This window comes from Nymphalis io, chromosome 26 (genome assembly GCF_905147045.1).
Source record: "Nymphalis io chromosome 26, ilAglIoxx1.1, whole genome shotgun sequence".
Taxonomy (NCBI): Eukaryota; Metazoa; Arthropoda; class Insecta; order Lepidoptera; family Nymphalidae; genus Nymphalis; species Nymphalis io.
In genome coordinates this window covers 5,150,316-5,222,404 of record NC_065913.1, presented here as the reverse complement: position 1 = coordinate 5,222,404, position 72,089 = coordinate 5,150,316, and the positions used below count along the sequence as shown (strand labels likewise).

At 32.4% G+C, this 72,089-nt stretch overlaps 2 protein-coding genes across 2 annotated transcripts in view; one reads left to right on the top strand and one right to left on the bottom strand.

Annotated features, from left to right (window-relative positions):
* Window positions 1–12,317: 12,317 nt before the first annotated feature.
* Window positions 12,318–67,946, top strand: LOC126778384 (irregular chiasm C-roughest protein-like). The gene is made up of 21 exons (XM_050501874.1): window positions 12,318–12,650; window positions 19,549–19,699; window positions 20,242–20,322; window positions 31,703–31,854; window positions 32,786–32,877; window positions 34,680–34,788; window positions 43,679–43,763; window positions 44,878–44,966; window positions 51,587–51,689; window positions 53,895–54,028; window positions 55,990–56,113; window positions 58,407–58,552; window positions 58,736–58,889; window positions 59,360–59,592; window positions 60,042–60,224; window positions 62,307–62,493; window positions 63,479–63,580; window positions 64,533–64,616; window positions 65,031–65,122; window positions 65,537–65,627; window positions 67,418–67,946. The coding sequence occupies exons 1-21, from the start codon at window positions 12,318–12,320 to the stop codon at window positions 67,435–67,437; spliced, it is 2,745 nt and encodes a 914-aa protein (XP_050357831.1). The 3' UTR covers window positions 67,438–67,946.
* Window positions 67,947–72,049: 4,103 nt separating this feature from the next.
* LOC126778601 (NADH dehydrogenase [ubiquinone] 1 alpha subcomplex assembly factor 2-like) overlaps window positions 72,050–72,089 on the bottom strand; it is a 494-nt gene continuing 454 nt past the window's right edge. The window contains exon 1 of the mRNA XM_050502289.1: window positions 72,050–72,089. This exon is cut by the window's right edge and continues 454 nt beyond it. Coding sequence (XP_050358246.1) covers window positions 72,069–72,089 — 21 coding nt within the window. The 3' untranslated portion in view covers window positions 72,050–72,068.

Below are 72,089 nucleotides of genomic sequence, written 5' to 3'. Positions count from 1 at the left end.
AATTACAAATTGAAATGAGTTGTTAATATTTGTGTAATTATGTACTATTACGTTTAAAATATAACGGTTCAATTTCAGTCAAATTATAAATACACTGATCAAAAGACCAAATTTTTTTTTGTGTGCTTCGTTTACAACAATTCATCATATATTTATAACACTAATATTAAAAATGCAAAAGACAGTTCATTCATTTGTTTGTTTGTTACTTGAACGTATTAACTCAAAAAATCATCATGAATTTTTGCATACAAATTTACAGAGGTACATAAGAACAGGTACATATTGTAACTAGCAACCACACGCGAGTAAAGCCGTGGGCGTAAACTAGTTTCATATAAACAAACGGTACTTACATTTTTACGGTATATTTATTTATAAATAGCAACATAGTAAATACATTGCGTTAGCCGATTGATTTAATCTATAGACTATTTGTGAACATCCTGTATACTGTCTACAGCGGTCCATATCCGTTACACCTGCCATGAGGTTTGATTCTATCCCGTACAGAATTATAAGTTAATAAAAATCAATTACCTCTCAATATACATATATATATATTTACCTAGCATAGGTTTAGATGCAAGGAACTGATTTTTATTTTAATACGATTTCTTTCATTGTACTTAAAAGACTTATACATTTATACACATAACACAGTAACAGTAACAGCCTGTTAATGTCCCACTGCTGGGCTAAGGCCTCCTCTACCTTTTTGAGAAGAAGCTTGTAGTTTGTTCCACCACGCTGTTCCAATGCGGATTGGTAGAATATACATGTGGCAGAATTTCAATGTTTTCCTTCACAGTCAAGCACGAGATGAATTATAAACACCAATTAAGCACATGAAAATTCAGTGATGCTTGCCCGGCATTGAACCCACGATCATCGGTTAAGATTCACGCGTTCTAACCACTAGGCCATCTCGGCTCTGTATGTATGTATTTCACATACACATAAGAGTTTACACAAAAATTTTGCATACATGATTACTTACAAATGATTTTATTCATAAAACACATATTTCTAATTAACTTTTAAAATTAATTATGGAAGTCCCGCTCTTGATACGGTAGAAATAATATATTTAATATTGAACTTTGAAGCTCAATAAAAATATTCCGTTCGTTTACAACATTAAATAAATTTCGTGTTACCTTAATATATATAATTATTTTGTACGTGCTTTGTCACCTAAACGGCTGGAACGATTTGAATGAATTTCGTTGTGTATATTTTAATGGGTTCTTGGATGGTTTGAAAATATCATCGGATCCGGTAGGTGGCGCTGTCGGTAAGTCACAAAATGAAAAAATGTCTGTATGGCGAGACGACGTCTGCCGGGTCTGATAGTATAGATATAAATTAAGGTTTATTTGTTTATACGAAAGAAATATTCTATTCCTGGTACTTAAAGCATTCATCAAATTAAGATGAATATTTTCAATTAACAAATCCTTCTAGTAATAGTGAGTTTCTCATTCGAAATGGACGCGCGACCTCAACAAATCGTACAATCGTCCACTCTCCTTGATTCTCGCTGAGAACGGATTTTTCTCAAATCCTATCCAAAGATACATTTTTCTTATCTACTTATACGAAGCCGGGACAATTAACTAGTTTATAATATTAGTAGACATTCTAACCTCCAAAATCACGCTATCCGAATCCTTATAATACTATCAAAATCAAAAACTCTAAAAGATTTAATCATTTACTTAAGCCATATATATTAAATAACTTCTTAACCTTGCCATCTTAATAAATCCGTTAAAATTTAAATCAAATAAATTATCATTAATTTTAAATAAAATAACTATTCAAATCCTCAGAAATACGAGGATACTACCAGTAATAATAACAATAATATCTTGGCACATTATTCACACACGCCATCTGATGCCAAACTAAGCAGAGCTTATACTATGTAAACCAGACAACTGATATACTACATATACTACTTTTCTTTAGTAAATACATAATTATATAGATAATTACACCCAGACTCAGGACAAACAGACTTGTTCATGCACAAAAATGTCTTTCCTGGGTGGGAATCGAACCCACAACCTTCGGCGTGAAAGGCAAGTATCTACCAACCACGCCAACAGGCCCGTCAGTAATAAAGCAGGAGTCAGACTGGCGTTGTTATACGTTTAACATTGTTAGATTTGGATTATGGAAAATACTACCGAGCGGAATATAGAATAGTCATTAGCATATCTCAATTACAAAGTCAAATTTCTCTGAAATACAACCTTTATAGTGATTAAAAATATACACAGACGTAAACAATTATGCAAGTACCTAATATATGTGCACTAAATTTAGACGCCCCTCCGCAACCGTAAGAGGGCGTCTCGAGTATTCTATTCTTGAGAATAAATCTCGCTGTTACTCGCCACCTGGCTTCGTGGAATGTGACCCTATGTTGGATATCCTGAGTGATAAGCGGAGCGGTTTTCCTAATGTTGAAACTACGTCCTACGTTTAATTGATACATTTTTTTTAAATAGGTAGGCGGACGAGCAATTAGGCCACCTGAAGGTAAGTGTTCACCACTGTCCATAGACATTGGGATTGAAAGACATGTTACCCATCGCTTACATCGCCAATACTAGCTTGCATAGGAATACCAACAGTAAACTAAATTATTCTTAATATATTTATCTATAATTAATGTTAATGTTTTTGAAGACCACCAATAAGAGACGGATATGACGCGACACATTGCTGCAATAGGTCTGACAAAATAAAAATATTATTAAATTATATTCAATGCATTGCACGTACCTACCATGATCCTTTTTAACGTTGTCCTTGCACTTATCTATAAAATTAATTTTAATAATATTTGTATTAAAGTAATTATGTGAGTGTACAATCACGAAATAAAAATTGATTTATCTAGCCTATGTTATTATCTGAAAATCGCTTTCGCTTATTACATAGTCTCATTCTATACATTGCGGCAGGTGCTAATTCATCGAAACTTTGATTATAGTAGCAATCGTGTTATTGACCGTATTTTTTTCATAAGCGCTCTCATAAATTAACCAATTTTTGATCTCAAAACTTTATAGAATTAAAATTAAATAACGAAATTGGCTGTTAATTTTTCGACATATGTTTTTAATTTAATTAAAAAAAATATACTTATTAGCTGAATTACGTGTCAATGTCAACAATGTAAGAGATGGTTATTATTTCTTTTTTTTTAGCATAGGCAGTCATTGTAAGAAATGTTAACCATCGTTTACATCGCCAATGCGCCACCAAACTTGGGAACTAAGATGTTATGTCTTGTGCCTGTAAGTTCTCTGGCTCACTCGCCCTTCAAACCAGAACACATCAATACGAAATACTGCTGTTTTACGTTAGAATATCTGATGTGTGGTACATACCCAGACGACCTTGCACAAAGCTCTACCACCAATAAAATTCTTACGGCGCCAATGTCTATAAAATTAAAAAAAATAGTAATACAAATATTCTTTTTTTTTGTATTATTATCATGTTTCTGCTAATCTCGAATATAACGTTGTTGTTCTATTAGACTTCTATATTCGAAATTTAAAAACATATTACTTAACCGCGGGCTGTCTGTCTCAGGGCTGGATCTTTAGAACAGTGATAGATAGCAGTTTGAATTTTTACAGATTAGAATTATTATGTAACTATGGACGCTATTAAAACAAATAATATTTTAATGATGGTCACCATTTAACATCAATTGGTCTATCTTCTCATTGGCCTTCCTAAAATAAAACATTTAGAATTGTTTTCAATTGGACATAATTAAACCCATCACAAAATACTTTTAAAATATTTTCTTTTTTAATATATATTATATACTTTTTAAATAATTTCGTTACAAACTTGATATAACATGAAAGTCTGTTTTCTAATAATAATGAAAAGAAACACAAAATTTAACGTAATAGAATATCCATAAAAGAACGCTCACAAAACGAACATAAAAAAAAAAATTACTTTAACTAATTGGAAAATAAAACGAACATTTTCCAATTCGGCTTTATAACATTTTTATATCTATCTTATCTATTCGAATGGAGATCTTTATCTATATTAGATAAACAGCTTTATCTCGAAAAGATCTATCGATAAAATTTATTAACTAATTGATACAAACATCAAACGGAAGTTTTATGATTGAGTTTATTTAAACGCCTGTAATAATTATCTGAGCAATGAATAAATTATTGTTAACACTATTATAGTATACGTAGTTTATAAATTTTGACATTAATGAATAACGGATTAAGTATTGTGTCTTTGATTATAAACTTATTTATTTTAATTAATTAATTTATTGATAAACTTTATTGCATATAAACATAATACGATCATCATAATTTTGGATATTTTAGTAGATTTTCTTTCAAGTAAACTTTTTGAATTTATAATTCGAAATTTAAAATTGGAATGCAGACGAGCAAATTGGTCAAGTTATTGTAAGTGATTCCCACTTGAGCCGTTGTAAGATATTATTTAAGCCGTTCGCCACACCGTTAATATCCCATGCTATCAAAGATGTTATGACCCTTGTGATTGTTATACACTGGCTTATTCACGTTTCAAATAGAACAGCAAGAACAGCAGGCTATCTGTAACTCACTACAAATCACTCGTGAAATATTGAAAATTGACCACGTTTCGCTATCTTTATTCTTATTTTAATTAATGTTACAATAATACAAAAAAAAAAACTTAAATACTAGAATCTGACAGCTTACATTAAAGCTAACTGACGTTCGCACACTTCTTGCTCAAATTGTTTGGCATTAACTCTTATTAAAACCAATAACGTAATCGTTTGAAAAGCTTTACACAAATAAAAGTTACCGATTACACACTTTAAAATTTTAACGAGTATTTTCGCTTATCGCTTTTGTTTTCATTAAAAATGTAAAACATAACAAAAAAGAATTTAATAATAAATGAAAATGCGCTTAAACGTCAAAAATTATTCAGGTATTAGGCTTTATGTATTAAAATACATTGATTTTAGTATGTGTAAAATTTATTTTTTTACTCTGTATGAAAAAGAGGTGCGGAGGCCTTTAGCCCAGCAGTGGGACATTCACAGGCTGTTACGGTATGTATAATATAATGACATTTATAAACATTAATTGACCGAATAAAATAATTTTAAACTGTAATATCCAATTCAGGCACACGAAGAATTATAGTACAGGCACGTTTTGGACCGAATCCAGAACTAAATAGTCGTCCTTTCTCGTCTTAAAACAAATTGAGTCTTAATTCAATAAGATAAGGTCTATTTTTGTACAAATATTGAAAATCTAAGTCCGATTCAAGTTACGAACGAATTAAGTCGTTTGACGTCTCAAATATCTTGCTAGATAATTTCGGCCTTTTGTAGGTTATTTTAAAGTTTTAATTAAATTTTTATTTTGTCTTACATTTGCTCAGAGTATAATTAGCGTCCCAGTTATATCAGTTCGCTTTTATAATAGGAACGGAACATGCTTTATTCTATATCATTTACTAACAATTATAAGATAATATTAGTGTATATATATTGATTGTTGCATAGCTACAATAATAATTTTTTAATTTGTGAGCATAGACAAAACTTTGCCTGTTCTTATATAATGATAATATTTAGATTAATAGAGCTCTCTCTATATAGTACAATAGTTCGATTTTATTAATAAATAAATATAATAATTTTTATTTTTTAAGTAAATAAATTTAAATTGTTTTCAATTATAATTAAGTTACAGTCACAAAGATGTAAGAGAACGCTGTAAGCGATAACGCTTTACGCTTTTTATATATTGTTTAATATTGACATGTTTTGTCTTTGATGACATGAATTATATGCATTGTGCACTAAACATAAAATTAAATATCATTTTCTTATAATCACAAGTTTATAAGAAAATTATATCCGCCGACTAAAGTACATCACCGTGGTGAAATAAGCAGCGATTGTATATTTTTTATTAAGTTAAGTAGTTCTTGGCACAGGCCGATCAAAGTAAATCGTCGTGTAGTGTAAAGTAAATTCCATATTTTTTATTTAACCGTAGTTCTTACCTCAGCATTACATGAGTAGTACATTAAAAAAGGTTTTTAAGTCCTTTAATTATTCGGTTGTATCTGATTCGCTGTCAAGAATTGTATGATATTGCAGAAATACTTACCTTAGTAAATATGCGGTTTCATAAGTAGACGGAATTGTTATCAGTTATATCCATAAATATATGCAAAAAAACCATAGTTACTGTACAAATCGTGACCGCGTGGAATCGGGGCAAGAATGCTACCAGCATTTCCCCTTTGAATCGCGATTCTGTTTCTCTAGGCGAAAAATCAATCAGCCCTCGTGTCACAAGTAGAGGCAATAAGGTGTAATATTTTTGATGAAAGTTTTTGCACTATTACCCCAAGGTCCATGCTTTTTAACTGCAAAAATATAATTTGGAATAAGATACGAATATTTGTAACGCTTCAGCTTTTTCCGGCTTTATATAAGTTATATAAGTTTTATCCATAAAAGTTAATAAAATTGATAGTAAAGTTTAAAAAAAAAAAAAAGTATATGATTATAGTGATTGAACACACATCGCAGTGCATTATAAATTATTTATGGCATTCACGAGGGAATCAAAGTTGTAACAATTTATTACTGCCATGAAAGGAAGACATTCACACGATCGAGTATTAATGCTTCTAAAGAAACACAATAGATTTAGATATTAAATAGAATTAACTGTTTTATTTATCTTAATTAGATCAGTGACGGTTTCCAGTGGAAATCCTCAGCGGTAAATATTGCTTTAGCTTTTAAATTGAAAAAAATATATACGTGATGATACTTATATTCGTATTTAGTTTGAAACACCGTAATCTTCGGTTACGATTCACGTGTTCCAACCACTGAGCCATTACGGTTCTTATCTCTTTATTTATATGAGATTGAATTTATGACGCGTCGTGGTTATTCTTTTATAGAATGATTATATTATCCTTTATTTGTCCATTAGGTTTTAACTATGGAGTTCATAAATCAATATAGGTTAACTTTTTATAAATATAAATGTACGTAGACTTTATAATTTATCTCGTGCACGACAGTAAAGGTAACATCGTAATACCTGCATGAATGTTATGGATGAAATTTCGTCATATATGTACCCACCAATTGCGTGGTGGATTTAGCTAAGTCTAATGTTATTACATTGCGATCTTTTTTTTTCGCGCAGTGAAAACCTTCAAAAAGGCCTACTCGGCTTATGTTGGTGTCTTCAAATGCAGAGTAAATAGGTTTCTTATAGGTAAGCGTGCTACATCCTAGACCGTGTCGATGCTTAACATCAGGCAAGTCAACGGTCAAACGCTGGCCTAAATTATAAAAAAAAAAAATGTGGACCTGGGGTATGTGGGATACTTACCCACTAAAATTACTGCAATGGCCACTGGTGGTAGGGCTTTGTGCAAGCTCGTCTGGGTAGGTACCACCCACTCATCAGATATTCTACCGCAAAACAGCAATACTTGATATTGTTGTGTTCCGGTTTGAAGGGTGAGTGAGCCAGTGTAATTACAGGCACAAGGGACATAAAATCTTAGTTCCCAAGGTTGGTGGCGCATTGGATATGTAAGCGATGGTTGACATTTCTTACAATGCCAATGTCTAAGAGCATTGGTGACCACTTACCATCAGGTGGCCCATATGCTCGTCCGCCTTCCTATTCTATATAAAAAAAAAAAAAAAATGGCCATACTCGCCACGGATCTGAGAGGCTGCGGGATCGTTTTGATATAAAGCATCCGCGGCCTCTCCCGTGCTGTGCTTCGCTCGTGGTTCCTCAGGCTGCGAAGGTAATCTCGCCCCCCCCCGCACTCCTCGCTAGTGCATAGGGTAGCACAAGGCCATCACGGCCATCCTTCTCAGGACTACACTACGAGCTGCGGCATCAGGCTGTTCAAAATTCATTCGCCTTTAATTTTTCAACAAAATTTTTATTACGACTGTATTTTACAATTAGCCTGCCGTTTGAATAAATGGCAACAATAAATTCGTATAAAATTACAGTGCCTTATAATTACTAGCGAACCTGGAAGAGCTCCCAGTGGTGTTATTTATAATGTTCCTTATACTATGTGTATGCAAATAATGTAAAATAATTTAATCAAATTTCTTTAGGCTTCTTTATAAATGACCTTAAATTCTTACTAATATAACATAAACGTGTTTAGGATACAAGTGGTTTGTACCCTATATACAAACCACTAATAAACCTACTTCCCTCCAGAGTCCACTGCGATGGGAAACTTATTTTCAAAAAACAACTTTTGTATTTGCTTTCAAAACCCGTATAATATTTTCAACCAGACGTTATACAAGTTCCGTCAAAATATATCGAAGTATCGGTCCATTGCACACAAGTTAGCTATTACCGTTATAAATTTCGGATTTCCTTACTTATATATGTCGTGAAATACTTGAAAATTCCAGCGAGATTCAGCGAAATAACTGCAACTCGAAATTTCAAGGATCATCTATCTCTGTCAACCTTATAGCTAATGCTTAGGTGTAAAAGAGATGGTAAAAGTAAAGATCGTGTACTTTATGTAATAGGAGTAGTTTTAGATGAGCCCTACTACGAGTTTTTGTATATAATTTCGTCTTATGTCTTGGCTACGGCAAAGCAAAAAGGAGAGGTCCAATGCAGCTTATAAATTTCTTATTATACTTTTACGAATACGTAGTCGTTACTTTAGATGTGTGCAAGCTAAAGACTATAGCCAATCGAGGAAGTAGGAAACACAAACAAATCTTAGATTTACATATTCCATGCGATTTGCTAATAGCTCTGGTATATATATTTTTTTATAAAATTGGAAATGGACGAGCATATGGGCCACCTGATGGTAAGTGGTCACCAAACGCCCTTAGACATTGGCATTGTAAAAAATATCAACCATCGCTTACATAGCCAATGCGCCACCGACCTTGGGAACTAAGATTTCATGTCCCTTGTGCCTGTAATTACACTGGCTCACTCACATTTCAAACTGGAACACAACAATATCAAGTACTCCTTTTTTGCGATAGAATATCTGATTAGTGGGTGGTACCTACCCAGACGAGCTTGGACAAAGCTCTACCACCAGTAGTTCTTAAATGATACATCTTTGTTTATAGCACAACACTATCCATATTAACTACTTATATTCATTCTAATTTAATTTCTGAAGTTCTGACGTCAACTTTGATTTTTTGACATTTAAACCGCCATTTTTTGAGTACTGTCACAATGTATACCATAGATTATATTCCACATCTCGACCAATGATATTGCATCAATTCAATTTCAAAGTTGGTTGTTTATCTTTGTTTCACTTATTGTACTTATAGGATACCTATATGAGATGTCATATTAAAAATAATATGAATTTGAAATGCACAGTATGTCGAGGATCGAAACAAATGTGACAATTACATTAAGTTTGGTATAAAATAATTGTTAGGTTCATACCAACTTATTAACATATATAATTTTTTTTCAAAACATCCGTAATTGTATTTGCCTGGAGCTCAATAAATACGTTAAAACATAGTATAGAATAGAATAGACATACATATTTGGATATAATTGTTATTTTTTTTAATACACCGCAAAATTATAAGGCATTACAAGGCATACAATTCATTTTTTATGGTTCAAAAATCCGTATCTATAGTTATCGATATATCTCTCTATTTTTAAGAGATCTATGTTCATCTTTTCAAAGTAAGTTATGTATGCATTCAAAGGCTAAAATATGTGAGTGCAATCCTCATTCCAGGAGAGATATATTAGCGAGTCGATAGTTTTCCAATCGATTAAATTCGAACGAACCATTAGTAGCGTCCATCCAAACGATACTCTCTCGTACGAAGCAATGCAGCAGAAACTGCCGTCTTGCAACCGATCCAAATTATTTATTAGTGTTCATTCTGTGGTCTGGACAGGTTTATGTATTTTAGAATTTATAATGGCCCATATGTCTTGAGGTATATTGATTTATCGTGCGCTTCCAGTATTTAAGATCCGTTCTGTCTTCTGATGTGTCGACAAATTCTCATTGATTTGTCGGAATGGATTATTTTGTTTTTGTATTCATTGCGTAATTTATTTATGTCTGTTTAATTTTACGATATTAGGTACCATAAGTACTTTGCTGTGCTTCTGACAGAATGTATTCGAAATTTCATGATGGTGGTTGTGTAGCTAGGAAAGCGTAACAAACAAAATGATCATGAAACACAGTTTCTCATTGTAATATTTTGGTTAGAATAAGGTTTATGGAGTTTTTTGTTTTATTTTTAATAACAAATCATAGATTTCCAGTAAAAATTTAGTGATGTAATATAAATTTTATTTAAAATTAAAGTTTTCAGAAGTCTAGTAGCAGGCAGACACTGGGAATGCAATAAAATATACTATACAGTCAGGAATATCACGTGACATAACTGAAATAGTCGTTTTCACGTTTCTATGATATATTTCATTTGAAATGGTTAACTAAAATTATTTATAGCTGCAATACATACTGATATAAGCTTGTGGTTTAATTTTTGCGGTCACAAAAATATTCGCTGTGATTAAATAAATACTTTTGTATACATTTTATCACACAAAAATAACGTAAATCATGTCAATTTAAATTTTATTATATAAAAGAGTTAAATGAGAACGGCGACACATGGTGACAGTCTTATTGTCCCACTAATATAATAAACGTGATAGTTTGTATATTTGATGTTTGTTATTCAAACACGCACACACGGCTTGATTGATGTGTATTTTGAAATAAAGCCTTAACACACCAAAGCGGATTCGGAGCTGAGATGTGGATAGGAATCAAAATCCACCCCGATTTTAGCTTAAAGACGCGGATCCTGCTGAGTTTTCATTGAACAACAATTATTCAAAATCCATCTTGTGCTTGGTGATGAGAAAAACCGAACTGTTTTGGATAATTTCTGACAAGTGTATTCGTAATTTATATTAATTCGCTTCGGGTAGGTACCGTCTACTCATCGCAATATTCAATCGCTAAACAGTAATACTTACTATTATCATATTCCGGTTTCAAGGGTGAGTGAGCCAGGGTAACTATAGACACGAGGGACATAACGTCTTAGTTCTTAAGGTTGGTGGCGCAAAGACTTGATTATGGTTAATATTTCTTAGAGCGTCAATGTATATGGGCGATGACAAACATTTACCATCATGTTGGATGGGCAAATGAGCCCATTTGGCCATTCACTTTCCTATATAACCTATCAAACTAAAAGCGGATTAAGTCTTTCAGCCTAAAAACCTACTCCTTTAAGGGAGAACTTACTGTCTTTTTTGGAATGAACAGTTAATCGTACGGATATTTTATTTGCACAATTTCATCTTTTAAAATGGTAAATTAAAAGTTCTTATATGATGCTACCTGAATAAACAACATTTGATCCAAATAAAAAAATGAAAATCACCAATTTGTTTTAGGAGTAGCTCAATCTCTATGATCTTCCATTCCCCCATTTTCGGGAAATCGTGTGTTACTATTTTCAATGTATAATGGTTTCCTTTACCGTTGCATGTAAGAGAATTATAAATAAGGCTAGCTTATGAATTTTCTGTAGTATTAACTCGGTTTTTTTAATCTCCTCTGGGCTATGATTCGCGTGTTCTATATATTAATAATCTAGGTACAATGTTTAATGTTCAAAACGTGCGTTGCAATTCGTATATAGGCATTTTCTTTAGGGTGGGTGACGACAATCATTATTCTCCACAATTATATTATAATAACAGCTACGTTCTTCTAGAGGCTACATATAAGGCCGCAGAAACCAGTCCAGAGTTTAAACCCCAGGTCGGATTGATAAGGCGTACATCATCAACATAATGATAAGTTAGACTTGTTATATAACAATTTAAGCGGTTGCAATAATAAGCAGCGTGGTGGAATAAGCTCCAAAGTTTCTCCTCAAAAAGGAGCCTTATCCAGCAGTGGGATATTACTGTACTGTATTGTAAGCGTATGTAGTCTTGCATGCTTGCGTACAGGAAGTAATGTGCAGCTAGGAAATAGTAATCAATATTATTAATTAGCTTTTTATAAGCCATTACCATGCATTAGTTGATCTGATAATCTAATAGAACTAATCAAACTATTTTTGTTTCAGATTATTTGTAAAGCTACAAGACACAGAGGATTCCTCGATGCCTTTGCCATATGGCTATTCAGTACCACATAAAAAACACTAATACAATATGGACACTAGAGAAACAGATCAAGATAAAATTAATAACAATGACACTAAGCCAAATAGTAATCTTAAATTTAAAGACAATATTAAGATAACAAATGATACAATAACAGATTTAATTAAAGAAACAAAACCTATAGATATTTTCAAAGAAAGAAACACGACCAGGAATGTAGTTAAATTAAGAATAACTAGTAGAGAAACGAATTCATTGTTTCTACTTTTGAGGATAGTAGACTTGGTGGTAATGATGAAGAAGTGGACTTTATTGTATTTGTTGATGGATTGTGCAAGTGCGTATAGTCAGCAGAAGTTCGCGATTGAGCCACAAGATCAGGTGAGGCTGATTTCAATTTTGTTTATTCTTATTAAATAGTATTTAGTTCCCGTAATGATTCACCTATGGATCTGGATAAGTATATAACACAGTAAAAGTTAATTAAGGGCATACGCTACGTCCAGTAGGTCTTGGAGTGCACAGACCAGTTCATCATTTACTTATGTGCAGGTAGTATTAGAAGAAGATAAATAGAAAAGTCAGGTCAGGTTGACCTATAAGGCTTGACGACTAGAGGTATTTAGATTCATATAATTATATATTGAGGATTATATTATACATAAAATATAAAAATGTTTCAATAGCTTGAAGAAAGGTATTGACTTGGTTGTTGATTGAAATTTGTTGTTTTATATCTTTTATTTAATCCTGGAACAATTTTTTTATTGGTTACTATTATTAAAAATCTATGAATAATTACGTAAATACTTCAATTTAAGATAACAGTCGAGAATCATTTTATTGGTTCTTGGGTTACCATTCAATGTTATTTGATTATATGTAATAGTTTTACGAACTTTGATAGGTACTTAGTTTTGTAAAGGTAAAATATTTTATATAATAATATTCAATAATTCATAAATATCGAGAACTTTAAATCGAATTATATTCGTTCCATTCAATTGATTTGCTCAAGTGATGTTGAATGAACATTGGCTGCTAGTATTAAAATAAATGAGGAATTTAATTTTTCTCTTTTTTGTAAAAAGGAAATATGACTGGCGTCTAGCTTTACCAACTAATAAATCAGGTAACTGATTATATTTGAAAATCCTCTAAAAATTTAGGAAACGATGATGATGAATGAGAACATTACTGTACTTAAAATCCGTGTAGAGAGGTGGTTTGATTCACATACTATTTTTTTATCCATATGTTCAGGCAGGTTTTTGCTATTTGGCCATAATCCTCTCGTAAAATCGTCATTTATCACCATCAATGTTCCTACTATTATTGGACCCTCTGAAATTATTCGTAATCATATCAAAATTCCTGATGATGAGTGAAACTTGTTCCCTGGTAACGGGGCCTCCTATCAAGGAATAAATGTTAAGGCAGGAACCGCAGCAAAGTTCTGAAGTTCTCTAATTTCAAATTATATCTTTGTGCCGTTTGCAACATTTTGGAGTATTGCAAAAACTTTTCTAAAACATATAACACTCCGTTTTATTGCCTCCACTGGTGACATGGGCTGGTTTATTTTTTATCAGATAATCGAAATTGCAATTCAACGGCGAAACATTACTAGCATCTATCATTCCTAGCGGTCATGATCAGTACAATAGTTATTTATTTTTATATAATATATGTTTATTCAATTGGATCGAGTGTAACAAAAATATAGATAGTTTAGTGCTCAGTTCGTTATATTTGTGTCAATATTATAATCATTTGAATCATCTAATTAGAGCAGCAGAATAATTTGCAATCTTTAACTTTATGTAACGGGTCAGATTTTGGAACGACAACATTTTAAAAAATCGCCATGTTAATACATCTTAATCTTTGCAGTTAAAAAAATAAAAAATAATTAAAAATCTTTGCAGTTAGATTCCGCCGAAAAAGATTTAATTATATATCTTAGTGAATATCTATTTTATAGTTACATTAAAAACAAATGGAAATGATAACTCAAAACCAGCTTTATCCGATGAGTTTATAATATCTGTCTATCCATCTGTCACTACTAATCTATTACAAGAAATATTTCAGCTTTTAGAGTTCGTTTACCCAATCACTGAGATATAGCATAAATAAATGATTTGAAATAAAAAAAGGTTAAAAAAGTTATAACAAACTACGTATAAGATAAATGAAGATTACCTCGAATGTTATCAAATAGAGATATAATAGTTTAGATGAAACGAATTGCATCCAAACCAATTTATGGATAGAAGTAACTTGTGACGTGTTCTTTGAAAACGTAAATGTCGTGTATCGCACTCGACAGTACCGCGATATTCTCCGTTTTGGCACATTAAATTCCTCTATTCGTTTGTAAACTTGGTATTTTAAAATATAAATAATTTAATGTACATAATTTTACGTGATTTTTGGATAAGTTATTCTTAAGGGACAATATTATTCATATAGAGGCAAAAAAACACTTAATTTGTCACTGATGTAATTATTCGGGTCAACAAATTACAGTACTAATTATGGTATGAATGAAGAGACGTCTCCCGGGGATTGACAAACCCTATTTATATAAAAATTACACATACAAAGTTTATACAAAATTGCCTTATATTATAGTCAAAGTTGAAATCTATTATTATCGAAATCGATATATTGGAAGTTCTACGCTTTTTAATTGATTGTAAAATCTAGACCCCCTCCATAAATACTCAGACTTGAGCAGAACTGTGTAAGAAACTAAGCGGAATTTTTCTTAAATTCTGGTTATGATAATTCAGTTTTTACAAAATTATTAATATTATTATACTTTTATTAAGTACTACAATTGTTTGAATTTGAAGTTGTGTGTCAACATTAGCTAGTTTTGTAATATAATTTACACTTTCGTAAATTTTGAAATTGGAAATATTTCAACGTTGTATGGGATCTTGTAAAAACGAATCTGATAACAGAGATTACACCATCACACTACGCATTCGTGATTTGTATACTAACACTTTTTAATTTTGATATTTATGAAGTCCTCATGGTATATAATATATATATTTTACCTAAGCAAATAAAAAAACTTTAATTAATATAGCGTATATAGCGAAATTACTGGTGGTAGGGCTTTGTGCAAGCTCGTCTGGGTAGGTACCGTAGGTGAGTGGGTACTCATCAGATATTCTACCGCAAAACAGCAATACTTGATATTGTTGTGTTCCGGTTTGAAGGGTGAGTGAGCCAGTGTAATTACAGGCACAAGGGACATAAAATCTTAGTTCCCAAGGTTGGTGGCGCATTGGCTATAAGCGATGGTTGACATTTCTTAGAATGCCAATGTCTAAGGGCGTTTGGTGACCACTTACCATCAGGTGGCCCATATGCTCGTCCACCTTCCTATTCTATAAAAAAAAAAAAAAAGAAATACGTGGAATGTTTATTTCAAAAACAGCTAATATTTAAACTAGTAGGTCAATAGTTTATTAAATATTAAACATAACAAATTTAATTTAGAGTGAAATATTTAAAGTAAAGGAATTTCTCCAATGAAAACAAGTAAACCGTATAAAGCTATGAATTTAAATAAAACCAACAAAAGTTTCTTCATACAATCATGTTTCTTTAACCAAAAAACTTTTTACAAAAAGCAGAAACTTTTACTTGAGGATTGGCTTTTGTATTAGCCTCGTGAACAAGTGTAACTACAGATACAAGGCACATAATACTTCAAGGTTGGTAGCATTGGCAATGTACGGAACGCTTAATATTTCTTACATTGCCAATGTCTTTAGGCGCAGCGGACCACTTGCTATTTGGCACTCCGGCTACTACATTTTGTATTTCTTTGTATTACAAAGAAAAAATCCTTAAGATAGAAGTATTTTAAAGTCATTTGCTTGAAAGACGTAAATTACACAACGATATCTCTAACTATTTGATAGTTAGCGTTAAAATCACTTATTATCGTTAATATTTTAATCGTTTAATGATTTTTTTTTATAGAATAGGTTGGCGGACGAGCATATAGGCAACCTGGCGGTAAGTGGTCACCAACGCCAATAGACATTGGCATTGTAAGAAATGTTAAGCATCGCTTACATAGCCAATACGCCACCAATCTTTTGAACTAAGATGTTATGTCCCTTGTGCCTGTAGTTACATTGGCTCACTCACCCTTCAAGTATTGCTGCTTAGCGGCAGAATATCTGATGAGTGGGTACCTACCCAGACAAGCTTGCACAAAGCCGTTCCACGAGTAAATGTTCTGTTATGAATTTTAAACCGAATTATTTTAACTTACACTATTTTGAAATTATTAATTACAATAGAGTCATGACTTAATTAATGTTATGACGCAATCAAATTGATGTTAAAACAATGACTAATTAAATCCAATGAAATTGAATAAATAAGACAAAAAAATATTCATAAGTATTATAATTAAAATAAACAGCAAAGGGCTTACATATTATTGCTTTTGTTGAATAGCTACCGTTAACCACTATTTTTATTCAGAAATTATTTTTCAATGTTGTACTTTTCCTAGAATTATAGAATTCGAATAAATCTTAGCTAATATTATAAATGGGATAGTGAGTTTGTATGTTTTGCTTTCACGTCTTAACTACCTGACCGATCATCATGAAAATTTGCCTATGTTGTCTAATGTACTGAAAAGGACATAAGCATACTCTCATACGCAGGCGACGCCGCGGTTGGTAACTAGTATATTATAATCTACAACAATTGTATTCGCATTTTTATTGCTAAACATCGTGAATAATCGGAGCATAAAAAAACATTTCTAATGTTCCCGGGGCAAGGAATTTTTAATATCGTCCGATATTTTCAATACAACCCACTATACAACCCACTTAGTCAACTTGCACTGTTTATGTAAAGTATAATGTTTTGTTCACATTAGAGGAACTATCAATACATCCAAGACATTACTTGTAATACTGATTAATTTAATAAATGCGAAAGTGAATTTAATAAATTCAAAGTCGCTCAGCGTGCTATGGAGCGAGCTATGCTCGGAGTATCTTTGAAGGATAAGATCAGAAATGAGATTATCCGGAAAAGAACCGGAGTCACCGACATAGCTTGCAAAATTAGCAGGCTGAAGTGGCAGTGGGCTGGTCACGTATGTCGTAGGACCGATGGCCGTTGGAGCAGACGAGTCCTAGAGTGGAGACCGCGAATCGGCAAGCGCAGCGTAGGGCGCCCTCCAGCCAGATGATGATTGCATTGCAATTGCCGCGTATCGTAAAAAACAATCGTTATAAAACATAAAATTTTGCAAAACACACTAAAACCTTGGTGTTCAACCTTCAGCTTATATATCCAGCTTATATAACCAGTTCCAGATCCATCTGAGTGGGATCTGGAACTGGTTATATTGTCTTACATGCTGATGTCAATAAAAAAAAAAACTTGTGATAGACAGCTTAGTAAAAAAGATAATAACAATGAAAACCGAGGGTATTTCGCATATTTATGCCTATTACTTCCAATTGACTTTAAAAGTTTTGAAGCGATGAGAAAAGAAAAAAATCCAAGAGACAAAACTACATATATACTATTTCAGTAATGTATGTTGGTCTGTAAATACTATTTCGCTAGTTCAGTACTTATCGATTTTGCTTTGAGTTTCTGCTTAACTTCATATTATAATATTGACAAACGTTCTCTTGCCCAAACAGTGTTTGTAATTGATGAAGACTTACAATTAACCAGTAATATGTATTCAATTTAAGATAATATATTATAATTATAGGCCGACTATTAGTTACGAGTACGGAGTAAATACGCAATATATCCATTTATTAATGATTAAAAAGCCCATTATTAGAAGACGAGTCTTAGCCAATAAGTCTGTCCTAATCCAGGCAAGAATAATTATATATCCAGGTGCTTAATTTATTTTTATAATAAGTTATAATAGGCGAAAATATCATGAGGAAATCTGCAAGTGTCGCATGATGATCTGAGTGTGTATCCACCAACCCCCATGAGAGCAAGGTGGAATACGTTCCAAACATAAGCCTTATAAACTCCAGCCAGTCCAGTCGTTATTTCACGTTTACAGTTGTGCCTAACAAATAACATTTAAATAAAATATTTTAATTTTTAAACCATTATGCTCAGACCCTTATAAAAGAGAGGCTTGTAATCGGGTTGGAAAGTTTGATTTATGAAATGGAATTTCCTAAATTAATATTCCGAGTCCCGCAACTTTGATTTTTGGTCGCTCTTGAGGGATTCTGATTTATTCATTAGAAAGGACCTTTTTGATTTAGCGCGGCTATTTGTGATGGATGAAGTTTGTTACCTTTATAAGTATGTATGTATTTGGTATAGTTAACTAGCTTTATAGTCTAACGTATAAGGCTAAAGATCTCCAATGCTCGTAATATGAGAAATCGCTTATACCGATGTTATATATATATATATTATATCAATTGGTAAATGAAACAAAGGGAGTGTTTCCAATGTTTATATAAATAAAATTATTATTCCATACAATAGCGAATATCTAGACAGCGCGATTCATAAATGTAACGTACTGAATGAACGCCATCTATCGCTATCAGATTGTAACATACGCGATTATAAACGTAGTTAAATCAATATACCAATGGTTTCGAAACGAACCTGTTACCAACGATAGGTCGCTCATATGCTGATGGACCATTGATGCTACTGATAAATGTCCTTATTTTTATGTATAATTAAAAACTTTTAACCTCAATCCTATCAATATTATAAAATATAATGAACTGTGAATATGAATTTGTTATTAGCTGTTACAATGCGTGAAAGAAATATTAAATAATTTGTTTATATGTGCCTAAAAAATATTTATTCCAAATACGTTTTAAACAATAATTAAAGACAATCTACTTGATTATATTGAATTATTCAGGTGACTGTAGCCTTATTACACCTTACAAAGTATATGTAAAATAATTATACGTTTATATTTTCAATTTAAATTTGAGAAATGTTTCATTTTATTAAGTTACTAAATTAAATATTAACGGCTTAAATCTATTATAAGCGATCATTAGTGGAGTAAAATAAAGTTGTTTTTTTTAATATGAGGAGGCGTATCAAACGCACCGCTACGGACTTGTCTGCGATTTCACAAGTATTCTCTTACTATGGTGCGTCGGTGCGGAATGATCGGCATCCGTCCGTTAAATCACGTACCGTTGGAAGTCTTAATGTTTGCAAATTCAATTGTATTTAATTAAAATGAAATTCACAGAGCGCAGTTGTCGGTACACGAGTGACGTTACCATGTCGAGTGGTGAATAAAGCTGGTCAGTTGCAATGGACGAAGGATGACTTCGGCCTCGGGACACATCGGCATTTGACGGGATATGAACGGTATAGAATGGTTGGCAGTGATGAAGAAGGTAATCAGTTTGATTAAAATTTTTAATGCATATATAGTAAACCAATCTATATCTTTTTTTATTTCAAATAAGTTGGTTAACTATCTAATGGACCGTCTGATGGTAAGTGGTCATTCGTGTATATTTATAGACACAAGGGACATAACATCTTAGTTCCCAAGGTTGGTGGCGCATTGGCGATGTTAGTTTAATATTTCTTACAGTACCAATGTACCTCATAAATTGCTGTGGGGATTTTCAACAATACAGTGTGTTAATTATTATATTATGTATGATTATTTTGCAATAATAGCTTATCTTATGTTGATATTTGCCGATTAAGTAAATAAAAGTCCGTGTCTCTTGAGACCGGAGCGTGCACTGCTGGAATGGATAAAGTTACGTATTAATTTCGTGCTAATTGTTATGAAAGAGCGAGGTTTTCAGATTATATCCCTTAATAATGTTTAGTATCCGCTTAGCTTGAAACGTACTTACTAAATACTTTGAGAATGTATTTTTTTTCTTTTATTATAATTATTATGTTTTGTTTTTTGTTTTAGGGGATTATTCGTTAGATATACGAGATGTAGCTTTAGAAGACGATGCGCTTTACCAATGCCAAGTCAGTACTGGACCGAGAGGTAAGTTAAGTTATTTTATTTTTTTCGGACAATAAGTAGTTCATTTAAATTGCGTTTGCGTAGAAACACACACACAAATTGTCTATTTTCACGGTTGGCTCATTCTTTATAATATTTTAGTTCGTAATATCAATGTTTTTTAATAAGATTATGTACTTTTTTTAGACAAATAGTGTAATTCTGTTTTGGTTTTATTTATTGATGCACTGTTGGATTATCTAATAAAAAACAACAAAAATAGAAGATTGTAATATTTATTGTGTAAAAATATTAAACATTTTTTGCCCACAAATAATTATACGGTACAAGGTGGACTTAACGCCTAGGTATTGTCTGCCCGTCAACCTTAACGCTAAGCAGGTATTCGTGATGAAGACAAACTATAAAATTACATTTAAAATAATGCGCTACTGGCGCGATTTGGATTCAGCTGAAATTCCAGCGACTGTTCCGTTCTAATAAAACAAAAACAGAAAACCATAATTGTTGCGGTTTCACCATATTAACTAATTAATAGTGAATCTTTATGAAAAATTAGGGAAAATTTCTTCGCCTACTTAAGAATATCAGTGAAAATTAAGACGAAATATTAGTCATTTTTGTCAATAAAATAGAACATATTTCTTTTAGATACAAAATTCGGTAAATTTTGAAACATTTATAAACGCGTTTAAAAATCGAATACAGTGGTTTTGATATTACTTGGTAATAATTAAATAACAATTCATTTACGACAGTAAAAAATACGATTTTATGATTAAATCGTTTGGTGTAAGCGTTCCTTTCTCAGTCCCAATTATGACGAATCGGTCCTATATTACAATGTCCTCTAATTCCTGTTTGTGGGTCTTCGTGCCCGAAATGGTAATTGTTTTTGTCCCTTAGTTTATTTAGGGTCGTATTAAGAACACGTGTATCTACTAATCAGTTGGGGATGACTGTTTTGTTTTCAATGAAACAACCCCTTTAACTTATTGAAAAGCATTTAAGATGTGTGATATTTTTTATAAAGTTTATATAAAGTTTATTTTTTATAAAGTAGTACTGTACTACTACTATATAAGATGTGTGATATTTTTTATAAAAGTAAAAATTAAACTAACAACCTGTAAATGTGTTGTTGGGCTAAGATTTCCTCTATTTTTGAGGAGAAGGCGGAAAGGCTTGGAGCTTATTCCACAACGCTGATTCAACACGGTTTTTTCCCCGATGTTTTCATTCACAGTTAAATATGATATGAATAAAAAAAAATAAACACATAATATACAGTGATATTTGGGCAGGCTTGAAGATATATCTTTATATAAATATCACATACAATTTGAACGACTATAATAGTTACTTTAAAGAAAATTGACATTCAAATTTCAATGAAAAAAATTTATATAAATTTAATAAATAATTTCTTAAGTACGTCCGTACGTATAATTCCACGAATTTCATAACTTTAACCTTTATTAAAGTCTTAATCATTAAAAATTAAGATATTCATGAATTAATTTCCATTGTACATTTACTTTTACTGTTGTATATAATACGAAATACTATAACTATGATCGTGAAAAAGGTAACTTTTTGAACCGGCTATTAAGTTTTCTAGGAAATAAGAAAATATCAACATTGTAATCGCACGCAAAAGACAATATTTTGAAAGCTACAATAATAAACATCGGTTTATATCCCAAGAAATAAAAACTTTTTCAGTGTTTATTAAACGTATGTCCTTATTACGTCCACACAGAACTTAGCATATTAAAAGCTACTAACAACACGAAAGTAGGTTACTTTTATCGCGAAAAAGTGTGCCCAGAGGATAGTTAAAAAAAATATACCCTCCGCCAATATAAATGTGAAAGTGTGGGCGTCGCAGTAACGTTGTATGTAATTGTAATTAATAAAGCGCATAACTATGCTGGAAATAAATACATATATTTATAATATTTTTATTTATTGATTATAAATATTCTAGCGTAAATATCGAAATGGTTTTTAGGCCACCTAGCGATGTAAAATTCGCAGATGCTATAATGTCGTCCTCACTCCTAACCTTTGTGGGATTAATAATAAAAATATCAGTAATTTCTGAAAAACGGGCATTTCTTTAAAAAAACTTTTTTAACATATATAATCATATATATGTCCATCAGATTATGAGAGTTAGGGGATTAGAGAGTGCACCTGTATGTATACATACTCTTGTGGTCTACATCTCGTGCTTAGTTGACTAGACACCATTGACAATTGACACCGTGACCGACAGGAGGTCATCATACTTTTCAAGGTCTTCCGAAATCCTAAAAATGTTTAGGATGATGAATTGTAACGTACCTCAGATGTAATAGCGTCTCTCTGCAGTCGTTATCATTGTGAATTATTCAAAAGTCACTCGAGAGAGAACTACAGTCTACTGCTAGATAAGTTTCTTGATGAGATGAAAATTTTGAGCTCAATTTAAAAAGATGCTACTAAATACAACTAAATATTTTCAGTTTTGTAAGAATGATAAAATAGGGTGTGGTTTCGTTTAGTATTAGTATAATATTTATCTTTATTTATAAAATTAAGTCATTAATACTTATCAGTCTTCAAGCATCTTTGAATAATTTCTATATCAACATATAAAACTTCAATTAGATTTATAAGTTTCCTAAAAATGTTTGGCGGTGGCATATTAAATAATACTGTTCTCTTCTTTACAAATCAATGATGATTTAAAAAAAGAAACGAATGAATAAGCAGCAAAATACGTGTATATAATTGTTCACAGAATTGTATTCAATGACCATACAATGTACTTTACTTTAAAATAGAACTCAAAGTCGTTTACGACACAGATTTTTTTTTAAAGTGCATTCTGTTTCTTAAAGGACTACTAATAACTCATTAAGATGCAAATTTTTATTAATTACCAAACTACAGCTTCGCACGGTTCCATAAAAGTATCACATAAAACGTTTATATTGAAGGACATAAACAAAAAACTTTTTGCCAGAAACCTTCACGGATGTACACGGAACAACTTACTAAATTTTTATCACAATCGGATTAATGGTTTAGGAACGCATACAGGACAAACATACAAACATTCATTTCAATAGAGAAGATTTATATCAACATGTGTATCCTTGTGGGAGCGAATAACTCATTAAATTAATCTCAATTATATGATACTTCCATACTCTCTGACATCTTCGGATGTGGCGCGTACTTTTCGTACCATGTTTTTCGTCTTACCTCCCAAATTACCCTGATAAGAACTTTCGTCGCCTCAGGGCGTAATATTATTATAAACTTTAATACAACCTCACAAAGTTTCATATTGCTTGACACGAATTCGCGATTGCGGAAGCAATCTCGAAATCATAAAGTTTTGGATGACAAAGAGGGTATTTATGTTTAAAAACGTTAAAGATTTCGGCTTGTTTTGTGTGAACAAGACATTAATAATACCTTGAAATTGTAATGAAAACTTATTTAATGATATTATTAGGAGATTTTACCGTTCTTTTTTTTAACTCTTAAAACAAAGTACATACAATTATTTATGAACCTAGCTGATTCAGTGGTCAAAAGAGGCGAATACTAACCGGTGATTGCGGGATATGAAGCTTAATTTTTGCTTACAATGATGATGTCGATAAATTGTTAGAGAATTGATATGTATTTGTGCCATGCATTAGAGCAGCGTGTTGGAAAAAGCTCTAATCTCTTCAAGAGGACAAGAGCTAACCAGCAGAACATACTTTAAATATTTAAAGTATATAATAAATAATGTTTATATGTTAGCTTATCTAGTAAACGCTATAATAGTTATATTGAAACTTCTAAGTGGAGTTTTAGTAGTCTGGGATTTAAATGTTTTGGTACACTTTAAACTGTCGTCACGTACATTATTTATCTTATACATTTGGGTTTTAATAGCAACCATACCCAAGTGCATAAATCGAATAAAATATATAAATTAAATAGTATTATTATGCCACTAGCCCAGCGAGAAATATATTTTATTAAGAATTTGTAGACTGGTATATGGTCCACTGGATGGTAATTCACCACCATATATATTGGTAATGTAAGCAATATTAACCATCAATTATATCTTCAATGCGCTATCAACACTAACCTTCAAACAGAACACAAGAATACTATGTATTGCTGTCACGGTTTTAAATGTATATCTCGTAATGTCTAATATCGTCTAAATTTTAAGTAATTCATTTTAGAACATTTTATTAAGTTAATAAAATTTTGTACACTTAAATATAATACGAACAAAAGCCATTATTCTGCCGTCAGTTATAATTTCGGTAAAGAATATTAGAGTAGTTAACCCATTTCCTATAAACATTGAAACTTTGCTGGCTGGAAGCTAACTAAATTATAAATAGTTTAGCTCACAAAGAAAAGTTTAAAAATTGCTGTTTCGGTTCAACCGCAAAATAGTTATCTCAACTTTTAACGAAATAATATTAAACGCATAAATTCCGCTAGTTTAAAACCAACAAGAGGCAAAAATGGTGAGTTTGTTTTTTAAATAAAAAAAATATTAAAGAAAAAAATAAATTTATTTTCATTATATAAAGTTTTACTTTTTAATTTAGTAATTTTAAAATACATAATATTAAAATTGTTTTGCTGTAATATTATTAAAGTTGAAAATATAAAATCTAATAATTCGATAAAGCTTTTAACATTTAGTCACTACGTTAGAAATAGGGACGCCTTTTGTACATTTTATTTTGTGGAATAATAGACACATAGTGTCTGTGTCTCTCTGGCTATTATTCCACAAAATTAATTCATTCCAAAAAAATCATTAGTACTTGTTACATTGGCGATCAGAAGAGAATTCATCTCGTGCTTGACGGTGAAGGAAAACATCGTGAGAAAATCTGCATGCGTCTAATTTCATTGGAGCAGCGTGGTGGAATAGGCTCCAAACCATCTCCTCAAAAGGGAGAGGAGCCCAGCCCAGCAGTGGGACATTAACAGGATGTTACTGTACTGTACTGCACATCGCCAATGCGCCACCAACCTTTGAACCAAGATGTCATGTCTTTTGTGACTGTAGTATAACCGGCTCACCCGCCCTTAAACCGGAACACTACAATACAAAATATTATTGTTTGACGTTAGAATATCTGATGAATGGGTGGTACCTATTCAGACAGGCTTGCACAAAGCCTTGCTACCGAGAAATATTCTAGGTTTCCTAGATTTAATTTTATTATAAAATTCACTTCTGTACAATAAAGAATATTTATAATTTACTAAACATTCTTTAAGTTGAAAAATAATCTTATTAGTTGTGACATACATCTATCGCTTGATCGCGAATTACAGAAAGCGCTATTGATTAAAATAATTATAATACCTAAATATACAAACATCAAAATAGCGTAACCGTATGTCGAAGGTTCTCAACAATTTACGACACGGCCGAGCGCATCAAGTTTCAAATTCATTTTCTAGTGTCGAATGAAGAAGAAATGAAGTAAAACAATTTTATACGTATCCATCTAAGGATTTTTTATACAAGAACCTTCGATGTTAAAGATAGGTATCGAACCTGTCTTTAACATCGAAGAAGAAAAAAAATCTATAAGTTTATATCATAGTCATATCGTTTATATAGTTTATAAAAGACATTGTATTCATGTATATAATATGGCACATGACAAAAGTTTTCTGTTCAGAAGTATGTCCTACATTACACGAACAATGTTGCAACAACAAGACCTCAGGGCGTCTTCGTGTTTTCTTTAGTTTTCTAACTAATCAGAGTTGATTTACAGTGCGAGCTTCTCATTTACCACAAAGGTTTTGTTGAAATCAAAAGACACTCGTGATGAATAAAAACTAATGAAATAACAATTAAGCATCTGAGTAGGAGATGTACGTGTACAAATTGTGTTGACAAGTTTTACTGGTGGTAGGGCTTTGTGCAAGCTCGTCTGAGTAGGTACAACCCACTCATCAGATATTCTGCCGCAAAACAACAGTACTTGGTATTGTTGTGTTCCGGTTTGAATGGTGAGTGAGCCAGGGACACAAGGGTCATAACATACATTCCCAATATACGCTCTGAAGGTTGGTGGTGTATTGGCGATTTAAGCGATGGTTAACATTTCTTACAACGCCAATGACTATAGGCGTGGGTGACCACATAACATCAGATGGCCCATATGCTCATCCGCCTACCTGTTCTATAAAAAAAAGCTTAAAACTAATCTCTCCAACACTTTAACGCACGTTCTATAATAAGCAGTAACGATAATTTGCTAGTTGGCTAAACGTAACTGCGTAATTGGATTCAGATGCGAGTATGCAACTCACATATCAACCCTAAGCTACTATTAAAGCTATGTACATTCATATTAAAATAAAATTAGATAAACATTATAAAGTTGAAACAGTGAAATGGATAAAAGCATCCATTTCAATATAAACACAAACGCAAATATCTCCTAAACTGTAGGACCTGATAACTTTATTGTAAGGGTAGTACAAATAAAATTAGAATTTGCTTTTAACAAGAGACCGGGGCAGCAAAACAAACAACGATATCGTCTGTCGTAAAATGGCACAAAGTTTTCGCTGGTTAATTCACCACTCTACTGTTTAAATTCGACGCTAGTTTTGTGGGTTATATATATATGAAAAATTTAAATATAACAAGTATGGAAATGCGATTTTTTATTGCCTTGAATTAAAATAATGGTGTGGTTTGAAATAATGATATTTTTATTTCTGGAAACGTTGCATGAAGTTACAGATGATTTTTAAAAATGTTAGTGAAATTGGACCCGACAGTACTATTAGATATCAGTTAACGGAAATAGTTATCAAGTATTAAGGACTAAGAAACTCAAGTGGTCATATAAATGCCAGTAAATGTCCTACTACTCCAAATGCCTTCTTTCTTCTCGAGGAGAAGTACCACCGTTGGTTCTTGTTCCCAACGCTGTTCCAAGTTCCGTTAGTGAAGTTGGACTTTTTAGATATGAATACATTATGTAGATATATCCTCTTTTTCTTTCCTTTCCTTGACTAGAACAGACTCCGTATATATATATACTCCAGAATAGCTAACTAAAGCGTTGTAAATATTTAAATAATAATAATTTAATATATGGTCCTTACAAATTTATCACATATATGTAATAAAAATATAATAATATTAATGTCCTCCAGACCGATTTCGGCCACGGTGGCCAATCTCAAGAGAGATTAGCCAACTACGCAGAATATATATTATAGTGCACAAGTATATGCGCAAACACAGGTGCACTCTCTATTCTCTAAGTCTCATAGTCCAATGGGACGACAATCCGACACGACCGGCAAGAGTTCAGGCACAGGACCAACGGCTTTACGTGCTTTACGAGACACGGGAGTGTATACACTTCCAACTTCCAGACTCCGGGCTGCTACTGAGAATTTTCTGACAGACCCAATAACTTTTTATTGGCCGACCTGGAATTGAACTCAGGTCTTCCGGGTCTGCGGCCTCACATCAAGCCACTAGACCAACGAGGCAGTCAAATAAAAATATCCAGTAATCCGTTAAATAATGACTGTACAATAATGATTGTTGCTCAGAATTTTTTTTTTTACAAATATTCTGAAAAATATGACACTTAATAAAATTGCTTTCCATGTTTATATTATTGGGAATTGCTATCATAGACTGGAGAAACGTCAATATTTTTTTTTATATTGGCCCTTCCGTTGTTGCGTTATATAAGTTATATGACTAGCTATTGCTAGGTATTTCCAAAAAAATTCCACAACAAGATACAAAATATGATATTGCTAGAAAGTGAAAACTATATGATACTTTTTGTTAACTATACTAGTGACTATGTACGAGTATTTGATTCGCCTCGTTATAAGCAGTAAAGGAAAACATCGTATGGAAACTCGAATGTATAGATTAAAAGTTTGCTGCATGTATAACCCATTTACAATGGAGCAGCGTGGTGGAATAAGCACCAAGCCTTCTCCTTAGAGAAGCCCAACAATGGAACCCTGACAAGTTTTTATTACAGTTTTACGACAAATGTCAATTTCAGGAATACAAAGTTGCCATTTTTATTAAACCTTGTACCACATTGTCAAACTTCTGACACAATGGTTAAACTTGTTTGCACTGACCGTTTCGTAAAAGTGGCGTTTTCTTTACATTCGGCCAACCTTTTGTTTGAAACGTAGTTCCGAAAAATATACACGAATAATTGAAGTGTAAAACTGGAATACAGTATGTTTTCTTGTTTATTCAACGGATATGTCACGCCTTAAATTTGTAAAATTTAATATTATTCACTGATAAATAAATGCCTGTTAAGAAAATATTAATTAGTAAGGCTTATTAAACTGTACATAATTATGTAGATGATAAAAGAGCTTGTACTTGTTAGTATGCGTAGATGTGCATATAAGATACATGAATATAATTATATATGGTTATTAATGTATTTTTTTTAATTGATGACAAAGAGCAACTATCGTATTTCTTGCCGTTTCTTTTTTCTTTAAAACCGATGACAACTTTATATTAAAAATAACCTTGAAAATTACGATTCAAAAGTTCATATAAAAGCTTACTTAAATAATAATAATAATATCCTGGGATTATTCACACATGACCATCTGATCCCAAATTAAGCAGAGCTTGTAATATGGAAACCAGACAACCTGGGTGGGAATAGAACCCACAACCTTCGGCGTAAAAGGCAAGTATCTACCGACCATGCCAACCGGTTCGCCAAATAAAGTATTTTATGTTTTGAAGTATATTTTTTATTTAGCACAAGCTAATTTTTATATTGCATTATTATAGTAGTAGTTACTTGTAGGTAATTAAATACCCCAGCAATGTCAATGGACTTATTGATGATACCTTTCCCTTCAATGAATAAAATCAACGGCCAAGTTTTCCTTACAACTAAGAAGCTCGTCAAGAGTACCATAATACACCAAAAGGCAAGGATTAATCTTGCACCTTTCTGGTTTCCCGTATAGTATTGGCCGATTGAGTTATTGAATCTCAGCAAATACATATATATTAGTACTGGGTATAGTTAGAGATACTACCCATTTCGTTTGTTGGCAATGTTCTGTCTTTATAAACTGTTATAACATGAGCCTATATTTATATAACTGTGACTGCTTCATTGGTCTTGTAGCTAGATATAAGGCCGCAGATTCCGAGGTCCTGGGTTCAAAACCCAAGTCGGGTCAATAAAAATGTTTGTGAGTTTTTCCGTAAAAAATTCACAGTAGCAGTCTGGAGTCTGGAAGTAAGAAGTGTGTACACTCTCGTGTCTCGGAAAGCACGGAAAGCCGTTGGTCTTGCGCCTAAACTTTTTCGGTCGTGTTGGATTGCCGTCCCATCGGATTATGAGAGTAAGGGAATAGAGAGTGCACCTGTGTTTGCGCACACACTTATGCACTATAATATATCCTGCGAAGGTGGCTAGTCTCACTTGAGATTGGCCGCCGTGGCCGAAATCGGGCTACATGATGGTAAGTAGTCACCACCCATAGACACCAACATTGAGTAAATAAGATTAAGTAACTAAGATTCACCCTTCAACCAGAATACAACAATAATAAGTATTGCTGCTGTGCGGAACACATCACTATGTGTCCGTACCCAGACGAACTCGCTAAAAGCACTAATGCCATGTAACTGTCACAAATATTTGTTAAAGTACTTTTAATTCTCAGCTCGTAACCGCTATTTGCTCACCAAAATTAGTCTATGTAGCGCCTTTCAGAAACTTTTAGTTTGGTAACAATGTTCTTTGACAGGATTTTAGTCAGATTATAAAATATGCTATTAAAGTAATAGTTCAGATCGAATTCCCAACTTTGCACCTCAATTTCAACAGTTGTTGGAAACATTCGGTCCTTTTCCTAATGTATTTAAGATAGCAGTTTATATTCGGCTTTAGGGTCAGGTTCGACTACAATGTTTATGAGACTTTTTGTTTTGTTTTATTTACATTCACGATACTAAAAGGTTTTTATTTTTTTAAATGTTTTTGTGTTTATTATTCCAATAGATTACAAATGTTCGTGGCACTGATCAACTGTGTGGCAGGTTCTGCGATAGTATGCGACAGTACAGACTGAAACGACACTTCGGTTTAAAGATATTCATTTCTCGTAAAGAATACAAAAAAAAAACTTAAAATCAGAAATTATAATTATATACAATAATATAATTTGCAAAAGTCAGATACAGTAAAATAAATAGTTAGAAACTTGAAACAGATGAAGGTAGTAATAGAAAAAATAATATATACTATTTATTTAGACTTAAATATAATGAACTAAAATTTAGATAAAGCCGAATAATGTATTAAATAATAGATAAAATCAAGAGAAAACAGAGGCGAGATGGCCCAGTGGTTACTCTTGAATCATATCTACTGAGAATTTTTCGACAGAAAAACCCTGTAACTTTTATCGGCCCGACCTCGGGATCGGCGGCCTCATAGCAAGCCACTAGTGACTAGACCAACGAAACAACAACAAATTGATATCCATATCTTCCGACTAGCTATCGCCTCGCATAACATATACGTATATAGGTTAATAGTTAGCTTTTAGTTCGGATTTAGCATTATAATGAAATTATGCGGTGACTTAGTTTCGTGGTAACGTTGGATTACGAAATATGGCCGGGATTCGAGTTATTGTTTTGCATTTATTGGCTGACCGCAAATCGGTAAACATATTTAGTTATATTTATGTATTTATGATTTCGGCTTTTTCATTAGTTTGCAAATCGAGTTCGGCTTATTCAATTATTTACGTTAATTGTTAATTAGTTTTGTGAATTAATACGTGTGTTGTATGTTCGTATGATTAATACGCGGTATGTTTCCAGCTCGTATTACTGTCCATCAGTCATTAAATGTAGCAGAAAATTCTGTGACTTTTATATCAATTTAAAAATTACATAACGGGAGAGACAAAATTAAAAAATAATCGCTGCTATATACAACATTAAATAAAATCAATTATACCTACCGTTCTTAAAAATATTCGTAAGATTAACTGGATAGAATTGTTTTATTTATTATTTTTATTATATATATATATATATATATATATATATATATATATATATATTTGTTATATTACAAATTATATATTACCTTTATTCACATTACCTAAATAAAAATGGTCTTCTGTACTATTAATTTTTTTATATTTAGAGCGATTTCATAAATCAAATTATTGTAAATATGTATATAACCATTAACTTTGTTTATTCATTCTAAGGGAAAGAATTATTTAATGAATTACTAAATTAATTCGTTAATTAATTCCTATTGTTTAACTTAAAATAACTTGTTATATATAGGTGAGCCAGCTATTCGTTCTCGTTCTGCACGTCTCACAGTGTTAGTACCACCTGAACCACCTAAGATCTTAAAAGGACCGACTATAGAAGCTGTGGAGGAAGGCGAAGTTACCTTGGAGTGTGTGTCTGTTGGTGGAAAGCCTGCTGCTGAAGTAAGTGTTTATATATCTGTGTATATATACCTTTTTTATTTATTTATAAAAATATAAGGTATGAAGAATTGTACAATACACGTTAGAATTGTAACAGATGTGATATTTTTTTTATATTATAGAAAGGCGGACGAGCATATGGGCCACCTGATGGTAAGTGGTCACCAACGCCCACAGACATTGGCATTGTAAGAAAAGTTAACCATCGCCTACATCGCCAATTTGCTACCAACTTTGCGAACTAAGATGTTATGTCACTTGTGCTTGTAATTACACTGGCTCACTCACCCTTCAAACCGGAACACAACAATACCAAGTACTGCTGTTTTGCGGTAGAATATCAGCGAGTGGGTGGTACCTACCCAGACGAGCATGCACAAAGCCCTACCACCAGTATTCTAGCTATTCTGTAAGAACTCACTTCATTACTCAACCGAGAAATATCAACAATTGACTTATGTTGATATACTATTTTGATGCGTGTATTCTTGAAATGTTATAATTATAATGGTCAATGTCACATATAACTTTTTGATATTTCACGACCGTACGAAACAACGCAGAATGTTTCGAGTTTGCTCTTACAGAAGTAACGTGAAAAACGCGAATCTCTTGTTCCTGTAGGGCTACAGGAACAAGAGATTCACGTTTTTCACGTCAATAGACAAAATTCTAAGCTGCTTATTTAATAAAATTAGATATACTAAAACTTTTGAAACACGCTTTTTCTGGTATAAGGTTTAATATACGTATGTAGTATATATTCCATTTAGGTTAAAGAAATGTCTTCCTATTTATTAGTAAAGATAAATATATAGATGATTACTAATGTGTCTAGTATACTATCCTCTATCTCTATAAGTGTCAAGAATGGTTATAATTTTATAAAATTAATTAATTTTTAAAGCTGAATTTGTTCCTTTTGTTATAGATCACGTGGGTTGATAGTGATGGAGGGGTGTTGAGTCAAGGGGTAACTTACACTGTGGAGGTGATGGGCGATGGACGAAGGTTTATTGCTCGGTAAGATATTTTTATACACAGTGCGCATGAGCTTAAGTATACGTTTGGGATGAGCGAATATACGAGTACATGTAGCATATGAATGTCAATAGATGTAGGTAGATCTGTTTGAGATTAATAGATTTCGACAATCGACATTTTTTGAACCGTAACCGTACCGTAACCGTAACAGCCTGTGAATGTCCCACCGCTGGGCTAAAGGCCTCCTCTCCTCTTTTTTGAGGAGAAGGTTTGGAGCTTATTCCACCACGCTTCTCCAATGCGGGTTGGTAGAATTCACATGTGGCAGAATTTCAGTGAAATTAGACACATGCAGGTTTCCTCACGATGTTTTCCTTCACCGTAAAGCACGAGATGAATTATAATCACAAATTAAGCACATGAAAATTCAGTGGTGCTTGCTCGGGTTTGAACCCACGATCATCGGTTAAGATTCACGCGTTCTTACCACAGGGCCATCTCGGCTTTTTTGAACGATTACAATAAAATTTGGCATTCAATTATGTTAAGTATGTATTCATTATAGTTTTTATACTAAACACTTTGAAATTCGCCGCCAGATGGCAGTGCAGCTCATCGTGATCACAATAACTTATATACACAGACAGTACAACGTATGTCAGGTTTTGTTAGTAGATTATAATATTGAAACTACTTTTAGCTTAATATATAACTTTATATATATAAATATAAATGCCAAAATAATTTAACGTGGCTCTATGTTTTCAAAACTGTTAAACCGAAATCGATGAAAATTTGTACAGTTGATAGGTGATTATAATGTAAGTAATTATAAATTATTCAATTAAGTACTTTAAGTATATTAAGAAATGAATTGAACGGACAAAGTCTAATAATTGTTAGAATTGTAACGTTTTAACATGAAACGGTTAAATTTGCATATATGTTTTTATTGCGTAGGAGATGGTAAAATAAGTTTCATTCTACTAAGTTATTTTCTTATATGTATGAGCTTAATTAATTCTACTAAAAATGAAATAGCTATTTAAAAACATTAATTAACTAGTTTGAACACAGACTGAATTAGTAACAAGGAGAGAAATATTTTAAAAATCAGTTTAAAAGAAAAATACGTTAATTATATTTAAATGTTATTAAAATAAAATTATAACAATAACGTTCTAAAATGTTTAAAATTTTGTTATAATTAATAATCCTTATTAGGCCCAGTGGTAAGAACGCGTGAATCTTAACTGATGATCGTGGGTTCAAACCCGGGCAAGCACCACTGAATTTTCATGTGTTTAATTTGTGATTATAATTCATCTCGTGCTTTACGGTGTAAGAAAACATCGTGAGGAAACCTGCATGTGTCTAATTTCTCTGAAAATCTGCCACATGTGTATTCTACCAACCCGCATTGGAGCAGCGTGGTAGAATAAGTTCCAAGCCTTCTCCTCAAAAAAAAGAGGAGAGGAGGCCTTTAGCCCAGCAGTGAGACATGCATAGGCTGTTACGAATACTAATAATTATTTAGTAATAAACATTAAGAACTGTGTAGTATTTGAAATTGTCCTAAACATTTAGTTATATTATATTTAATGGCTGGTATTATTTTAGTAAATAAATATACACAAATAAAAATATTTATTGAACAATATATATTTGTATTGTTTGGTAAGATAAAAATCGGTTGCTGGCAACTCAACCCATTTGTTCCAACCCAGTTCTTTTATAATTTGAACGAATTAGATTATTAATTAAAAAAAACCTCTGTAAACTCTGATGTAGTGCGTACACCATAATAATAATATTAAGTTAATTTTACAATACTAACACAGATCTACTCTCCGCCTTCGACCGAGACGACAGCATCACGACCAGACATACTCATGCCAAGCTCAAAATACAGCCGATCGAGCTTATAAGGCTGCGTTTATAAAGTTAAAGGTAAGACGCTAAACGATTAACCTCTTTTTTATTAAGAATGGTAATAGCACTAAGTACACTTCATGAAAGTTTAAAAAAAATAAAACTTGTAAAGAAAAACGTCGAGATGAAATTTGTAAAGTGTCGGATAAAAATAAACTTAAAATCTTCCAATCGAAAAGATAGATTGTCTTAACAGTAGGATATTTATTTACCACCTTTTAATTTCATATATAAAATTTATTAGAGCGACAATTAAACACGATTATCATTCAAGTTAGTTAATGCGACGACAGTCAGTATAAAGCCGATAAAATATTAATTTCAACTTAAAATCATAAGTTCAACTTATCACAGAAGTTTGATAAGTTTGCACTTTCAGTAATCTATCAATCTATTAGTGTTTCAACGAGTTCTAGATTCTGATAAGTTTAACACGGATTAATTTACGAAAATCTCGACGTAAAAGGGTGTCCCGTTTAAAGCCTCTATCTGTATCGAAGTCAGACAGTTTAATTGAGTTTTTAGGTTTGATATTTGATGCTATCAGTTGTGTACTAATTTAAGGTAATTTATATTGTTTTTTTTATTTAAAAGAGGTGGGCATGAAAATGAAAATGAAATGGGTGAGATGAACACACAACATTACTAAACATTGTTGTATGAGATGGTACCTATTCAGACGAGTGTGCACAAAACCCTACCACCGAGTACAACTCGTAACTAAACTTCCTTTGTTTCGAGTTAAAATATTACTAGACGTTTAAAAAATGTTTAACAATACTTCTTTATAATTTGAATAATCATTTTATCATCATCATAATATTATAAGGCAACATAAAACCATTTTTCTAATAAAATTACTTTTGTAAATAATTGTATTAAAAGAAAAGAAAAATATACAACTTCGAAATATCAGGGAAAATCTTAATACATTTTTTTATGAAATCCTCTAAGCAATTATCTTGCGAATTCTCATTTGAAATTACGCGTCATCATGTTTTAACGACATCCTAAAGTCTCGAGATCTCTAAAAACTGTAATGGTGACGTAAAAATGAAATATACAAATAAAAAAGAGATATTTACAGCGAAAATTGGATGTGTAATCCCGCCTACGGCTTTGGCTTATTGACGTCATTCTTATCACAAATATTTTTGAAGTTGCCAACTTGTCCGCAACTTTTATATAAAATTGTATTTGTTTTATTTGTCGTAAGCCCCACTGAGGATTTTTTTTTTCGTTATGTTACGTAAAACATTTTTCTTCGAAAGCTTGGCTTGAATTTTCATCCACTGGTTTTGCTTCCCGGCTCTGTTTGTTGATTATATTTTCTTTAAATGTAATAAAAAATCAACCCAAATTCGACTGATAAAAAACTACAACATTAACACATCTTCTGCATAGATTATAAATGGAATACAAAGGTACGACAACAAAAACTGTTTGTTGTCCACTGGGCCAGATTGAGGTTATTCCAATATTTATATAAATGTACCCAGTATCCAGCTTAATCTCGAAAACTCAAGCTTAAACCTTACGAAATTATAGAATGTCTGAGTGGCTTGATTATTAAAAACCACAGTGAATAAATAATTTACAACTAGGAAAAAAAATTAAATTTTCAACGGTTCAATATGTATACATAAAAAAGACATTCCGTTTCATAATATACATAACATTATTCTTATGGAATAATATAACATGATGTTTTAATGATTACAGAATTAAAGACATTTGAGAATCATTAGTTCATTCATTGAATTAAATAATGAAATACATCACATATTATTTCATCAAATATTTTTGGTCATTCTCCTAGGAGAACTCATAAAACAATAGATATAATGAACGTGCGACAATATATCTGAGATAAGAACGTCCAAAATAATCTTCTAAAATTAATTTCTCGAAAACTTATCGTGACTTCACCAAGAATAGTTTAATTAAGACCGAACGTAGAATGTACTCAGAACAAAAGATCTCAACTTGCATCGAGTGTCATAAAATTGAATTAGATAAAATAAAACGTACATATTGCACACATAAATTACTCCTTAAGCCAAAGTCGCCAATAAACGGATAAAGGAAAAACGTAACGAAATAAAGAAACAGACGCTAAAGGAAAGCCTTCACCACAATTTTTGTCTTACCAAGAATTTCCGAATAGCCGTGTGCCATCCAAGATAATTTGACCCATGAATCTTGAACGTCTCTCTGAATTATCACAACTTTAGTGCTGAGTAGAAAAATAGGGTGGATCATTGTACTCTGGTCGTGGTTTTATACTAGTAAAGTGAAAATAAGAAGGCTATGTAATTTTCTGACGACGCTCTGGAAGTGTCAGCAAAGACTGTATTACGTTGCAGACAACTTTTAATGCTCCATTATTTTTAGGTCTTTGCTATATATTGAAATTGGATTTTATATTATTATTTACTACTTGATAAAAATTTCTAATCTTTTCCGCTATCAAGTTATAGCCTATATTAGCTAAAAATATAGAAAACATTAAGTGGCCGTAAAATTTATTTCTAAATAATTTACATATTTAGTCAGCGATATTTAAGGTTAACTTCTCAAGAGCAGATAAGTTTTTGCCCAGCTGTATTGACCATTGTACAGACTGTTACTTTAAGACTCACTGTTAATTTTATTGTCATGTTTAAAATTAGCTTATAATAAACTTATTAGCAATAGTATTGTTGTGTGCCGATTTGAAGGAGCGAGTTTAACTATAGGCACAAGGGAGATAATATCTTACTTCCCAAGGTAAGTAGCACCATGGCAATGTAAGGAATGGTTTCTTACAGCGCCAATGTATATGGGTGGTGGTGACCACTATCACTACTCGTCCGCTTACTTGTTACAAAGCAAAGGTAAAACGAGAAAAAGAAAGTACAGTACAGTAACAGCCTGTGAATGTCCCACTGCTGGGCTAAGGCCTCCTCTCCCTTTTTGAGGAGAAGGTTTGGAGCTTATTCCACTACGCTGCTCCAATGCGGATTGGTGGAATACACATGTGGCAGAATTTCAGTGATAATTTCACTATTATTTATTATTATTTTTAATTACATGCAGGTTTCCTCACGATGTTTCCCTTCACCGTCAAGCACGAGATGAATTATAATCACAAATTAAGCACATGAAAATTAAGTGATGCTTGCCCGGGTTTGAACCTTGAACTAAGCCACCTCGACGAGGGAATAAGAAAAAGAAAGAGTACACGCAAATTCATATGTTTTTGTCAAACTATCATTTTGTTCGAATTTCGACCCCTAAGCGAACACTAGTCATGTTTAAAAAGTTTTAGCAAAACATTTTTCTTTTTATACGGCTTGACTAGAATAGGACATTATCCTTTGAAGATGAATGACTTACAAAGAGCCGCTTTTTAGCGTCGTTGCTTTGCATTGTAGATATAATTCTGCTTGTAAACTTGAAAATCAACGTTCCTATCATTCTGTTTACTAAAATGGAAGCGTAGCGTTGTAGAATGCTAAGCATGCGACGGGTTGTCAGTATATAGTCGGGGCTTAAATAATTCTTGAGGTCCATACGTCCTTTGAGAATGTAATGTTTTGTTTTGTAACTTGCAATCCTTAATTGAATATACATAATTATCTGATAGGCCACAGTGTAGGCTGGTAGTTTTACATTTAGTATTATCCTGTAAATTCAAAAGTGCGTCGAAAATTCAAAGGGTTAATATAATATATAAGTAATTAAAATAATTGTATAATAAATATTGAATAGGTCTTATAATAATAAACCTATCACAACAATAAATCAACGTATAAAGATTAATCTTACTAACCTCTAGTTGGTCGATAGATGTTGGAAGAAACGAGTATAATGTGATAGCCAACAAAAATAACCAAATTTAACCCATGTATGAATAGTGTTAATAATATTCGGTACCAGGTTAGCACCAAGTTGCCAGCTATTATGTATTTGTTATTCCACTTTACAAGTTCATGTCGATTTAATTTCCTCTACAATCAGGTCTAATAAATTAGCAACGTCAGCTATTTATAATTACAATTATTTAACGCATTGGTCACACCAATAACATTTGTCAGCAACCTTCTTTTCCATTCACATTTCCAACTGTCCACAAAGATACAGCCCTTAAATAGTTATTCGTTTAACACCCATATTCTTGAATGTCTTAGAGTAGTCGAGCGCTCAATGTAATTCCAGTATCATTACACGCAACAGACATTTTCTTTATATTAGTTCGGTATTTAATCTAACATTGTCTTGTCTATGGCTTCGTCTAGACTTTAGATATCGGAAACTAATCCGTTAAATGCTTAAGCTATCAAGTTGTTACGACATGCGTATATATTTTTATTAATAGAATAGTGTTGCTGCTCAGTAAGGGCAATGTTCCTTATAGCTGTTAAATCAATTGAACAGCTATTGGAAAGATTCGTATTATATCAGTTGAAATATATACGTTTTGTGGTTTTATATTGTCATAATTATGGTAGGACCGATGTTGGTCACGGCGAGCAATCTTAAAAGAGACTAGACATTTGCGCAAGAGATTATATGATAAGAACCAGGAAAGGCAGTCTCACACGATTGGATAAAATATAGCGATAGAACCAAGGGCTTCCCGAGGCAGCCATGTAAACACTGACATATTGAATTTTTTCCAATAATATCCAGAATTTTTTGGGTCGCCGTCTGTGTTCTCTTCACTTTGATGATCCAAAATTATGATAACCGGGTAAGACCGGGAGGAGATAAGGCTCTGGAACGGATACTTTCTATCCAAGGCATGGGAGTCGTTACAATCAACTTCACTGGTCTCTGAAATAGTTCTCTGATCTATTTATGAAATGTGATACATAAATTCCACATAGTTTATAAGCACAATCTGGAATTCGAACTTGGGATCTCGGGATTCGTCAATATAAACTAGTCTTGCAATATACTAACGAGATCATATATACATTATATTCTAATAGTACAGTTAAGTAACAGCCTGTTAATGACCCACTGCTGGGCTAAGGCCTTCTCTCCCTTTTGAGGAGAAGGTTTGGAGCCTATTCCACCACGTTACTCCAATGAGTGTTGATAGAACACACATGTAGCAGAATTTCAATGAAATTAGACACATGCAGGTTTTTTACGCGATATTTTTCTTCACCGTCAAGCACGAGATGAATTACAAACACAAATGAAGCACATGAAATTTTAGTGCCGCTTGCCCTAGTTTGAACCCACGATCATCAGTTAAGATTCACGCGTTCTAACCACTAGGCCATCTCGGCCACCGCCAGGCCATTCAAATAGAATAAAGTAATATAAACAATAATCTTAATAAAACCATAGTTAAAACTAATATTAAAAAGCATATTATGAGTTGTAAAATAGTTATTCTAAATGGAACTTCAGTTTCGCAGTTCGGTCGGAACATAACAATCCAATTACAAGATATCCTACAGACTTTAAGCTCTTGGAAATTGTTTAAAAATTAAATAAGAGAATGTTCTTGCATCCTTTCGTTTCATTGTTGGGTGTGTCTTTTTAATTACGTTTTTTCATGTGTGTTATAAAAACTATGTAAAATAACAAAATATATTTTGAAATTATTTTGTAGAACATTTTCAATTATCGATATTTCTTAAGATCAAAAATAAATAATATAATTGTAGATAAAAATTGCGGTAATATTATAACTTGGTTTTTATACTATAGTGCATAAAACGTAATATAATTTTAATTTTATATTTTATACCAAATCAAATTATTCTACTGGTAGTAGAGCTTTGTGCAAGCTCGTCTGGGTAGGTACCACCCACTCATCAGATATTCTACCGCAAAACAGCAGTACTTGGTATTGTTATGTTTCGGTTTGAAGGGTGAGTAAGCCAGTGTAATTACAGGCACAAGGGATATAACATCTTAGTTCCCAAGGTTGGTGGCGCATTGGTGATGTAAGCGATGGCGATGGCAAAAGCGTTGGTGATCGCTTACATCTGGCCTTATGCTCGTCCGCCTTCCTATTCTATAAAAAAAATCTTTATTCAAGTAGGTATATATAGGTACAATTGAAACGCCATGATCAGAATGTCGGTTCACACTTGTCTACAAAAACTTATGTCCTGCTTTTACGAGATAATTTGTAAATATGCTGATGGTGTTTCGAAGATCAATAAATAAAAATCAATCTTATCATATTATTATTCGAAAATAGTATATACTAAATATAATAATAATAATATCTTTCAGACCGATTTCGGCCACGGCGGCCATTCTCAAAAGAGATAAGCCAACTACGCAGAAGATTTTATAGTGCACAAGTGTGTGCACAAACACAGGTGCACTCTCTATTCCGTAACTGTCATAATCTGATGGGCGGCAATCCGACACGACCGGAAAGAGTTCAGGCGCAGGACCAATCTGCTTTCCGAAACACGGGAGTGTACACACTTCTAACTTCCAGACTCCGGGATGTTACTTAGAATTTTCTGACAGAAAAACCCAATAACTTTTTATTGGCCCGATCTGGGATTTAACCCAGGAACTCTGGGTCTGCGGCCTTACATCAAGCCACTAGACCAACGAGGCAATTATACTAATTATAATAAATAAAGTAAATATTATAAAGTAAAAAAATATTTTATTGGGCAATATATACGCATTTACATCAGGATCTCCGAAAACGTTAAAAAAAATTCATTCGAATAAAATCGTTAAGGAACGTTTGTGTTTTAAAATTATAAAGCTATGAATTGTTTCTTTTTTCTCAGTTTCGGCAGTAACTAATCCCGTCTTCTAACTGTCTGTTTGCTCCCACATTTGTTGGTACATCACTAATTATTATACCATTAAACATCAATCAATATGCATTAAGTCATATAAAGTGAAGCGACTGTAATTACAGGTACAAAGGGCTTAAGTACTGGATCATACCGTTGGCATGAAAGCAATATAAATAGTTATGTCTGTTTGAATATGACATTTGGGTTCTAGCAACTATTTAGATAATTTCCTAGAATGAGTAGCGAGATTTACTACCCTAGCTAAATTATATATTTTATGATATTTCGGTGAAATTTCCGTTTAATTGAATTTTGATGTAAAACATATTGTATTGATGCGCCCTTGGCATGCCTTAGCACTAGGGGATTGCACAGTACCCTGGGAACCCTCCCTAGAGAATGGAGGCACTCATAGGCGGGCTGGCCGTCAGAGCGTCACGGTAGCATGCGCAAGTGATCCCGTGGCGCTCCTCGTTAGGACGGAAAGGGTACCGCTGGTTTTTTAGAGGGTATTCGGGGCGTACTCGGCTCTTTGGACACCGGCAAGCCTCACATACCCTCATATAACATGGTAACCTTAAGGCAAACGACATGACGCTGTCTTATCCAAAGTCGATTGCATTTCGTATAATATCTTACTAAGTATATTACAGATTAAAACGAAGTATATTTTAACATAAATTTCATAAAATGTGTCCCCTTGAAAAAATATATAATTATTGATAAGCTCAAATAAAAGATAGGTCTTTGCGCAGGCTCGCCTAGTTGGATATTACTCAATCGTAAACTGATACCACTATAAAAAATAAAGCTATATTACCGTTTGAAGGTTGAGTGAGCTAGTTATTTACAGGTACACGAGACAGCCTGTAAATATCACTGCTTGGCTAAGACCTTCTCTCCTCTTAAGGATAAGGTATTCACTGCACTTTTTTTTTTCTCGCAGTGGAAACCTTCAGAAAGGTACCCGGGTCCTATGGGGGTGGAACCGGGTTATGTGGGATTCTTACCCACCAAAACCACTGCGATGGCCGTCCTTAGCAGGGATCGGAGAGGCTGCGGGATCGTGTTGAAATAACGCATCTGCGGCCTCTCCCGTGCTTTGCTCCACTGTGGCTCGGCGGAGCTCTCATCAGGGGGCGACTCTAGCCCCCTCGCACTCCTCGCTAGTGCGTACGGCAGCGCGAGGTCATCACGGCTGCAGTCCTCCACAGGGCCATCTGAAATAGGACACGTGAGGCCCCCACCTCACGCATCCAAGGCCCCAGGGTTACGCCCTATCTTTTAAGCCCCGGGCGTCTGGGCTATGGGAGGGCCGAGATGACGCCGTCGTCGTCTCCGCTGAGCAGGATCGGCCCTTTCCCGTTCCCGCTTCGCCGTCTCCTTCTGAACCATGACGGTTTCACAGAAGGAGGCTACGGCCCTCCACGCCGATTCCCTGCGAAGCATCGCCGACACGATTGCTCGCAGGGACAGGTCTTGTCCGACTTAACGGACCAGGATCTCCCTCTCCGCACTCCACGCGGGGCACACCTCCAACGTATGCTGAGCGGTGTCCCGGTCCGCGCCACAGTGGTGACATATCGCCGTCGATTCGCGTCCGATCTTACACAGGTATTCTCCAAAACAACCGTGACCGGTAATAACCTGCGTAAGTCGGAAGGTGACTCGTCGCTTTCGTCTCATCCAGGCTTCGAAGGCTGGCAGGATCGCTCCAACGATTCACTGCACTGCTTCAATGCGGATTGGTAGATACATGAGTACATGTGGTACATTTCACTCGACACATAAATTTCTTCACGATGTTTACCGTTACCGCACGATATGGATGAATACAAAAGATGCGCATGAAAACTCAGTGCCCTCTTTGCGCAAAATGGACTCAAAAAATTAGCTTTAAAACTAAATACTGACACAGCCTTAGTGCGGTGCGTGGTTGTCCGTGGTCGTCTTTGCGTGAATAATCCGCAGAATCACGCACCGTGGGAAGCCAATCTTTAGATGCCATGGTTGGTGTCGTATTGATGGTGCAAGGAGTTGTTTTTATCTTCTACTATGCCAGTGTATTAGTCTATAAGGTTTTTTGCTTAAGTTTATTTGTACGCCTTTATTATTATTTTTTATTTGTCTAGGTTCAATATGCACCAAAAGTACGCATGGTCATCAAGTCCAGGGCAACAAATGACCGTATCTTGGAAGGAGATAAGTTAATCATAGGTTAGTAATTATAGTGCTACATAACTATTAAATTCATTGTATTAAGTACGTCTTGACTTACATCTCAAAAACCTAAAAAAAATAGTCAATATTTTATTTAATTATTGATTTAAAAATGTTATTTGTTTTTTTTTTTTATAAAAGAGTAATTATATTATATAAATAAACATAATATTCTTGTCTATGTTAGAATATTTTGGTAATTTACATATTTTTTTTTTCAAAATATTATATTATGCCTGATTTAAAGATATACAAATAGGCGGTCTTATTGCTAAAAACAAATTATATTAGATTTTTTAGTTATTATTATATACATTTAATTTTAATTATTTTTAATATGAAATAATAAATACAAAAGTTTTGTTAGATGTTTGTTACTCAATCACGTTTGAATTACTTGCTTCAATTAATCAAATAACCATTTTAATTCATTAAAGCAAAATCAGTAGTAGATATTTATTTATTAAATAAGGCATACAAACAATGAATTTACAAAGCTATTATAGAATCATAATTACGTGTGAAATATTCTGCGTAAACACATCACTTAGAGATACGCACAACACTTTATATATTAATGAGTAAAAGTAACTAAAGTAAATAACATAAAGTAAATAAGACAGAAGGGCCGGTTGGCGTGGTTGGTGGATACATGCCTTTCACACCGAAGGTTGTGGGTACGATTGCCATCCAGGACAGACATTTGTGTTCATGAACATGTTTGTTTGTCCTGAGTCTGAGTGAAATTATCTATATAAGTATGTATTTACAAAAGAAAAGTAGTATATCAGTTGTCTGGTTTCCATTGTACAAGCTCTGCTTAGTTTGGAATTAGATGGCCGTGTGTGAATAATGTCCTAGGATATTATTAAAATAGCTTATACATATAATTAAAATTAAAGGGCAACTATCAGAATAAATAGGTCTATCTTCGGGACACTACAAATAATATTATGTTGTGTGACCCAACCAATGAACACAGGTTCAGAATAATAATACAAAATAGGATAGTATATCTTATATCAAAGTAAATTTTACTTTGTGAAAGTTAATATGAGATATCTGAGTTAATTTCAATTAAAACGATACTAAAAACATTTTGATTTCCCAGGTTGCCAAGCTACCGCTAATCCGAACAACCTCACTTATAGATGGTATGTGAACAACGAACAAGTGCTTTCTGCAAAGGGCAATGAACTGGTAAGTTTAATAGAAATTATTTCAATTAATTAATACTAATAAAATCGTCAGGGTAGGCCCGGCCCACTCATTATATGTAATACCGCCAAGCATTACTTATTGTGGTGTTGTGTTATTCCGGCTTAAATTGTGAGTGAGTCAGTGTAACTACAGCCACAAGGGACATAACATCTTAGTTCCCAAGGTTAGTGGCACATTGGCAATGTAAGGGATGGTTACCGCCCATATAGTAAGTAGGTATACTTAATATTAGGTCAAAAATAAAGAATGAGTTTGAACGCGCTGATATAAGGATTTATCGGTCGCATTTGTGAAAATATAGTTGCCATAGAAGGCTATAGACTATATAACTTCACGCTACTACCCTTCTTAGAACAGTAACGCTTAACGAGGGTAAAATAGAGCAGCCACTTATATACAAAACTTCATAATTCCGTGATGTCTAACGATGCGATAGTCAAATGTTTGGGTCATGAGCTAGTGTCAAACAAACGAATTATAGAACTTAACACATAAAACAATAAAGAAAATATCAATAATATTTTTTACCCAAAGAGCTAATTATGGGCTGGAACAGTGATTCTACCAGCGAAAATCCATACTTTGAATTGCTGTGTTCCTTTGCAGAGTTGCAAAGTCAGTGTAAGGAATAGTATACACTTTTACATTTAGCACACATCAAACGCTTCCCTTGCTAGAAAAATATTGATTTAATAAAATAAAATAATAATAATAATAATATCCTGGGACATTTTTCACACACGGCCATCTGATCCCAAATTAAGCTTGTAAAAAACTTGTGCTATGGAAACCAGACAACTGATATACTACATATACTACTTTTTTTTTGTAAATACATACTTATATAGATAATTACACCTAGACTCAAGACAAACAGACATATTTATACACACAAATGTCTGCCCTGGGTGAGAATCAAACCGACAACCTGCGGCGCGAAAGTCAAGAATCTACCAACCACGCCAACCAGCTCGTTATTAAAAAAAACACAGTAAAGCCACTGGGAAATATGTCAAAAACGCCTTAATTTTATTTCAAATTTAGTCCAGTGTGAAATAGAACAACTCACTTGCCTGATATACACTATTAAAATGTACATATTTAGATATAGTAATTTTTAAGTGCAGTCATATAAAACCAATTTATTCTACATACAGTTTTAAAAACACGCTCTGTTTTTATGGTCTCCATTTTTTATATTAGCATTTATAAAATTTAAAATATTTAAATTTTCCGAATATGTTAAAAGGAACTTGCGGTTTGGCTGCCTGCGTGTACGTCTAATTCTGTTTGCATTTTATAGTCTTCCTTAGTGAAATTATTTTAAATTTTTTTACATCTTAAAAAGCTTAGGGCGTTTCGACTATTACATTTAATATTTTGTTACTTTATATAATACTAGCTACCCGACCCGGCTTCGCACGGGTAGAATATTGGCTTCGGTGGCTCACGCTATTAAATCTCCTAGTCCGCATGTTTTTTTCCGACATCTTCAATAATCATGGTCATATTTCAGCCAATTTACATAAAACCTCAATGAATGATACATCTAAACCTTCCTTATAAATAACTCTATGCGCTGTATCAAAATCGGGGATACTTTGTGTTTTTAATATCCGGTGATACTAATAAAATCCGGCAGATGTTGTATTGCTTGTGGATATATAGCTATGGCTATGGTTTGTACTAATTACTATGGTGATAGGTTGAATGGTATATAAGATGATGATGATGTTTTCCTAACTGATTCCGCCACGGAAATAAAGAGAGCATCCGCCCTCTTTATTCCCACATTCTCATAATCCGATGGGATGGCAATCCGACAAGACCGGAAAGAGTTAAGGCGCAGGAACAACGGCATGCTTTCCGAGGCACGAGATACTTCAACAAAAAAAAAACAATAAATTATTATTACCCTTACCTGTGATTGTGATTGCCTTGGCATATGTGGGCTTATATATAGCCCCTAGATCGAGAGCCTGTAACTTTATTATAAACCTTATCACAACTCTCAACCTACAACAACTGCTTAAAAATATCAAGTTCTCAAAATCAAACACATAAACGAATTCGAACAAAAACGAGAATATTTTTTGTATAAAAAGAGATTATACACAAGCAACATGGATAACTCAGTAATATTTATACACCGCTGCTGACATACTAACATACTGGAGGACTTTCGAACAAAGTTCGTGTTTTCGACATATTTTTATATGAACAAAAGCATCGTTGCAGATTTAGGTTTCATTAAGTTCGGCTCAACATTTTATCGCTTAATTTTGTCTTTAGCTTCTAACGCGAACAATATTCTTGAAAATAGCACGATTAGGCTTGCTTTTGTGCATACGAGTTGATCCTGCACCTCATACTTTGCATCAACTAGCACGTGAATAGAACGTCGATTAAGAAGCGTGCTAGTTCACAACTCTACTCTTTTCATATATAAATGTTAATATTATGCTATTATAGCATATATCTGAAGTGTTCTTCTGTGCTATTAAATAGCATATGAATCTTATGGTTTATCACTTAAATTTATCAAGTGATATTAAATTAATTAAACGACATTTCTTTGGCAATTAATTGGAATTTGCGAAAATTATTAAAAAGTGTAATTACCATTAGCCGTGTTATTACAGGCACAAGGGACATAACATCTTAGTTCCCGAGGTTGGTGGCGCATTGGTGATGTAAGCGATGGTTAACATTTCTTGCAATGCCAATGTCTATGGGCGTTGGTGACCACTTCCTATCAGGTAGCCCATATGCTCATCCGCCTTCCTATTCTATACAAAAAAAAAGTTTGTTCTTTAACAATACGTATTATTTTAATTAACATTTAGACGACTAGAAAGAAAATGAACTGATTGAGCCGTACCGCTGACGATTACCTTTGATCTTCTGGATCTTATTCTCCCATTTCCGATTGGAGTCGGTACGTGGAATGTGTTAGAATTTTGTAGACAAAATATAAACGCTTCCTTATAAATCACACAAGTACCCAAAACAATAACGGTCTTACTTATAACCGGGTGATTAGTTAAACAATGCTATGTCTTCTTCTTTCGAATGTCAAATTAATAAGCCATTATTATTAGAAAGAGCGAAATTAATGTTTATATAACAGCCAGTGAAGTTTATAAGTAAGGTAAAAGTATATAATTTATTTATTTCATTTTGCTTATCCGCGGTAAATCTGTACAAAGAAATGAAATTCGTGTATCAGTTAAATACCATTTAATTTTCCCTTATAAAGTTACTAACGCCATAAATAAGGAAGTTTGCGATAATTGAATTTCGTATGAGATCGGTGAGCGGGCTCTTGTTCGAGTCATTAAATTATTGTACGTAAAAATACACCCAAATTCGGGATAGTATTTTTAAACGGGCACTTTTGTTGAGATTTTTACTCGAACGCTTTTTATGTCATTGATATCTTATTCTTGAATAAATTCAATTGGTCTTTTACGTTGAGTGTAAAATTTCAAAGTCTAATTTGAGACTGACGTTTTGATACGTAACGGTTTTAATTAATATTTTTGTCTTTAATTATTTTTATTGAGATATTTAATCTAACGTTTTCTTTCGCCGGTTCTTCTCAGGTTGGGCTATTTCTTTTCCTAAACGGTGTTAGTTTACAATTTATTTATCAATAGGTAAGTGTAATGCTTCTGTTGCATAAAATATTTTAATTTGATTTTATTTAATTTGACATTGACTCCTGACTGACTTCGGCCACGGCGAGCATTTATAAGACTCAAGAGAGGCTAGCCAACTGCACGGAACGCATTATAGTACAAACACAGATGCACTTTTTATATCGTCACTCTCATAATCCGATTAAATGTCAAATACGACACGACCAGAAAGAGTTCAGGTGTAGTACCAATGGTTTTGCTAACTTTCTAAGGCAACACTTCCAATTTTCAGACTCCGGGAACTTATGAGAATTTACTGATAGAACCAACAAAATCAATAGAATTTTTTTAATTCGGGCCCGAGTTTGAACCTAGGACCTCGGTATCTGTCTTATAAGGTAGGCAGTATACCGTGAGCTCATGTCATTAATTAGTTTATGACATTAGCGATCGTTGACACCTAGCGTAAAGTCAGCCGCGGAGTGTTAGCGAGCGTTACATGTTGAAGTATCGTTCACACAAAACCGATAATCTGCTATGCCGTTTTGCATTGTATAATGTTTCTTTATATAGAGTATATGGGCTAGCTGATGGTAAGTGGTCACCACCACCCATTAGCATTGGTATTGCAAGAAATATTAACCATCCCTTACATTGTCAATGGACCATCAACCGTGCGAACTAAGATGTTATGTCCCTTGTGCGAGCAGTTACACTGACTCACTCACCCTTTAAATCGGAACATATCAAGTATACTGTGATGTTTTGCGGTAGAATATCTGATGAGTGGGTTGTACCTACTCGGATAAGCTAGCCGAGATGGCCCAATGGTAAGAACGCGGGAATCCTAACCGATGATCGTGGGTTCAAACCCGGGCAAGCACCACTGAATTTTCATGTGCTTAATTTGCGATTATAATTCATCTCGTGCTTTACGGTGAAGGAAAACATCGTGAGGAAACCTGCATGTGTCTAATTTCACTGAAATTCTGCCACATGTGTATTCCACCAACCCGCATTGGAGCAGCGTGGTGGAATAAGCTCCAAACCTTCTCCTCAAAAAGAGGAGAGGAGGCCTTTAGCTCAGCAGTGGGACATTCACAGGCTGTTACGGACATACTGGGCCACTACGCGCCGCAGACATTGATTGGCTACTTAGCAGGACATGTCGCCAGTCAAACTCTCAGGTTACACACTAGAGCTGAAAGTGAACCTACGCTAGATGTGAACACTTGATATTAGTTGCATGATGAAATTTAGATCTCAAGATAAAATTTTACGACAACACGTCTATTTGTAACGTTTAAAAAAAACAGTTTCATTTATCATGTACGTACTTTATTATTTTTAATAGTGGATGTGCCACGGGATCGGTACTACCCAATTACAAAATAACTATGCTGATATTAAGAAAAAAAAAATGGTTTCTACAAATTACTATCATATAAACAGAGAGCTCTACTTCCATTTACGTCTGTGATCTGTGGCACTGAATAGACAAAGTAAGCTTTTGTTATGGAAATCATAGAATACAGTTTAATTCATTTAAAAAAAATCTTCTCTCATACTCATCCTAAATTATTAGTAATGTTTTAAATGCGAAGTGAGTTTGTTTGTTTGTTAAGCTTTCACGTCGTAACTACTCAACCGAGAATCATATAATTTGACATGTTTTAAGAGGTACAGAGATATCATAGAGTACTAACACTTCCCTTCACGACTTGCTTATTACCAAGAAAATTATATATTTTTTCATGAAGACGATTGTCATATTCATTTTATTGTAACTCCTATGACGCCATAACACATCTACTACTACCATTTAACCGACCGCCATGACAGTTGATTTATATATTATAAGAGCTCGGGGAATATTTTATTGCTATCCCCTTTTTGAGAAGTAAGAAAGGGACAGGCGGCATAAGGTCTTTGTTCATACGATAGAATAATATTTTTAACATACCGATCGGGTATTATAAACTACGACTGTATCTTTATTGTTTCGGTTATCTTTGCTTCATATAGGGAACACTTTTTCTATATTTAAAATGATTATTTAATAAAAATCCTACGCGTCGGATATCGAATCTTTCTCCTTTTTGAGTAATTTTAAAATACCCTTTTTGTGATGTTAATCGAGCCAGACGTCTATAAATATTGAATTAAATTGCCAATATCCTGGTTTTATACGGCTAGTAGATGGATGGCTTGATATTGCTCCGACATTTATATCAATATTCCCATTATTTACATATGTATGTATATACACGCATAGACTACATATAATAAAATACGTTTATCAAAAGTGAAAATTGTGGATTAAAACCTGGACAAGGACTAACGAGTTAGTTGTGTGCTGAATTTGTGTTTATAATTCATCTCATGCTCAGCCATGACGGAAATCGTGACGAAATGTATAGGTCCCGGGTGAGAATCTGCTACAAGTTCATCCAAAGATCGGCATTGGTGCATATGTGGTGGAATACGCACCATACTTCCTCAAAAAGGATAGTAGATAGCCTCCCAGCAGTGGGATATTTCCAGGCTGATATTTATTAACTTACATTAAAAATAACACTAGTATATTGTATTGAGAGTAAACCCAGAACACCTACTTTAATATCATAACGAATTTGCCATAAATTCATTTCATGGACATTCATGGACGAATTTGCGGTTCAGTAACCTGAAAATTACATTAACTATTCCGTATTATTATTTAACACATAAAATTAAATTAAAAATACTTATGAATGATGTAGATGTAAGAACACTATAATGGATAGGTATATACTCTATAATATTGCAGGCATTTTTAATTGTATCATTTAAAAAAAAAAAGATTCATTTCTGGACGTGATCTTCTAGTTTCACAAAAATACAAGACCAATTTCTGCTCTAAAGCGAAACATGAGCTTATTTGCCAAGAACCCAGTCTGAATTTACCATTTATTGCAGGTTATATCAAATGTGTCTCGGAAGTACAATGAGGCGACCGTTAAATGCGATGTTCAGAACGAAGTTGGCAACAGCGCTGAGTCTAAAACCCTAGAAGTTTCCTGTAAGTCATTCCAATTATATTTTCAACGTTCTATTTGGTAGATAAATGTAATAGAATTGTTTTTATTTCTTTCAATATTTAGAAAAATGTTTTGATTTCCATTCGAATTGGTTACATTCTTAGAATTGTTGCTATATTGAGATTATTATTCTTATATTGAACACTGAAAGAGTTTGAATATAGAATTTTATTTTAAGCAAACAGTAAAGGTGTTAATGATTTTTTCTTACTACCATGTTAACTTTAACTGATAGCATAACTAATTTGAGGAAAGCTGTTCCTTTTATAAAGGAGGTGGTTGTATAACTATATTTATTTTATTTAAAAAAAATTTGACCACCATACATTGCGTAGAAGGACAAAAGGCAGACTTAATGCCTAAAGGCATTCTCTACCAGTCAACCTTTAGGCTAAGCAGAAAATCGTGAAGGCGGTAATTGACAATAAGAAATATAACAGAGCTATAATATATATAAGAGAACTAGGAACTTTCTGACAAAATATGCTCACGGAGACGAGTCTTGAGTATATTATACAAATCGTCATAAAAAACATTGATAGCACGATTTAGACTTTTAGGATATGACTTTCCACAAAGTGAGAAATATAAGGAATTTGTTAATAGTATTTTCACTAATTTGTTTCGATGTAATTACATCAAAATATTTGTATTTTTTTTCTATTATTTCAAATTGAAATACTTATTTATATGTTATTGTATATATATATATATATATATATATATATATATATATATATATAATATTTTTTAGCTATAATTATTATTTCAACGAAATATGTTATTAAGAATTGATTCATATGGAAAATTATTATAAATAATTTGGCAACAGTTTCGCGCGATACCCGCGGGATCGTATTAAATTTTGAGACGTCGCTTTTCAAAGCCACGTTCAAGTTTTAGACTCGAATTTCTTATTAAATATTCAGGTGCTCTGCGACAAAACTCATACTACCGCATATTATCAAATATTTTGATTGTAAGTTTCTATACCCTTGACACTGTGTCGTGTATATCATAAAAGCGCAGCCGAATTGAATATTCCGGCCATAGTTAATTAATTATATATATATATATATATATATATAATAATTAACTATAAATTAATAATAAATAATTAACTATAAACTACAAAGACTTTTGTACATGAAGCAAACTCATATTACTAAGTACCCTGACAGGTCAATAAAAATAATTTTATTTACACAAAACAAAATTTTGAACAAGTATGTGTGTGTAATGTTATCGTAACATATTGTTAAATTTCAATGTATTTCATTGTTAATAGTATTTGGGTACTACATGTTTCACTTGAGCCCTTGTAATGATTACCCTTTACCTTGTGGGAATAATGTTAAATTTGCTGTTAAACCTGTTTTAGAGAGATGAAGTAAGCATATGATTTTTTATCGAATCTGTGGGATTCGGCAATTTTGATCTGTCTTACGGTTTAGCGAACGGGGACCTTATTGCTATATTATTATATTTTGACACATAGAAACCATTGAAAACCATATATTTTGACACACTTCTTAAGAGTTAGAATTAAAATATATAGAAATTAAAGATAACTACCTGTAGAACAAGAATGCTACCCGCGTTTCCATCCCATGCAATTCTGATTCTCTGAACGAAAAATGAATTAGCCATGATCACAACGCAAACCAGACTAATTGTTATATCTTTTATAAATGTTTTAAAAATAAAACGATAAAAATAGGTTGAGAAACTCACAATAAAAATATAACTTGCAGATATAAAATTGGATGTTAAAAATTAAAGAACTGATATTATGTTTTTTTGTTAGATTTTTAATTTTTAATTTTGATAATAACTCGCTATAAGTTTGTGAAAAGAAGGGAATTATTTCCCATTATTCCATTGATATTATTATTAATAATTACGAACTTAATGATAGGTTAAATATGAAATTTCTATAAATTTTACTTGTCTAAAGAAAAGTACTTATTCTTGATTTAACTGTGCTTTTGAAAGCGCTATTAATATGACATGTATTAGAAACAGCTACAGAAAATTTAAAAAAAGAATGAATTCATTGTTTATTTATCTTCAAAATTAAATGATCCAAAAACATTTTAGTAATTTTCATTGCTTATTTGAATCATTAATCTTTCATTAAGTCATAATAATTTAATACAAAATTTAAATATTTGATGTTAATACAGATGGTCCAGCATTCAAATCCAAGCCTCAGAATGTTGAAGGTGATATAGGATCGACTGCAACATTGACTTGCTTAGTGGATGGACATCCTCAGCCCAAGGTCCTGTGGTTGAGATATGATCATGAAAAAATTATCGTGAGTATTCCTTAATAACTAATGTTAACATTATATCAGTTAATCCATTTTGATAATTATGAAGATATTTTTTTTATAACGCCTTACTGAAAAACCTACTTATATACATAAAACATATACTAGAAGATGCAGCGTGTTTCAGAGAAGGTTTTATTTAGTATATAACATTATTAAATAAGTAGCTGCACACAGTTTCATCAGCTTAAAATTTAGACTAATGACGTGACAAGCGTTCATGTTCTTTTTCCTTAAAAATCAGCCGACAAGTTCTTTTTTATAAGAAGTCCCTGTTATAAAATATTATTCAACAAATAGTCTTTATAACTTCTTATAAGGCATTACTACCTGTGAAAGATTTGTCAGTTAGTTCAGCTAGTATTTCAACTATAAGCTTGGGTGAAAAAAGGATGTTAATGAGCTGAAAAAAAGTAGTAAAAGTAAAAAATTAAGGTGACTATTTTTTATATAGCATTAATTCTTATACCGTTATTTATTCTGTCAGTTTCTTAGTTGTAGATTAATATTGAAGATACAAATCCTATGAATATGATGATGATGAAGTTATAAACGCTGGTACTAACACCCCCAATTTCAATGGCAATATGCACACGAGGTATCATGTGTCCACAAACACATTTGCACTCTTTTTTCCCTAACTCATAGTGCGATGGGATGGCAATGCGATACAACCGAAGAGAGTTTTTGCTCTTGTGCCTAAGGAATATGTCTATTTAGATAAAAGAATAACAGAGGGATTGTTATGTCAGTGACATAACAACGCACAGAATGTGAAAATTTACTTTTTGAGGGTAGGTAAGCACTATGGAAGATTTTTTATAAATTCATCATCTAAGGTAGTGGTGTATGAAAGTTTCTAAGAAATCGTTCACTTATTTTATTCAAATGGTATATAAAATGTTGATAACCTATATGCTGTGTATATACAACGCCAAATCTATAATAAAAAAAGAATGCTAGCTATGTACAGACATTTTTATTATATATAAAATTAAAATAAAAAAAAACAAAATACGTAATAATAATAAATTACAAATTTATAGAAATAATACGCCGTCTAAGATTGTCCTGTTGTACCCAAGACGCTGGCACTATTATTAAGTATATATCACAATAGAAAACTATTGTGATATATCCGGAAATAAAATAATATCATCAATAAGCGTTGCTCCAAAAGCTGTCACTAGCAATTTAACTGTTTATATATCGTAAAGGATCAAATCATATTATGTTAGGTACGCGCTACGACGCTGCATCCAATCCGTTTTAGACTCCAATTAAATGACGATATTCGGTTCATAGCACGCGAATGATGAGTCCGTAAATAACATTCTTACTTATATTGGTTTTTATTTATTGATACAAAAAATATTTGAATTGATTTTTTTTTTACTAGTAACCTTATATACGACTGAATTTTAAATTTATTTCAATTGAGTTTTTGCTCCCATTTGTTGCTGTTGTTTCCAAAATTGATTGTTATGAAGATTATACTTACATAAATATTATTAAAGAAGCTGTTAAGATTGAGAAAAACGACAAATCAAATGTTTATGATTTATTAAATATATATCAAATTATTTCATATAAAGCAATAGTGTCGTAATTCTAGAGGCTGGCCTATAAAGCTATAAATCCTGAGGGCCTGTGTAAGAAACCAATAACAAATTTACTAGAATTCTCTGTCATTACCTGTAGCTGACCAAAGAAGAGAAGACGTTAGCCGTCTTATCGGATTATGAGAGCTCACCTGAGTTAGCGCACACACTTGTGCACAATACTATGTTCAACGTAGTTGACTTCGTTCAATCGCATCACAGTCTAAATCGATCAGGATGACGTTATCAATACAGCTTGACTTCATTTTAATGCATTTTTGTATCTAAAAATGTCAAAATTTTTAGTATACTATTGCCATACTATAGCTAACAATATTTTTACAGAGAGCTGGAAAATCTTCGAACCTCACAGTCACGATCAATAAGCATTCAACAGGTCAATACTGGTGTAGAGCTAGTGTGGAAGGCTATCAAGACATCGAGGCTCCAGCCATGGTTTATTTAAAAGGTGTTGTTTTATTTATTTATTTTAGAAAGGCACACCAGTACATGTTCCACCTGATTGGTCTGCTTCGCCCTAAAGACTGACATTGAGTGAAATATGAACTTCTTCTTATAGCTTAGATGCGTGGCTAACAATGAAATCTATTTATATTAGTTGTGCCTTAATTACACTGGCCCACCATGATTTAGCATGTAGACCAAAACGCAATGATACAAATAGTATGAGTCAGCGGGAAATAATTGGTGAGTGGTTGGATAACATTTCCACGTAAATGGATATGTTTATTTCTGTACGAACCACGTCACGGCTAGAACTGGCCTGGGGTTGAGCTATAGCTCTGTACTTACCCAGATAATATACAAAAAGTAACAGTTATGTAAATGCAAACTAATATAATGTCCCATTACTCGCCTAAGGCCTCCGTTACTTTTGAAGGTAAGGGTGTGTCCTCACAATGTTTTGATGATCCACTGAGCATGAGATGAATTATAAACACAAATTATGTACATAAAAATTCGGATCTTGCCTGTATTTGAACCTGCAATCATCGGTTGCTACATTCTAACCAATGTTGTGGACAATCAAAAATAATGGGTAACAAGAATAAAGGGGACAAAAAACTTGGTATTCGTTCGTCTCTTTATCCCCCAATATATACTATTATACCGTTTTTATTGCTATTCGATTTGATTACTACGATTTTTGGTTATGTCAAAATTAAAAAATGTATAAATATTTCAATACTCGAGGCGTATATTGTTTTAAGCATACTGGATAATTGAAATCAGGAACTAATTCACTTTAACATTCTATAAGCTCCTATTCTTTTGTGTGTCATTGTATTAATATATTTTGCTGAAAGTCTTCTAGAATAACAAAAGAATCTGTAGGTCGTAACGAAACAAAGAAAGTTCGAAACTGTTCTAGGAAATGACGTCATCGTGCCCAAAGCACCATTTTTGTTTGAAAACATTCGTAAAAAATTGTTATATATTTTAAAGCCCTTCTAAAATTCACGTGAGGTGCAATAGTCGTTAGTGAGACTGATAGGCTAAAACGTACATAGGCTTACAATAAAACTCATGGTAGAGGTTTTTTACAATATTCAGTCATAAATCAGGTACTATATTGGTTTCAACTTGTATAGTTCTTTCGTGTTTATATTTTATAGGATTAATAACGATTTGAGATTTATGGTAATGGGAAGTTCATATTTTATCAAATATCTCAGTTTCATTTGTTCGGGATTCGTTTCCAGATTTTCACAGTCTGTCTGTCCTTAGAATATTTCACCGCTTTTTCATTTCAACTTTAGAGAAAGTCAGCGCAGTTAGAGTGTGGAGTAGTGAAGCATGACATGGTAGATATTCATCCGACTTCTTTTACCGCCGTTAAACAGTATGTGGATTAAATATCTAACCACTAAATGAATCATATTATGCTTCAATTATATAATTGTTAATAATGCATAAAATATTGAAGACATTATAATGATAAAACCGACTTCAAGCCTATACGTTGTGTATATACAACGCCAAAACTATGATAAGAATAAGAATGCAGTTAAGTGCCAACTAGCATTTGATGATGACGTAATCACTATATTTGAAATACAATTACTTTTAAATTATGTAAAATATGCGAATTTATATAACAAATTACAAAATAATACTTTCAAACTAGGTTCCTATTAGACTTTAAAATATGTTGTGGTTTCTCGAAAATAACTTACTACCCTGTTTACTTAATTTCGAACCAGATAAGTGTAACTTTGGATAATTTTCGCCGCTACCTAAACATAAATATTCATATATGATAATGTATTATATTTTCTCTGTGTATGTTTTTACATAAATTGTTAATTTTAATTCTAAATGACTTAACGTGAAGCTTCAACACGCTTAGACCCACAATTAGTAATTCCTTAAAAACGAGCATTGCTAGTATTCTTTAAAAGACCCAGTACATTAGCTCTATAAATATAATATTCATTTTGAGGTTATTATTATTATTCAAGTTAACCATCTTAGCAATTACACTGAAGTATCATCTATTATTTTAGTGGTTTGATGCACCTGTAAATTTGATAGCTGCGAGTTGTATTCCTTTATGGCATATTTTGCTGTTTGATAATTGTAAGACAAGTTATTATTTCTCTTGAAATTCAAGAACCAGATCTGGTCTTAAAATATTATCATATTCTATAATCATATCTCTAATATGTAAAATTGTTACGTCAAACAATGTTAATCGTAATTAAATTTTTTAACTTTGTTCAGATTAATTTTGTTTTTAGGTCCGCCAAAAATTATGTCCAATAAAACACAATATGGCGTCGAAGGTGGTAGCGTACATATTGAATGTGTTTCGTTTTCTGTACCGAAGCCAGATTTAGTTATTTGGACTTTCGCTGGAAATGAAATCAATTCGTTTCATAATCATGTAAGTTTTATTAAAATAATAAAATAAAATAGCCTGTTAATGTATAACTCTCTCTGCTGCTCCAAAGCCAATTGGTTTTGTAATTTACCTATTTTTTGTTTATCTTTTCCTCTTTGACTATCCTTTTGTTAATAGTATGTAAGATTTATGTGTATTAATATTTTGAATAAATATTCTGTACAGGAATATGTATTCTTAGAAGAATCACTACCGGATGGGCTAACTAAATCCACACTGGTTATCAGGAAAAGTGAAGCGAAACATTTTGGTCCATACAATTGTACAGCATTAAATGCCTATGGGAGCGACAGTGCGGAAATTAACCTTATGCCAGATAGTGAGTGTTTATTTTGTAATAAACTATTATTTTATTCGTAATGCTGCATTAGTTATACAGCATAAGCTGCTCACCATTTCAATCATACTTATGGACGTAAATCTGTTTCATTTATGCTTAAAGACATGAATCTTATTCCATCAAGTTGCTACTTTTTTTCATTTATAACATTAGATAAAAATCTCCGGATATCCGGCATATGCAGGTTTTCTCCCATTAACAAGAAAATTCACGATATTCGGTTAAGATTGACGTGTTCTAACCACGAAGCCATTATGCTTCTTATGGTATTCAAAAAAGTGTTAGTTAAAATGTTGTATTAAATATTCTAGAATATTCCTCATATTACCAAATTTTTATGTACCGATACTATTTATTAGATAAAATAATCTCAGACGAATTGAACAAGACAGTTCGAGCCATTTTCAGTTCAAATGATTATTTAAATTATAATAAAACATTCGTTACAGAATCACTTCCACTTATAGTGATCGTTGGAGCTGGTTCATCAATAACTATAGTTATTCTCATTATAATGCTCGTCATAATGCTGTGTCATCGAAAGACCAACAAATCGGACGTGAAGAAACCAGATATTACCGAAGTTGGTAAAACTTGTGATCAATTTAAAGATAGTGATCGAAATTCTAATATAAGTGACTTGAAATTGGAGCTGAGACAAGTCGAAGGAAGCTGCGATATGGTAAGACATAATGATAGATTAATGTATTTAGTATGTAGTTAAATGATGTAAGTTTTGTGTGTAATTTATTTGAGTATTATTACATATCAATCAACAGCCAATCGTTGTCCACTGCTGAACATAGGCCTCTCCCAAGGTGCGCCATTATTATATAGTTACAGTTATAACCTTCGTGGATTTCTGATCAGATTAGTGGGGAATATCTTCTAAACTGTATATTAAAGTGATATTTTTACACAAATATAAAAATTATAGCTTTGCTAGCTTACAACAAAGGCCGCTCTATTAATAAAGATAATAATTGTATTATTCTACATTAACAGTTTTTTACAGTTGTTTAACAGTCTTTGGTGAGTAAACTTATTTACGCGTTTCATGAAATGGGCAGTGAAACTCAAGTATGTACTCTTTTTCTTTCTGAAATATTAAACTAGTGTCGTATTATATAGGATATTTCAAACAACGGTTCTGAAACGGAACTTCACTCAACGCTTCACTTGACAACTAATCTGGGACTCCCATTAGCCGGACCAGTTCCGCAACCAGAATCCGGCTATGACAATGAGCTGATGAAACAATACCAGAGATATAGTGGTGATTTTAATCAGCCCTTACATAATATCCATTTTAAGGTAATAAGAAATTTTTACTCTGAAATATTTGTAATTTATGTTTGTAAACTATTTTCTGACCTACGGAGTTATTCCCTAAAACTAACTCGAAACTCACGGCAAAACACTATTATTAAATGTCGGAAAGCGATATGCGTCACTGACTGTAATAATTATAAATTTAATTGAATACACATATCAAAAAATCGTATCACATAGGACGTTTTTCAACATTTTACAATTGAGAAATTTAATTCTTACAGAATAACATTACTTCTTATATCACATGTTTATATTTAACGACATTTTAACCATTTGACAAAAGTTTAAGAACTGCTGAACTGCACTGCAGTTAATAATAATTCTTTAGAGTTTGTAGACTGTCGAAATTTTTTAATATTCCATTTACAATATCACAGGACATTTTAACTTAAATGATATCTTTTTTTCTCCGCTGGAAAAACGCGTTTACGCGTTTCCCCGACATGAGGTGGGGGGGGGGGGGGTATATCGGACTCGCCGACGTTGAAGGCGCCGGAATACCCACTAAAAGACCAGCGGTACCCACACCGTCCTTTCGGGGGACGCCACGGGATCGCTTGCGCATAACCTATCACGATTAATAAATTATAATCTAACGGCGTTTACAAATGTAAATTAGTATGGTATTAGTATGGTATTCATTATATTTTAATTTGAAGTGTTTTTAAATTTGTTTGTACACGTAACTATGACACATAATTTATCAATATTTTCATAGTAGTATGACGGGGTTGTGTTGAATTGCTGAACATTTCTATTCAACGTTAGCGTTGCCCCCCATATTCACTCACTGCGACCCATTATGGACTATAAACAGGTTGTAACAAACCAATGATCCGTTCACGTTTTGGCTTCATGCCACTTCAAAATTACGATATTAAACAACACAGTTGTGTTACGGAATTTAAATTCATCTGAGATATATCCTCGTCCATGTACAAATGTAGGCCATCTACAATGATGTCATCTGTTACTATTGTGCACGCCAGCTATTTGTTTAAGTCAAAGCGCGATGCTTTACACTGGACAATGACGGAGCACTAAATCAGTTTTCGTATCAAAATCAAACTATTAAAGTAGGCTCTTGCATTTTTGAATCGATTTACAAGAATAGTTAATAAGCATAGACAGTTTATTTATTATTCAAATAATATATTTCTGTACTGACTTAAGTTATTTATTAATTTAATTTAAGCGTAGTTAACTTAATGATTTCTGTTGCTGAGATATTTCGCGGACGACGAAAAGAATATAATAAGAAAAATAATTTTGGTGTGAGATGGAAATTTTTAATTGAATTATGCCGATTTGACGAATAATGCAATTAATTTATTTGAATTGTAAACCGATTTAATATACTAAATAAGAAACAGCTGATGATGCATTGATTTTATTTAATAAATAGATTCTCTTGGATTTACCGCAAGAATATTCAATACAGTTTATTTAGTTTTAGCCTTCAAATAATTATGCCTAATCCAAAATAGTTATAAGTTCCACTCTTAAGAATAAAACATTAAAATTCGTCTCGAATAAAATTCGATCAAACAAATTATCTTTTTAACAAATTTATTAAACTTAAAACTTAGTCAAGTAAAGAAACAACTTTGATTATAACTAAAGAGGACTAGCTATCAGTTTTAATTAGTTATATCAGTCCTCGGTTACTTAAGAGAACGAAATCTTCTAAAACTGGTTCCTTATAAACTAGTTGGTGAAATAATTCAAGACGTGACTTGAATTACGGAATACGAAGCGTAATTTGATACAAAATCCGATGAAACTGAGTCAACAATAAAATTTGCATGTCATTAAGATAATTGTTAAAGCGTTATTAATTCTAAATTTAAAACTGTTTGTCATATACTATTAATAAAATGTCTAACTAAATTGAAAATTTGATCCTGTGATGCTATCTACTTAGAGCATAAATAACACAAAATTATAACCAAAAAGTATTAACTGTATATTACGTATTTGATTTTGAATTAATTTAATTACTTTAAATCTTTGGTATAACAAATAAACTAACAGTGGAAATAAAAAGGGCTATCTTTACAGACCCACGATCAGAATGGTTACGTACCTTACGTGGACTATTCTAGAGACTACGCTCCACCGCAGTCCAATGACTCCATGACAGGATCTTTATCCAGAAGTACTGATGCTTCTACATATCAGAGCCATTGTGGATCATTAAATCGTCAAGGCAGCTGTGGTCGGCTTGGAGGAATGATAGGACCAGATGGTAAGTCTTCAATTTAAATAAGAAATAGTATATTCTATTCTAATCGAAGAAGGAGTAAAAACAAACATTAGATTTTATTTCTATTATAAACTACAAGCAATTCTTGATTAATATATCTTTATTTACAATATTCAACTAAACCATTTATATTAATTTTACAATTATCATTTACATTACGTCATTTACGTCATTTTTTCAGGAATCCATAATAAATATTGTAATCATAATATTACTCATGATATGAGTCAAAGATATTGCGTCAATTAAATGTCAAAATTGTTTATTTGTCTTTATTCCTCATCTGGTCGGAATAGGCTTTGGGTAAAATCTTTAAAGGAATAGAAAGATGGTCGACTGAGTACGTCATAATCCCTTTTATAGTATTGTTTTAGGAACGTTTTATTTATACGCTAAGCGCTGTCGAGTGTAAAGCTTAAATTGACATTTGTTTTATGCCTGTAACAACATTGGCTTACTTAAACTTTACTTGGAATATTATGGAGGTTATCATGTTTCAATAAGACGAGATGGCCAAGTGGCTAGAATTCATTAATCTCAAACGAAGATTGCGGATTCATTATCAAGTTGTAAAAATAATCATCATGAGGAAAAATGCATGTATGGGATAAAATTCACTAACCCGTATTGCAGCAGAGTGGTAGGATAATCTTCTTCTCCGTAAATAGAGAGATGAGGTCATTGCCCGACAGTGGAACATTTGACTGTTACTTTTTCATGCCATGTTTGTTAGGCAGTTTAATTAATTTATCTTTCACAATGTATTGCCTAAAAAGTCGTTCCTTTAAAATATTATTTTTACATTCATATTTAAATTCAGTATAAAGATACATATTAATTAAAACAGTGTTTGATTTGAACTATATAAAAGATTATAAGATAAAATGTATGTGTGTACTTACACAAACACAATTTATTGATTAAAGTAATGCTTGTTTTGTAAGTTTAATGAGTGGATTTTTAACAGTAATACCGATGGCTAACCCTGGAGTTATAATGACAGGAATGGATGTGAGATATGCGGCGACTTACGGTAATCCGTACTTAAGAGGGAACGCTGGACCTTTACGTGAGTTTTAAAGTTTTTCTTTAATTTAATATAGGGAATTTAATATAGAGTTACAATAAGACTTGATGGTAAGTAGTCACCACTACCTTTAGAGTTTTAGACATTGCTAACGTAAGTCATTAAATTAATTACATCTACAACTATTTCGACTGGCTCATTCGCCTTCACATCGGCACAGTATTACAAATAATAAATGTTTAGTGGTAGAATAATATAGAATGATAAATTTTATTCTTCTTCATTCTTCTACCTTGGAATATTTCCCATTCCAAGATACCGTTTAGATTATTTAATTAAAAACTTTTGAGTCTAAGAAAAGTTATCATATCTTAAAGCTTATGTATATATTTGTTAAACGCAGTTTTAGTTATATAAGTAGGTAAATATCATTACATATTATAATATGAGTTTCCCCGACGTGTCTGTTTGTCTGAACGCGATAAACTCAAAAACCACCGAACGGATTTTTGTACAGTTTTCACCAATAGACGAAATGATTTACGAAGTTTTTGTGTATAATTCATTAATGTTTTGTAAATATTGGTTGAAATATGACGTAAATATTGAAGATGTCTGAAAATCATGCCGAATGGGAGCTATACTGACCGCATTACAATATAAATAGTTTTATGTATATCATTATTCTACCAGTACAAAGCCAGGATGAGTGAGTAGCTAGTAATCGATGAAAACTGTTTTCAAGATTTTTCGAAATTCCCCGGGATTTATTAAAAAGTTTTACTTCGCTTTCGTTGTATCATGTTTATTGTACAGTCTTAGGATTAACTACTACAAGAAATACAAATTTAACGGGTTAGATTAAAAAGTGTTTTTTTGCGTTCGTTACGACATATTTATTGTTCAGTCTTAGGATTAACTACTCCATGAAAAACAAATTTAACACCAGAAAACCCGCACACACAGCTTGTATTAAGTACCTCTTTTGTTACAGCTTACGTCCCTTCAGTCAATAATGCAGCTAAAAACGCTCCCCCACCATATTATACTTTAAGAAATACAAATCATCGCCCACCAAGTAAGTTTTTTCCCATTGACTACAATAGCATTTTATGTAACAATAATCTTTTGAGTAAACATTGTATCTGTAGTAATGGTATTGAATTTTTTTTAAATATAATTATCTAAGATTTTTTTATTATATATTTGTTATATTATTATTATCACATACACCAACTACCTCATATCCTATGAGTAATTACGCCGTTGGTTGCCTGGAACAGATCGCTATGTAGCGACAAGTTCGCTAAAGTTGTGTGCTACTCATAATTAGGTTTTGTTTATGTTTTGTAATTTTTAAATATTTGTGGTGTACAATAAAGTATAAAGTCAATACTTTGTTTGTTGTCTTTGGTGACCTAGGATATTTTGTTCTTCAGTTATTATTTTTTTAACGAAAATCTTATATTTATTTTATGAAAATCGTCACCAGGTACATCGGTGACGTCACCGTCTTCATCGTCAACAAGACCTTTTACTAGTCCGCCCATTTCTTCGCCTACTAATAATACTGCTCAGCCCCAAGTAAGTAATTTATATATAAAATTAAATTAATTGTTTTTTGTTTAATTTTTTTTATTGTTGTGCAGTCAAATAAACCTTTATTTTGAAAAACGATATTTTTACATTCTCCAATTCTCTTTAAAAATTTGCATTAATATAAAAAAAAACATGTTAAATTATTACAGAAACCTAAAATCAAGTTCTTGAATACATAAAAATTCAATACAGAGCCAGTTATAAAATATTGTATCAGATATGCGTAGGTTAAAATATATATATACCTCATTTTTGTTATATATATAACACTCCTCAATTGAATAGTACTCCTCAAATTATTAGTTTCATCAATATTGTGTATAGCCTTAATTATATTAGATAATTTATAAAAAAAATTCTCATTGCATGACAAATAATAAATTCCTTCTGATAATCTAGGTGCCTAAAACCCCGCCACAAGCCGGGGCCTTGTATATCCTTCCACCGTCCAGCCAAGGGAATATGCATTCGTCACAAATATCTACCAAAGGTAACAACGACTATATTTGTATTTCATATTCTATTTTTGAATCTAAATATCTACCACAGGTAACTCAACTTTATATTTGTATTACATATTCGTATTCTATTTTTGAAACTTCAATGCCGCCGTCTAGGTATGTGGAAATCTCAAGTCTGATCTTGACCCCTTGGGCTATAGTCCCACTTCTAGCTCAAACTTCACGCTTTGGAGGGAAAAATAGGAATATCAAAGCTACCTTCAAAATAGACACTCGTTATATAAAAAAAATGAGCCTTGAGTATTCTAGTGAGATCAAATTTGATAATAGAGGATCGATTTTTTAGATTGGGATGTATTCGCGTTGCCTTCGATGTAATTGATTAAAAAATATATATTTTTGAATAATATTAATATTGATGTCAGACAAAATTAACAAATGTAAAAATATTAATAGTTTTTATTTTTATGTCTAGCCGATTTATTGTTACTTCATTTAAATATTATATATTTTGTATCAGTAATAATCACCAGCTGATATATATTATATATTATGTTATAATAAAAAAATTTTTGAATATTTATAGTCTTATCTATATATATATATCTTTGATAAATAGTATATGTAATTTTTATATATCGGAAATACAAATACAATAAATATATAACAGTAATATATAACGATAAAAAGCCGAGATGGCCCGGTGGTAAGAACGCGTGAATCTTAACCGATGATCGTGGGTTCAAACCCGGGCAAGCACCACTGAATTTTCATGTGCTTAATTTGTGATTATAATTCAGCTCGTGCTTTACGGTGAAGGAAAACATCGTGAGGAAACCTGCATGTGTCTAATTTCACTGAAATTCTGCCACATGTGAATTCTACCAACCCGCATTGGAGCAGCGTGGTGGAATAAGCTCCAAACCTTCTCCTCAAAAAGAGGAGAGGAGGCCTTTAGCCCAGCAGTGGGACATTCACAGGCTGTTACGGTTACGGATAACGATAAATATAATAAATGTTTTATTTATTTTGAACAAATTATACATATCATAAACAATGTATACGATAGTTTTTTTTTATAGAATAGGAAGGTGGACGAGCATATGGGCCACCTGATGGTAAGTGTTCACCAAACGCCCTTAGACATTGGCATTGTAAGAAATGTCAACCATCGCTTATAGCCAATGCACCACCAACCTTGGGAACTAAGATTTTATTTCCCTTGTGCCTGTAATTACACTGGCTCACTCACCCTTCAAACCGGAACACAACAATATCAAGTACTGCTGTTTTGCGGTAGAATATCTGATGAGTGGGTGGTACCTACCCAGACGAGCTTGCACAAAGCCCTACCACCAGTAAAGTAGTACCTACAATAGTATAATAATGTGTCGTAGCGACTAACGCCCTCCAATTCGACAGCACATTTATTTATTATTTGTTCAATGCAACATAAAATTGAATACAGTTTAATTTAACAAAATATAATATATACACCTAAATATATATATCTCAAAATTATTTATAAAGTGTATAATAAGAAGGATGGGGTAGGAAGGTAAAAATAACTTAGGTCAATGTTATATTAATCGTTTTAGTAATAACTCAGTCCCATCATAGCCCATATTGAAAAGTCAGTTGGTGAGCATTTTACATTGGTAAGTCGTAAGTGAATAAAGAAATACATAACGTCCTTTATCAAGTTTCGATTCCAATAAATTCTACTAAAATTGATGTAGCGGTATTGAACGCTAGCTCATCGTAAAGAGATAATTTATTACTACGTTACTAAGTAATCATTTAACATTTTTCTCCACAGGTTCCGGAACTCACGTGTAACAACAAAACTGAACATTTTAGAATACGAAAATAATACGGTTTTAAACCGTCTCGTAATAGAATGAAAAGCTTTATTCGAAACTAGTTAAATAGAAAGTCTTTATTTACATTTAGAAATATTTAATATATTTCTAAGTACTTTCTCGTGTGTCATTTATTTGTGAACGATCCTACAAAAGCCTAAACTTAAAGCTTTAAGTATATGTATCAAAGATTCGAATACTAATTTAAGTTATCATTTTAACTCTATTTAAGGGACTACAAAGGAACGACAGGACTGTCTTAGATAACTATAATAGTGGCCAAAAAATAATTAAAGTTGGTTAAACAGTAATTTAATAATAATTTCATAATTGTAAACTGATATGTCGGCATTATTTTTTTTATCTTTATTGTAAAGTTGAATTATTTTACCGCCAAGCCAAGTAATGTTACATTGGTGAGTGAGCCAGTATGATGAAGATGGCCAGTTACGATTAGACGCCATTTTTATATTGCTCTTTTGTTATAAATAAAAAAAAATCAACGCCTAAAATGGGATTCGTTATAAAGTGTTTGTAGTTTTAGTTCTGAAACATTTAAAGGTTTTAAGCAAAGTTCCATGTCAAAGTAGTAGTTTTAGCATTATATTATCGTGAATTTTATAAATAAAATTGTTATTAAACTTTAATCATAATATATCATTTCTTTGTCTGTATCGAATAATAATATTACAAATTAAAATAATTAAAACATAAATAAATCAATATGACGAAAAAAATCATTATAATTATTTAATATTTGTTTTAAATTGACGTACTTACAATTGGTGGTCAGTTTTGCAACACTTGCATCTATTGGTCGCCCGCTGCCACAAGTCTCGCTGATTGGCCAATACCAATTTACTTTTTTGTATATTAAAATCATAGTTTATGAATTTCACGAATAATATCAATTATTTACGAAGACTGATGATTTGTAAATTTTTTCCAAATATAACGATTTTAATAGATTTCGATGATTTTTTTTATGACTGCTATTTTATAGAATAATTTAAGCTTTATAAAGAGATCTCATGTAAATAGCTATTACATACATTAAAAATAATATAGACGAAATAAAAATTATTTGAATATTATGTTCGTTTCAATCGGCTTAAGGTCGATCACGCGATCACGGTAATCAGTTATATATTTAAATTACAGCATAATATATACATATATACGAATATGTGTATATATTAAAATATACACACATATATAAGTTTTTAAAATTATTTTTATGTATTCATATAGCTGGATCGAATCTTTTAGAGATAAATTCTTATTTGTAATGCAATTTTTGAATCTATATACAGTTTCTAAGAACTTTACTAGTACATAAATAATATAATAATTATATCTATTATAGTTTGGTATATCACATAACATGATAATGATAACTTGATTGTTTTGACGAGCCGGTCGGCGTGGTTGGTAGATACTCGCCTTTTGTATGCATGAAAATGACTGTTTGTCCTGAGTCTGGGTGTAATTATCTATATAAGTATGTATTTACAAAAGAAAAGTAGTATATGTAGTATATCAGTTGTCTGGTTTCCATAGCACAAGCTCCGCTTAATTTGAGATCAGATGGCCGTGTGAATAATGTCCCAGGATATTATTAACTTGAGTATGTAATTATGATTTTGTGCTAATTGAAGATGAATTTTGGTATTAGTAAAATATTTCGTTAAAGGGAAATTTATGAATTAAATTTTTCTTAATGTATTTCTGGTGAGTTGTGTATAAATTTATGTATAGAATAAAATTGTAACATTTTTAAGCTGGTCATACGTAAATTAGGAAAATTGGTTATAAATTTTAAAACTCTATTAACAATTTTAAAACAATTTTTTTTAAAATATAGACTAGAGAATATATAATGTAAATAAAAAAAAAATCCGAAGTGGATTAAATTAAGGCATAAGCCATACTTGCGCGATATATTGAAACTGGAAAATTTACGATATCAATTGTATTGTACCTTTATTAACAAAAAGTAGTATTTTTACTTCTAGCCCGTGTCGCGCATGTGTGACCCAACCTTAATAGTGTTTTGTAGAATAATCGTGTAATGATAATGGTTTGACAAATGAGTATGTTGATATTTGACGATATGAAAATAAAAAGAGGTTTTTACTGAGCTTGTTTGTTTTTTTTTTCAATTCTTGTCTTGTGTTTATTGAAATATGTCTTGCACATAAATATAGCATGAAAATGTCACATTTTCATGATATATTTTTACTGCCTAGTAAATTATATAAATATAACTTACAAGATATTTAATTTGCGTTATATTATACCGAATTTTTCCATCCTTTCGAATGGGAATAATTAATATTTTTTTCATACATATCAATAATTATTTATCTTTAAATAATAAATGAAACAGTTATATATAATATACATATATACAATATTACCCGATGGTAACAATGGCTTTGTGGCTAACATAAATTATTTGAAGCGTCATTAGCGCAATGGTACACAGACCGCCTAGCGATTTAAAAGTCGCAGGTTCCTAACAAGCTTTACGCTTAATTGCATCAATTAAAAAATATTATTAATTTCTTAAAAAGTCGGTATTACTATTATTCTATTGAAAAAAAAACTATGAGCAAACTTGAATAATTTGTATCATTGTATTGCGAATTAAAGAGTGAGTGAGCCAGTATAATTACAGGCACAAAGTGTATAACATCTATAGACGCATGATTGTTCGTGCATTCATGTTGGCTTATGTTCGTTACAGGGCCAATGTTACGTTGGTAAATAGGTCGAAGAATACATACCATCAAATGGCCGATTTCTAGGTTTCCCTTTAAAATTACATTTAAAGTTCCTTGCTGCTTTTTAGTTGCTTTAAATTTTTATTTAAATAGTACACATTTCATTTTCATTATAAATATGTTTAAGAAAGGTATATTACGTTTTCTAACATCATTAGCAAATCCACATTCAATTGATAGAATCAAAACATTTTCAAATATTGAATTTTTGCCACCGACTCCAAGTCTACTCTTATGAATAGAAAAGTGGGTCCTTAAGAGGGCGGTTATACCCCTTCCGACACGAAACTTATATGAATTTTCTCTTTTAGGGTGCTAAGAGGTGAAGCCCTTATATTCCATTCTTTTGTATGGAGAGGTCTCGTTATTAAAATGTATGACGTACAAAACATTGATTTATTTTTCTGTTTTTTTTTTTAATTTATTATATATACCTTTTAACTTTTACAACGAAATTCACTTGATATTATTGTTTGGCGTAAACGTGGCTGATATAGATGAGTTGTAATATCGTGAAGTTTGAAGGGTGAGTGAGTGTAATAACAGGCACTAATATTATAATTTAAGGTTGTATATATGGCATATACAGCATTGACAGAGTGGAGTAATTTGAACTTGCAGTCTATATTTTACAATTCCATTGATCCATTTGCATTTGTGCTTTTTTCAAATACATGAAGCCGTGATGGCTTCTGGTTAGAAGATGATGACTTTAACCGATGACTCCTAGTTACATTAAATGATATTTAACAAACAAAGGAGATGAGGTATAGACCGTATATAAAACATTTTTTTTTTTTTATATAGAATAGGAAGGTGGACGAGCATATGGGCCACCTGATGGTAAGTGGTCACCAAACGCCCTTAGACATTGGCATTGTAAGAAATGTCAACCATCGCTTATAGCCAATGCGCCACTAACCTTGGGAACTAAGATTTTATGTCCCTTGTGCCTGTAATTACACTGGCTCACTCACCCTTCAAACCGGAACACAACAATATCAAGTATTGCTGTTTTGCGGTAGAATATCTGATGAGTGGGTGGTACCTACCCAGACGGGCTTGCACAAAGCCCTACCACCAGTAAATACTAATATGTATTACAGAAATCTTCATGTCTTCTCAATCTTTGCTCATTACAAAATTATTATTAATTGTTCTCTGTCCTCCTTTAATCATGTTCGGTAACTATTTTATATAAAATAACTTTTAAAAGCGGCAAAATTAAAGCGAACTTTGTTTAAATATCGAAAATACTTTTTATAATTAAAAACATGGCCGAGAAAGCATTCATTGACATTCACAAGCTGTTTCGGTACGGAACTAAAGACATAAGTAACTAGGGCGTTTGCAACGACTAACTAGGTACCAGTCTTTCATCATAAATTTTATCGCTAAACAGCAATAGTTAGTACTGTTGCATTCCAGTTTGAAGGGTGAGTGAACCAGTGTAACTATAGGCACAAGGGACATAAAATCCTCGTTGCCAAGGTTGGTGGTGCATTGGCGATGTGACCACTTGTATGATTGAGTATGTCGGAGACGCACGGTGCTCAATGATAACAGAGACCTAGTAAATCTCTGTCTGTATTCGTTTGTAATATATTTTTTAGGGTAGTTTTTTTATATATTATATATGTATAATATAAAAAAATAATATATATATGTATAATATATATATAAAAAAATATGTAATTATGATAATTATAATAATAAATAGCAATAAAGTGCGGCAGATAATAAAACAACACTCCCTGATAATTTTATTAGCAATAACTATTATTATTTACAATAAATAAATACTACATTTTATGTTCATGGCTCAATTTCTATATTTGTTAGT

Excerpts from the sequence above, each read along its gene's own strand:
- LOC126778384 (XM_050501874.1), top strand. The coding sequence starts at position 12,318 with ATGGACACTAGAGAAACAGATCAAGATAAAATTAATAACAATGACACT. Across the intron at positions 12,651-19,548 it reads CGATTGAGCCACAAGATCAG|AGCGCAGTTGTCGGTACACG; the intron begins GTGAGGCTGATT and ends TGAAATTCACAG. Across the intron at positions 54,029-55,989 it reads ATGATCATGAAAAAATTATC|AGAGCTGGAAAATCTTCGAA; the intron begins GTGAGTATTCCT and ends ATATTTTTACAG.